At 35.9% G+C, this 66,899-nt stretch overlaps 17 non-coding genes across 17 annotated transcripts; all 17 read right to left on the bottom strand.

Moving 5' to 3' along the window:
- Window positions 1-12,236: 12,236 nt before the first annotated feature.
- Window positions 12,237-12,310, bottom strand: TRNAI-AAU (transfer RNA isoleucine (anticodon AAU)). Its single transcript has one exon. It is a non-coding gene; the product is annotated as a tRNA-Ile (tRNA).
- A 5,212-nt stretch (window positions 12,311-17,522) lies between these two features.
- On the bottom strand, window positions 17,523-17,596 carry TRNAI-AAU (transfer RNA isoleucine (anticodon AAU)). The gene has a single exon. It is a non-coding gene; the product is annotated as a tRNA-Ile (tRNA).
- Window positions 17,597-18,399: 803 nt separating this feature from the next.
- On the bottom strand, window positions 18,400-18,473 carry TRNAI-AAU (transfer RNA isoleucine (anticodon AAU)). Its single transcript has one exon. It is a non-coding gene; the product is annotated as a tRNA-Ile (tRNA).
- A 4,282-nt stretch (window positions 18,474-22,755) lies between these two features.
- Window positions 22,756-22,829, bottom strand: TRNAI-AAU (transfer RNA isoleucine (anticodon AAU)). Its single transcript has one exon. It is a non-coding gene; the product is annotated as a tRNA-Ile (tRNA).
- A 6,887-nt stretch (window positions 22,830-29,716) lies between these two features.
- Window positions 29,717-29,790, bottom strand: TRNAI-AAU (transfer RNA isoleucine (anticodon AAU)). Its single transcript has one exon. It is a non-coding gene; the product is annotated as a tRNA-Ile (tRNA).
- Window positions 29,791-33,218: 3,428 nt separating this feature from the next.
- TRNAI-AAU (transfer RNA isoleucine (anticodon AAU)) lies at window positions 33,219-33,292 on the bottom strand. Its single transcript has one exon. It is a non-coding gene; the product is annotated as a tRNA-Ile (tRNA).
- Window positions 33,293-39,366: 6,074 nt separating this feature from the next.
- Window positions 39,367-39,440, bottom strand: TRNAI-AAU (transfer RNA isoleucine (anticodon AAU)). The gene has a single exon. It is a non-coding gene; the product is annotated as a tRNA-Ile (tRNA).
- A 2,560-nt stretch (window positions 39,441-42,000) lies between these two features.
- Window positions 42,001-42,074, bottom strand: TRNAI-AAU (transfer RNA isoleucine (anticodon AAU)). The gene has a single exon. It is a non-coding gene; the product is annotated as a tRNA-Ile (tRNA).
- An 808-nt stretch (window positions 42,075-42,882) lies between these two features.
- On the bottom strand, window positions 42,883-42,956 carry TRNAI-AAU (transfer RNA isoleucine (anticodon AAU)). The gene has a single exon. It is a non-coding gene; the product is annotated as a tRNA-Ile (tRNA).
- A 1,677-nt stretch (window positions 42,957-44,633) lies between these two features.
- TRNAI-AAU (transfer RNA isoleucine (anticodon AAU)) lies at window positions 44,634-44,707 on the bottom strand. Its single transcript has one exon. It is a non-coding gene; the product is annotated as a tRNA-Ile (tRNA).
- Window positions 44,708-46,397: 1,690 nt separating this feature from the next.
- TRNAI-AAU (transfer RNA isoleucine (anticodon AAU)) lies at window positions 46,398-46,471 on the bottom strand. Its single transcript has one exon. It is a non-coding gene; the product is annotated as a tRNA-Ile (tRNA).
- A 1,690-nt stretch (window positions 46,472-48,161) lies between these two features.
- Window positions 48,162-48,235, bottom strand: TRNAI-AAU (transfer RNA isoleucine (anticodon AAU)). Its single transcript has one exon. It is a non-coding gene; the product is annotated as a tRNA-Ile (tRNA).
- Window positions 48,236-49,043: 808 nt separating this feature from the next.
- On the bottom strand, window positions 49,044-49,117 carry TRNAI-AAU (transfer RNA isoleucine (anticodon AAU)). Its single transcript has one exon. It is a non-coding gene; the product is annotated as a tRNA-Ile (tRNA).
- A 9,525-nt stretch (window positions 49,118-58,642) lies between these two features.
- On the bottom strand, window positions 58,643-58,716 carry TRNAI-AAU (transfer RNA isoleucine (anticodon AAU)). Its single transcript has one exon. It is a non-coding gene; the product is annotated as a tRNA-Ile (tRNA).
- A 1,678-nt stretch (window positions 58,717-60,394) lies between these two features.
- On the bottom strand, window positions 60,395-60,468 carry TRNAI-AAU (transfer RNA isoleucine (anticodon AAU)). Its single transcript has one exon. It is a non-coding gene; the product is annotated as a tRNA-Ile (tRNA).
- A 1,678-nt stretch (window positions 60,469-62,146) lies between these two features.
- Window positions 62,147-62,220, bottom strand: TRNAI-AAU (transfer RNA isoleucine (anticodon AAU)). Its single transcript has one exon. It is a non-coding gene; the product is annotated as a tRNA-Ile (tRNA).
- A 1,678-nt stretch (window positions 62,221-63,898) lies between these two features.
- Window positions 63,899-63,972, bottom strand: TRNAI-AAU (transfer RNA isoleucine (anticodon AAU)). Its single transcript has one exon. It is a non-coding gene; the product is annotated as a tRNA-Ile (tRNA).
- Window positions 63,973-66,899: the final 2,927 nt, after the last annotated feature.

Genomic DNA, 66,899 nt, shown 5'->3' with positions numbered 1-66,899 from the left:
GACCTTGGCGTTATTAGCACAACGCTCTTAGCAAATGAGCTAACCGGCCAAACATAAAAACATCAGCAAACTCATAAATGCCAAATGTACCTAAAACAGGAGAACATTCAGTATTTCAAAGATCAGCAATATTGAGTAGAGGAAGACTCTCTAATAATGGGTTCCATGGTGTAATGGTGAGCACTTTGGACTTTGAATCCAGTAATCTGATTTCAAATCTTGGTGGGACCTAACTTTGTTCAATTTCCTTAAAGTTGAATTTTAGGATAGCTTATCTATATTTAAACTTTGTATAAATCCCATCATCTTCAGTGGTTTTTTTACTCCAAACTAATTTTGAAGCTGTTTCAAATCAGTTTTCAACTGGAGAGATGTTTGTCAAACATTTGGAAATAGGAAAAGTTGCAATAAGAATGCAGTGATCCATCACTTGTGCTATGGTTTTAAGATATTCTGGTTTTAAGAATTTTCTTCTTCAGTGTGCACTAATGAGAGTAAAGGTCTGTTCTTCTTCTCGTCTTAAAACTTAGTCCCCCATAGTAGATTCAATCACCAAATAAATGTCCTGATTGATTAATTTGACTTAGCATTTCTTAGATTTGCCATATTGCTATATTTGAGAAAAAGTTTTCTATGTATGCCATATAGAGAAATGCTGCATCAGCCAAAGGATGACATTTTTGTTTATTCCTAACATCGATTTAAAAATTCTCTGTTTTGTATGTGTCTATGATGTTCTCTAGCAAGTTTCAAGGGCTGCTAACTGTAGCCAATGCATTCATCCCACACTTCATGCACTTTGCCGCTGGATAAAATCCCTTCTTGGCATTTCTTGTTGGACAACAAGAAAAAGCACATGGCCCGTATGGGGATCGAACACATGACCTTGGCTTTATTAGCACCACGCTCTAACCAACTGAGCTAACCGGCCAAACATAAAAGCATCAGCAAACACAAAAATGCCAAATGTACCTAAAACAGGAGAACATTCAGTATTTCAAAGATCAGCAATATTGAGTAGAGGAAGACTCTCTAATAATGGGTTCCATGGTGTAATGGTGAGCACTTTGGACTTTGAATCCAGTAATCTGATTTCAAATCTTGGTGGGACCTAACTTTGTTCAATTTCCTTAAAGTTGAATTTTAGGATAGCTTATCTATATTTAAACTTTGTATAAATCCCATCATCTTCAGTGGTTTCTTTACTCCAAACTAATTTTGAAACTGTTTCAAATCAGTTTTCAACTGGAGAGATGTTTGTCAAACATTTGGAAATAGGAAAAGTTGCAATAAGAATGCAGTGATCCATCACTTGTGCTATGGTTTTAAGATATTCTGGTTTTAAGAATTTTCTTCTTCAGTGTGCACTAATGAGAGTAAAGGTCTGTTCTTTTTCTCTTCTTAAAACTTAGTCCCCCATAGTAGATTCAATCACCAAATAAATGTCCTGATTGATTAATTTGCCATAGCATTTCTTAGATTTGCCATATTGCTATATTTGAGAAAAAGTTTTCTATGTATGCCATATAGAGAAATGCTGCATCAGCCAAAGGATGACATTTTTGTTTATTCCTAACATGGATTTAAAAATTCTCTGTTATGTTTGTGTCTATGATGTTCTCTAGCAAGTTTCAAGGGCTGCTAACTGTAGCCAATGCATTCATCCCACACTTCATGCACTTTGCCGCTGGATAAAATCCCTTCTTGGCATTTCTTGTAGGACAACAAGAAAAAGCACATGGCCCATATGGGGATCGAACACATGACCTCGGCATTATTAGCACAACGCTCTTAGCAAATGAGCTAACCGGCCAAACATAAAAACATCAGCAAACTCATAAATGCCAAATGTACCTAAAACAGGAGAACATTCAGTATTTCAAAGATCAGCAATATTGAGTAGAGGAAGACTCTCTAATAATGGGTTCCATGGTGTAATGGTGAGCACTTTGGACTTTGAATCCAGTAATCTGATTTCAAATCTTGGTGGGACCTAACTTTGTTCAATTTCCTTAAAGTTGAATTTAGGATAGCTTATCTATATTTAAACTTTGTATAAATCCCATCATCTTCAGTGGTTTTTTTACTCCAAACTAATTTTGAAGCTGTTTCAAATCAGTTTTCAACTGGAGAGATGTTTGTCAAACATTTGGAAATAAGAAAAGTTGCAATAAGAATGCAGTGATCCATCACTTGTGCTATGGTTTTAAGATATTCTGGTTTTAAGAATTTTCTTCTTCAGTGTGCACTAATGAGAGTAAAGGTCTGTTCTTCTTCTCTTCTTAAAACTTAGTCCCCCATAGTAGATTCAATCACCAAATAAATGTCCTGATTGATTAATTTGCTTTAAAATTTCTTAGATTTGCCATATTGCTATATTTGAGAAAAAGTTTTCTATGTATGCCATATAGAGAAATGCTGCATCAGCCAAAGGATGACATTTTTGTTTATTCCTAACATGGATTTAAAATTTCTCTGTTTTGTATGTGTCTATGATGTTCTCTAGCAAGTTTGAAGGGCTGCTAACTGTAGCCAATGCATTCAAACCACACTTCATGCACTTTGCCGCTGGATAAAATCCCTTCTTGGCATTTCTTGTAGGACAACAATAAAAATCACATCGCCCATATGGGGATCGAACATATGACCTTGGCGTTATTAGCACCACGCTCTAACCAACTGATGCTTTTATGTTTGGCCGGTTTGCTCAGCAATATTGAGTAGAGGAAGACTCTCTAATAATGGGTTCCATGGTGTAATGGTGAGCACTTTGGACTTTGAATCCAGTAATCTGATTTCAATTCTTGGTGGGACCTAACTTTGTTCAATTTCCTTAAAGTTGAATTTTAGGATAGCTTATCCTAAATTTAAAAATTCTCTGTTTTGTATGTGTCTATGATGTTCTCTAGCAAGTTTCAAGGGCTGCAAGCTGTAGCCAATGCATTCATCCCACACTTCATGCACTTTTCCGCTGGATAAAATCCCTTCTTGGCATTTCTTGTAGGACAACAAGAAAAAGCACATGGCCCGTATGGGGATCAAACACATGACCTTGGCGTTATTAGCACCACGCTCTAACCAACTGAGCTAACCGGCCAAACATAAAAGCATCAGCAAACACAAAAATGCCAAATGTACCTAAAACAGGAGAACATTCAGTATTTCAAAGATCAGCAATATTGAGTAGAGGAAGACTCTTAATAATGGGTTCCATGGTGTAATGGTGAGCACTTTGGACTTTGAATCCAGTAATCTGATTTCAATTCTTGGTGGGACCTAACTTTGTTCAATTTCCTTAAAGTTGAATTTTAGGATAGCTTATCTATATTTAAACTTTGTATAAATCCCATCATCTTCAGTGGTTTTTTTACTCCAAACTAATTTTGAAGCTGTTTCAAATCAGTTTTCAACTGGAGAGATGTTTGTCAAACATTTGGAAATAGGAAAAGTTGCAATAAGAATGCAGTGATCCATCACTTGTGCTATGGTTTTAAGATATTCTGGTTTTAAGAATTTTCTTCTTCAGTGTGCACTAATGAGAGTAAAGGTCTGTTCTTCTTCTCTTCTTAAAACTTAGTCCCCCATAGTAGATTCAATCACCAAATAAATGTCCTGATTGATTAATTTGCCTTAGCATTTCTTAGATTTGCCATATTGCTATATTTGAGAAAAGTTTTCTATGTATGCCATATAGAGAAATGCTGCATCAGCCAAAGGATGACATTTTTCTTTATTCCTAACATGGATTTAAAAATTCTCTGTTTTGTATGTGTCTATGATGTTCTCTAGCAAGTTTGAAGGGCTGCTAACTGTAGCCAATGCATTCAACCCACACTTCATGCACTTTGCCGCTGGATAAAATCCCTTCTTGGCATTTCTTGTAGGACAACAAGAAAAAGCACATGGCCCGTATGGGGATCGAACACATGACCTTGGCGTTATTAGCACCACACTCTAACCAACTGAGCTAACCAACCAAACATAAAAACATCAGCAAACTCATAAATGCCAAATGTACCTAAAACAGGAGAACATTCAGTATTTCAAAGATCAGCAATATTGAGTAGAGGAAGACTCTCTAATAATGGGTTCCATGGTGTAATGGTGAGCACTTTGGACTTTGAATCCAGTAATCTGATTTCAAATCTTGGTGGGACCTAACTTTGTTCAATTTCCTTAAAGTTGAATTTTAGGATAGCTTATCTATATTTAAACTTTGTATAAATCCCATCATCTTCAGTGGTTTTTTTACTCCAAACTAATTTTGAAGCTGTTTCAAATCAGTTTTCAACTGGAGAGATGTTTGTCAAACATTTGGAAATAGGAAAAGTTGCAATAAGAATGCAGTGATCCATCACTTGTGCTATGGTTTTAAGATATTCTGGTTTTAAGAATTTTCTTCTTCAGTGTGCACTAATGAGAGTAAAGGTCTGTTCTTCTTCTCGTCTTAAAACTTAGTCCCCCATAGTAGATTCAATCACCAAATAAATGTCCTGATTGATTAATTTGACTTAGCATTTCTTAGATTTGCCATATTGCTATATTTGAGAAAAAGTTTTCTATGTATGCCATATAGAGAAATGCTGCATCAGCCAAAGGATGACATTTTTGTTTATTCCTAACATCGATTTAAAAATTCTCTGTTTTGTATGTGTCTATGATGTTCTCTAGCAAGTTTCAAGGGCTGCTAACTGTAGCCAATGCATTCATCCCACACTTCATGCACTTTGCCGCTGGATAAAATCCCTTCTTGGCATTTCTTGTTGGACAACAAGAAAAAGCACATGGCCCGTATGGGGATCGAACACATGACCTTGGCTTTATTAGCACCACGCTCTAACCAACTGAGCTAACCGGCCAAACATAAAAGCATCAGCAAACACAAAAATGCCAAATGTACCTAAAACAGGAGAACATTCAGTATTTCAAAGATCAGCAATATTGAGTAGAGGAAGACTCTCTAATAATGGGTTCCATGGTGTAATGGTGAGCACTTTGGACTTTGAATCCAGTAATCTGATTTCAAATCTTGGTGGGACCTAACTTTGTTCAATTTCCTTAAAGTTGAATTTTAGGATAGCTTATCTATATTTAAACTTTGTATAAATCCCATCATCTTCAGTGGTTTCTTTACTCCAAACTAATTTTGAAACTGTTTCAAATCAGTTTTCAACTGGAGAGATGTTTGTCAAACATTTGGAAATAGGAAAAGTTGCAATAAGAATGCAGTGATCCATCACTTGTGCTATGGTTTTAAGATATTCTGGTTTTAAGAATTTTCTTCTTCAGTGTGCACTAATGAGAGTAAAGGTCTGTTCTTTTTCTCTTCTTAAAACTTAGTCCCCCATAGTAGATTCAATCACCAAATAAATGTCCTGATTGATTAATTTGCCATAGCATTTCTTAGATTTGCCATATTGCTATATTTGAGAAAAAGTTTTCTATGTATGCCATATAGAGAAATGCTGCATCAGCCAAAGGATGACATTTTTGTTTATTCCTAACATGGATTTAAAAATTCTCTGTTATGTTTGTGTCTATGATGTTCTCTAGCAAGTTTCAAGGGCTGCTAACTGTAGCCAATGCATTCATCCCACACTTCATGCACTTTGCCGCTGGATAAAATCCCTTCTTGGCATTTCTTGTAGGACAACAAGAAAAAGCACATGGCCCATATGGGGATCGAACACATGACCTCGGCATTATTAGCACAACGCTCTTAGCAAATGAGCTAACCGGCCAAACATAAAAACATCAGCAAACTCATAAATGCCAAATGTACCTAAAACAGGAGAACATTCAGTATTTCAAAGATCAGCAATATTGAGTAGAGGAAGACTCTCTAATAATGGGTTCCATGGTGTAATGGTGAGCACTTTGGACTTTGAATCCAGTAATCTGATTTCAAATCTTGGTGGGACCTAACTTTGTTCAATTTCCTTAAAGTTGAATTTAGGATAGCTTATCTATATTTAAACTTTGTATAAATCCCATCATCTTCAGTGGTTTTTTTACTCCAAACTAATTTTGAAGCTGTTTCAAATCAGTTTTCAACTGGAGAGATGTTTGTCAAACATTTGGAAATAAGAAAAGTTGCAATAAGAATGCAGTGATCCATCACTTGTGCTATGGTTTTAAGATATTCTGGTTTTAAGAATTTTCTTCTTCAGTGTGCACTAATGAGAGTAAAGGTCTGTTCTTCTTCTCTTCTTAAAACTTAGTCCCCCATAGTAGATTCAATCACCAAATAAATGTCCTGATTGATTAATTTGCTTTAAAATTTCTTAGATTTGCCATATTGCTATATTTGAGAAAAAGTTTTCTATGTATGCCATATAGAGAAATGCTGCATCAGCCAAAGGATGACATTTTTGTTTATTCCTAACATGGATTTAAAATTTCTCTGTTTTGTATGTGTCTATGATGTTCTCTAGCAAGTTTGAAGGGCTGCTAACTGTAGCCAATGCATTCAAACCACACTTCATGCACTTTGCCGCTGGATAAAATCCCTTCTTGGCATTTCTTGTAGGACAACAATAAAAATCACATCGCCCATATGGGGATCGAACATATGACCTTGGCGTTATTAGCACCACGCTCTAACCAACTGATGCTTTTATGTTTGGCCGGTTTGCTCAGCAATATTGAGTAGAGGAAGACTCTCTAATAATGGGTTCCATGGTGTAATGGTGAGCACTTTGGACTTTGAATCCAGTAATCTGATTTCAATTCTTGGTGGGACCTAACTTTGTTCAATTTCCTTAAAGTTGAATTTTAGGATAGCTTATCCTAAATTTAAAAATTCTCTGTTTTGTATGTGTCTATGATGTTCTCTAGCAAGTTTCAAGGGCTGCAAGCTGTAGCCAATGCATTCATCCCACACTTCATGCACTTTTCCGCTGGATAAAATCCCTTCTTGGCATTTCTTGTAGGACAACAAGAAAAAGCACATGGCCCGTATGGGGATCAAACACATGACCTTGGCGTTATTAGCACCACGCTCTAACCAACTGAGCTAACCGGCCAAACATAAAAGCATCAGCAAACACAAAAATGCCAAATGTACCTAAAACAGGAGAACATTCAGTATTTCAAAGATCAGCAATATTGAGTAGAGGAAGACTCTTAATAATGGGTTCCATGGTGTAATGGTGAGCACTTTGGACTTTGAATCCAGTAATCTGATTTCAATTCTTCGTGGGACCTAACTTTGTTCAATTTCCTTAAAGTTGAATTTTAGGATAGCTTATCTATATTTAAACTTTGTATAAATCCCATCATCTTCAGTGGTTTTTTTACTCCAAACTAATTTTGAAGCTGTTTCAAATCAGTTTTCAACTGGAGAGATGTTTGTCAAACATTTGGAAATAGGAAAAGTTGCAATAAGAATGCAGTGATCCATCACTTGTGCTATGGTTTTAAGATATTCTGGTTTTAAGAATTTTCTTCTTCAGTGTGCACTAATGAGAGTAAAGGTCTGTTCTTCTTCTCTTCTTAAAACTTAGTCCCCCATAGTAGATTCAATCACCAAATAAATGTCCTGATTGATTAATTTGCCTTAGCATTTCTTAGATTTGCCATATTGCTATATTTGAGAAAAGTTTTCTATGTATGCCATATAGAGAAATGCTGCATCAGCCAAAGGATGACATTTTTCTTTATTCCTAACATGGATTTAAAAATTCTCTGTTTTGTATGTGTCTATGATGTTCTCTAGCAAGTTTGAAGGGCTGCTAACTGTAGCCAATGCATTCAACCCACACTTCATGCACTTTGCCGCTGGATAAAATCCCTTCTTGGCATTTCTTGTAGGACAACAAGAAAAAGCACATGGCCCGTATGGGGATCGAACACATGACCTTGGCGTTATTAGCACCACACTCTAACCAACTGAGCTAACCAACCAAACATAAAAACATCAGCAAACTCATAAATGCCAAATGTACCTAAAACAGGAGAACATTCAGTATTTCAAAGATCAGCAATATTGAGTAGAGGAAGACTCTCTAATAATGGGTTCCATGGTGTAATGGTGAGCACTTTGGACTTTGAATCCAGTAATCTGATTTCAAATCTTGGTGGGACCTAACTTTGTTCAATTTGCTTAAAGTTGAATTTTAGGATAGCTTATCTATATTTAAACTTTGTATAAATCCCATCATCTTCAGTGGTTTTTTTACTCCAAACTAATTTTGAAGCTGTTTCAAATCTGTTTTCAACTGGAGAGATGTTTGTCAAACATTTGGAAATAGGAAAAGTTGCAATAAGAATGCAGTGATCCATCACTTGTGCTATGGTTTTAAGATATTCTGGTTTTAAGAATTTTCTTCTTCAGTGTGCACTAATGAGAGTAAAGGTCTGTTCTTCTTCTCTTCTTAAAACTTAGTCCCCCATAGTAGATTCAATCACCAAATAAATGTCCTGATTGATTAATTAGCCTTAGCATTTCTTAGATTTGCCATATTGCTATATTTGAGAAAAAGTTTTCTATGTATGCCATATAGAGAAATGCTGCATCAGCCAAAGGATGACATTTTTGTTTATTCCTAACATGGATTTAAAAATTCTCTGTTTTGTATGTGTCTATGATGTTCTCTAGCAAGTTTCAAGGGCTGCTAACTGTAGCCAATGCATTCATCCCACACTTCATGCACTTTGCCGCTGGATAAAATCCCTTCTTGGCATTTCTTGTAGGACAACAAGCAAAAGCACATGGCCCGTATGGGGATCGAACACATGAACTTGGCGTTATTAGCACAACGCTCTAACCAACTGAGCTAACCGGCCAAACATAAAAACATCAGCAAACACAAAAATGCCAAATGTACCTAAAACAGGAGAACATTCAGTATTTCAAAGATCAGCAATATTGAGTAGAGGAAGACTCTCTAATAATGGGTTCCATGGTGTAATGGTGAGCACTTTGGACTTTGAATCCAGTAATCTGATTTCAAATCTTGGTGGGACCTAACTTTGTTCAATTTGCTTAAAGTTGAATTTTAGGATAGCTTATCTATATTTAAACTTTGTATAAATCCCATCATCTTCAGTGGTTTTTTTACTCCAAACTAATTTTGAAGCTGTTTCAAATCTGTTTTCAACTGGAGAGATGTTTGTCAAACATTTGGAAATAGGAAAAGTTGCAATAAGAATGCAGTGATCCATCACTTGTGCTATGGTTTTAAGATATTCTGGTTTTAAGAATTTTCTTCTTCAGTGTGCACTAATGAGAGTAAAGGTCTGTTCTTCTTCTCTTCTTAAAACTTAGTCCCCCATAGTAGATTCAATCACCAAATAAATGTCCTGATTGATTAATTAGCCTTTGCATTTCTTAGATTTGCCATATTGCTATATTTGAGAAAAAGTTTTCTATGTATGCCATATAGAGAAATGCTGCATCAGCCAAAGGATGACATTTTTGTTTATTCCTAACATGGATGTAAAAATTCTCTGTTTTGTATGTGTCTATGATGTTCTCTAGCAAGTTTCAAGGGCTGCTAACTGTAGCCAATGCATTCATCCCACACTTCATTCACTTTGCCGCTGGATAAAATCCCTTCTTGGCATTTCTTGTAGGACAACAAGAAAAAGCACATGGCCCGTATGGGGATCGAACACATGACCTTGGCGTTATTTGCACAACGCTCTTTGCAAATGAGCTAACCGGCCAAACATAAAAACATCAGCAAACTCATAAATGCCAAATGTACCTAAAACAGGAGAACATTCAGTATTTCAAAGATCAGCAATATTGAGTAGAGGAAGACTCTCTAATAATGGGTTCCATGGTGTAATGGTGAGCACTTTGGACTTTGAATCCAGTAATCTGATTTCAAATCTTGGTGGGACCTAACTTTGTTCAATTTCCTTAAAGTTGAATTTTAGGATAGCTTATCTATATTTAAACTTTGTATAAATCCCATCATCTTCAGTGGTTTTTTTACTCCAAACTAATTTTGAAGCTGTTTCAAATCAGTTTTCAACTGGAGAGATGTTTGTCAAACATTTGGAAATAGGAAAAGTTGCAATAAGAATGCAGTGATCCATCACTTGTGCTATGGTTTTAAGATATTCTGGTTTTAAGAATTTTCTTCTTCAGTGTGCACTAATGAGAGTAAAGGTCTGTTCTTCTTCTCGTCTTAAAACTTAGTCCCCCATAGTAGATTCAATCACCAAATAAATGTCCTGATTGATTAATTTGACTTAGCATTTCTTAGATTTGATATATTGCTATATTTGAGAAAAAGTTTTCTATGTATGCCATATAGAGAAATGCTGCATCAGCCAAAGGATTACATTTTTGTTTATTCCTAACATCGATTTAAAAATTCTCTGTTTTGTATGTGTCTATGATGTTCTCTAGCAAGTTTCAAGGGCTGCTAACTGTAGCCAATGCATTCATCCCACACTTCATGCACTTTGCCGCTGGATAAAATCCCTTCTTGGCATTTCTTGTAGGACAACAAGAAAAAGCACATGGCCCGTATGGGGATCGAACACATGACCTTGGCATTATTAGCACAACGCTCTTAGCAAATGAGCTAACCGGCCAAACATAAAAACATCAGCAAACTCATAAATGCCAAATGTACCTAAAACAGGAGAACATTCAGTATTTCAAAGATCAGCAATATTGAGTAGAGGAAGACTCTCTAATAATGGGTTCCATGGTGTAATGGTGAGCACTTTGGACTTTGAATCCAGTAATCTGATTTCAAATCTTGGTGGGACCTAACTTTGTTCAATTTCCTTAAAGTTGAATTTAGGATAGCTTATCTATATTTAAACTTTGTATAAATCCCATCATCTTCAGTGGTTTTTTTACTCCAAACTAATTTTGAAGCTGATTCAAATCAGTTTTCAACTGGAGAGATGTTTGTCAAACATTTGGAAATAAGAAAAGTTGCAATAAGAATGCAGTGATCCATCACTTGTGCTATGGTTTTAAGATATTCTGGTTTTAAGAATTTTCTTCTTCAGTGTGCACTAATGAGAGTAAAGGTCTGTTCTTCTTCTCTTCTTAAAACTTAGTCCCCCATAGTAGATTCAATCACCAAATAAATGTCCTGATTGATTAATTTGCTTTAAAATTTCTTAGATTTGCCATATTGCTATATTTGAGAAAAAGTTTTCTATGTATGCCATATAGAGAAATGCTGCATCAGCCAAAGGATGACATTTTTGTTTATTCCTAACATGGATTTAAAATTTCTCTGTTTTGTATGTGTCTATGATGTTCTCTAGCAAGTTTGAAGGGCTGCTAACTGTAGCCAATGCATTCAACCCACACTTCATGCACTTTGCCGCTGGATAAAATCCCTTCTTGGCATTTCTTGTAGGACAACAAGAAAAAGCACATGGCCCGTATGGGGATCGAACACATGACCTTGGCGTTATTAGCACCACACTCTAACCAACTGAGCTAACCAACCAAACATAAAAACATCAGCAAACACAAAAATGCCAAATGTACCTAAAACAGGAGAACATTCAGTATTTCAAAGATCAGCAATATTGAGTAGAGGAAGACTCTCGAATAATGGGTTCCATGGTGTAATGGTGAGCACTTTGGACTTTGAATCCAGTAATCTGGTTTCAAATCTTGGTGGGACCTAACTTTGTTCAATTTCCTTAAAGTTGAATTTTAGGATAGCTTATCTATATTTAAACTTTGTATAAATCCCATCATCTTCAGTGGTTTTTTTACTCCAAACTAATTTTGAAGCTGTTTCAAATCAGTTTTCAACTGGAGAGATGTTTGTCAAACATTTGGAAATAGGAAAAGTTGCAATAAGAATGCAGTGATCCATCACTTGTGCTATGGTTTTAAGATATTCTGGTTTTAAGAATTTTCTTCTTCAGTGTGCACTAATGAGAGTAAAGGTCTGTTCTTCTTCTCTTCTTAAAACTTAGTCCCCCATACTAGATTCAATCACCAAATAAATGTCCTGATTGATTAATTAGCCTTAGCATTTCTTAGATTTGAAATATTGCTATATTTGAGAAAAAGTTTTCTATGTATGCCATATAGAGAAATGCTGCATCAGCCAAAGGATGACATTTTTCTTTATTCCTAACATGGATTTAAAAATTCTCTGTTTTGTTTGTGTCTATGATGTTCTCTAGCAAGTTTCAAGGGCTGCTAACTGTAGCCAATGCATTCATCCCACACTTCATGCACTTTGCCGCTGGATAAAATCCCTTCTTGGCATTTCTTGCCAACAAGAAAAAGCACATGGCCCGTATGGGGATCAAACCCATGACCTTGGCGTTATTAGCACCACGCTCTAACCAACTGAGCTAACCGGCCAAACATAAAAGCATCAGCAAACACAAAAATGCCAAATGTACCTAAAACAGGAGAACATTCAGTATTTCAAAGATCAGCAATATTGAGTAGAGGAAGACTCTCTAATAATGGGTTCCATGGTGTAATGGTGAGCACTTTGGACTTTGAATCCAGTAATCTGATTTCAATTCTTGGTGGGACCTAACTTTGTTCAATTTCCTTAAAGTTGAATTTTAGGATAGCTTATCTATATTTAAACTTTGTATAAATCCCATCATCTTCAGTGGTTTTTTTACTCCAAACTAATTTTGAAGCTGTTTCAAATCAGTTTTCAACTGGAGAGATGTTTGTCAAACATTTGGAAATAGGAAAAGTTGCAATAAGAATGCAGTGATCCATCACTTGTGCTATGGTTTTAAGATATTCTGGTTTTAAGAATTTTCTTCTTCAGTGTGCACTAATGAGAGTAAAGGTCTGTTCTTCTTCTCTTCTTAAAACTTAGTCCCCCATAGTAGATTCAATCACCAAATAAATGTCCTGATTGATTAATTTGCCTTAGCATTTCTTAGATTTGCCATATTGCTATATTTGAGAAAAGTTTTCTATGTATGCCATATAGAGAAATGCTGCATCAGCCAAAGGATGACATTTTTCTTTATTCCTAACATGGATTTAAAAATTCTCTGTTTTGTATGTGTCTATGATGTTCTCTAGCAAGTTTGAAGGGCTGCTAACTGTAGCCAATGCATTCAACCCACACTTCATGCACTTTGCCGCTGGATAAAATCCCTTCTTGGCATTTCTTGTAGGACAACAAGAAAAAGCACATGGCCCGTATGGGGATCGAACACATGACCTTGGCGTTATTAGCACCACACTCTAACCAACTGAGCTAACCAACCAAACATAAAAACATCAGCAAACTCATAAATGCCAAATGTACCTAAAACAGGAGAACATTCAGTATTTCAAAGATCAGCAATATTGAGTAGAGGAAGACTCTCTAATAATGGGTTCCATGGTGTAATGGTGAGCACTTTGGACTTTGAATCCAGTAATCTGATTTCAAATCTTGGTGGGACCTAACTTTGTTCAATTTGCTTAAAGTTGAATTTTAGGATAGCTTATCTATATTTAAACTTTGTATAAATCCCATCATCTTCAGTGGTTTTTTTACTCCAAACTAATTTTGAAGCTGTTTCAAATCTGTTTTCAACTGGAGAGATGTTTGTCAAACATTTGGAAATAGGAAAAGTTGCAATAAGAATGCAGTGATCCATCACTTGTGCTATGGTTTTAAGATATTCTGGTTTTAAGAATTTTCTTCTTCAGTGTGCACTAATGAGAGTAAAGGTCTGTTCTTCTTCTCTTCTTAAAACTTAGTCCCCCATAGTAGATTCAATCACCAAATAAATGTCCTGATTGATTAATTAGCCTTAGCATTTCTTAGATTTGCCATATTGCTATATTTGAGAAAAAGTTTTCTATGTATGCCATATAGAGAAATGCTGCATCAGCCAAAGGATGACATTTTTGTTTATTCCTAACATGGATTTAAAAATTCTCTGTTTTGTATGTGTCTATGATGTTCTCTAGCAAGTTTCAAGGGCTGCTAACTGTAGCCAATGCATTCATCCCACACTTCATGCACTTTGCCGCTGGATAAAATCCCTTCTTGGCATTTCTTGTAGGACAACAAGCAAAAGCACATGGCCCGTATGGGGATCGAACACATGAACTTGGCGTTATTAGCACAACGCTCTAACCAACTGAGCTAACCGGCCAAACATAAAAACATCAGCAAACACAAAAATGCCAAATGTACCTAAAACAGGAGAACATTCAGTATTTCAAAGATCAGCAATATTGAGTAGAGGAAGACTCTCTAATAATGGGTTCCATGGTGTAATGGTGAGCACTTTGGACTTTGAATCCAGTAATCTGATTTCAAATCTTGGTGGGACCTAACTTTGTTCAATTTGCTTAAAGTTGAATTTTAGGATAGCTTATCTATATTTAAACTTTGTATAAATCCCATCATCTTCAGTGGTTTTTTTACTCCAAACTAATTTTGAAGCTGTTTCAAATCTGTTTTCAACTGGAGAGATGTTTGTCAAACATTTGGAAATAGGAAAAGTTGCAATAAGAATGCAGTGATCCATCACTTGTGCTATGGTTTTAAGATATTCTGGTTTTAAGAATTTTCTTCTTCAGTGTGCACTAATGAGAGTAAAGGTCTGTTCTTCTTCTCTTCTTAAAACTTAGTCCCCCATAGTAGATTCAATCACCAAATAAATGTCCTGATTGATTAATTAGCCTTAGCATTTCTTAGATTTGCCATATTGCTATATTTGAGAAAAAGTTTTCTATGTATGCCATATAGAGAAATGCTGCATCAGCCAAAGGATGACATTTTTGTTTATTCCTAACATGGATGTAAAAATTCTCTGTTTTGTATGTGTCTATGATGTTCTCTAGCAAGTTTCAAGGGCTGCTAACTGTAGCCAATGCATTCATCCCACACTTCATTCACTTTGCCGCTGGATAAAATCCCTTCTTGGCATTTCTTGTAGGACAACAAGAAAAAGCACATGGCCCGTATGGGGATCGAACACATGACCTTGGCGTTATTTGCACAACGCTCTTTGCAAATGAGCTAACCGGCCAAACATAAAAACATCAGCAAACTCATAAATGCCAAATGTACCTAAAACAGGAGAACATTCAGTATTTCAAAGATCAGCAATATTGAGTAGAGGAAGACTCTCTAATAATGGGTTCCATGGTGTAATGGTGAGCACTTTGGACTTTGAATCCAGTAATCTGATTTCAAATCTTGGTGGGACCTAACTTTGTTCAATTTCCTTAAAGTTGAATTTTAGGATAGCTTATCTATATTTAAACTTTGTATAAATCCCATCATCTTCAGTGGTTTTTTTACTCCAAACTAATTTTGAAGCTGTTTCAAATCAGTTTTCAACTGGAGAGATGTTTGTCAAACATTTGGAAATAGGAAAAGTTGCAATAAGAATGCAGTGATCCATCACTTGTGCTATGGTTTTAAGATATTCTGGTTTTAAGAATTTTCTTCTTCAGTGTGCACTAATGAGAGTAAAGGTCTGTTCTTCTTCTCGTCTTAAAACTTAGTCCCCCATAGTAGATTCAATCACCAAATAAATGTCCTGATTGATTAATTTGACTTAGCATTTCTTAGATTTGCCATATTGCTATATTTGAGAAAAAGTTTTCTATGTATGCCATATAGAGAAATGCTGCATCAGCCAAAGGATGACATTTTTGTTTATTCCTAACATCGATTTAAAAATTCTCTGTTTTGTATGTGTCTATGATGTTCTCTAGCAAGTTTCAAGGGCTGCTAACTGTAGCCAATGCATTCATCCCACACTTCATGCACTTTGCCGCTGGATAAAATCCCTTCTTGGCATTTCTTGTAGGACAACAAGAAAAAGCACATGGCCCGTATGGGGATCGAACACATGACCTTGGCATTATTAGCACAACGCTCTTAGCAAATGAGCTAACCGGCCAAACATAAAAACATCAGCAAACTCATAAATGCCAAATGTACCTAAAACAGGAGAACATTCAGTATTTCAAAGATCAGCAATATTGAGTAGAGGAAGACTCTCTAATAATGGGTTCCATGGTGTAATGGTGAGCACTTTGGACTTTGAATCCAGTAATCTGATTTCAAATCTTGGTGGGACCTAACTTTGTTCAATTTCCTTAAAGTTGAATTTAGGATAGCTTATCTATATTTAAACTTTGTATAAATCCCATCATCTTCAGTGGTTTTTTTACTCCAAACTAATTTTGAAGCTGATTCAAATCAGTTTTCAACTGGAGAGATGTTTGTCAAACATTTGGAAATAAGAAAAGTTGCAATAAGAATGCAGTGATCCATCACTTGTGCTATGGTTTTAAGATATTCTGGTTTTAAGAATTTTCTTCTTCAGTGTGCACTAATGAGAGTAAAGGTCTGTTCTTCTTCTCTTCTTAAAACTTAGTCCCCCATAGTAGATTCAATCACCAAATAAATGTCCTGATTGATTAATTTGCTTTAAAATTTCTTAGATTTGCCATATTGCTATATTTGAGAAAAAGTTTTCTATGTATGCCATATAGAGAAATGCTGCATCAGCCAAAGGATGACATTTTTGTTTATTCCTAACATGGATTTAAAATTTCTCTGTTTTGTATGTGTCTATGATGTTCTCTAGCAAGTTTGAAGGGCTGCTAACTGTAGCCAATGCATTCAACCCACACTTCATGCACTTTGCCGCTGGATAAAATCCCTTCTTGGCATTTCTTGTAGGACAACAAGAAAAAGCACATGGCCCGTATGGGGATCGAACACATGACCTTGGCGTTATTAGCACCACACTCTAACCAACTGAGCTAACCAACCAAACATAAAAACATCAGCAAACACAAAAATGCCAAATGTACCTAAAACAGGAGAACATTCAGTATTTCAAAGATCAGCAATATTGAGTAGAGGAAGACTCTCGAATAATGGGTTCCATGGTGTAATGGTGAGCACTTTGGACTTTGAATCCAGTAATCTGGTTTCAAATCTTGGTGGGACCTAACTTTGTTCAATTTCCTTAAAGTTGAATTTTAGGATAGCTTATCTATATTTAAACTTTGTATAAATCCCATCATCTTCAGTGGTTTTTTTACTCCAAACTAATTTTGAAGCTGTTTCAAATCAGTTTTCAACTGGAGAGATGTTTGTCAAACATTTGGAAATAGGAAAAGTTGCAATAAGAATGCAGTGATCCATCACTTGTGCTATGGTTTTAAGATATTCTGGTTTTAAGAATTTTCTTCTTCAGTGTGCACTAATGAGAGTAAAGGTCTGTTCTTCTTCTCTTCTTAAAACTTAGTCCCCCATACTAGATTCAATCACCAAATAAATGTCCTGATTGATTAATTAGCCTTAGCATTTCTTAGATTTGAAATATTGCTATATTTGAGAAAAAGTTTTCTATGTATGCCATATAGAGAAATGCTGCATCAGCCAAAGGATGACATTTTTCTTTATTCCTAACATGGATTTAAAAATTCTCTGTTTTGTTTGTGTCTATGATGTTCTCTAGCAAGTTTCAAGGGCTGCTAACTGTAGCCAATGCATTCATCCCACACTTCATGCACTTTGCCGCTGGATAAAATCCCTTCTTGGCATTTCTTGCCAACAAGAAAAAGCACATGGCCCGTATGGGGATCAAACCCATGACCTTGGCGTTATTAGCACCACGCTCTAACCAACTGAGCTAACCGGCCAAACATAAAAGCATCAGCAAACACAAAAATGCCAAATGTACCTAAAACAGGAGAACATTCAGTATTTCAAAGATCAGCAATATTGAGTAGAGGAAGACTCTTAATAATGGGTTCCATGGTGTAATGGTGAGCACTTTGGACTTTGAATCCAGTAATCTGATTTCAATTCTTGGTGGGACCTAACTTTGTTCAATTTCCTTAAAGTTGAATTTTAGGATAGCTTATCTATATTTAAACTTTGTATAAATCCCATCATCTTCAGTGGTTTTTTTACTCCAAACTAATTTTGAAGCTGTTTCAAATCAGTTTTCAACTGGAGAGATGTTTGTCAAACATTTGGAAATAGGAAAAGTTGCAATAAGAATGCAGTGATCCATCACTTGTGCTATGGTTTTAAGATATTCTGGTTTTAAGAATTTTCTTCTTCAGTGTGCACTAATGAGAGTAAAGGTCTGTTCTTCTTCTCTTCTTAAAACTTAGTCCCCCATACTAGATTCAATCACCAAATAAATGTCCTGATTGATTAATTAGCCTTAGCATTTCTTAGATTTGAAATATTGCTATATTTGAGAAAAAGTTTTCTATGTATGCCATATAGAGAAATGCTGCATCAGCCAAAGGATGACATTTTTCTTTATTCCTAACATGGATTTAAAAATTCTCTGTTTTGTTTGTGTCTATGATGTTCTCTAGCAAGTTTCAAGGGCTGCTAACTGTAGCCAATGCATTCATCCCACACTTCATGCACTTTGCCGCTGGATAAAATCCCTTCTTGGCATTTCTTGCCAACAAGAAAAAGCACATGGCCCATATGGGGATCAAACCCATGACCTTGGCGTTATTAGCACCACGCTCTAACCAACTGAGCTAACCGGCCAAACATAAAAGCATCAGCAAACACAAAAATGCCAAATGTACCTAAAACAGGAGAACATTCAGTATTTCAAAGATCAGCAATATTGAGTAGAGGAAGACTCTTAATAATGGGTTCCATGGTGTAATGGTGAGCACTTTGGACTTTGAATCCAGTAATCTGATTTCAATTCTTGGTGGGACCTAACTTTGTTCAATTTCCTTAAAGTTGAATTTTAGGATAGCTTATCTATATTTAAACTTTGTATAAATCCCATCATCTTCAGTGGTTTTTTTACTCCAAACTAATTTTGAAGCTGTTTCAAATCAGTTTTCAACTGGAGAGATGTTTGTCAAACATTTGGAAATAGGAAAAGTTGCAATAAGAATGCAGTGATCCATCACTTGTGCTATGGTTTTAAGATATTCTGGTTTTAAGAATTTTCTTCTTCAGTGTGCACTAATGAGAGTAAAGGTCTGTTCTTCTTCTCTTCTTAAAACTTAGTCCCCCATAGTAGATTCAATCACCAAATAAATGTCCTGATTGATTAATTTGCCTTAGCATTTCTTAGATTTGCCATATTGCTATATTTGGGAAAAAGTTTTCTATGTATGCCATATAGAGAAATGCTGCATCAGCCAAAGGATGACATTTTTCTTTATTCCTAACATGGATTTAAAAATTCTCTGTTTTGTATGTGTCTATGATGTTCTCTAGCAAGTTTCAAGGGCTGCTAACTGTAGCCAATGCATTCATCCCAGACTTCATGCACTTTGCCGCTGGATAAAATCCCTTCTTGGCATTTCTTGCCAACAAGAAAAAGCACATGACCATGACCTTGGCATTATTAGCACCACGCTCTAACCAACTGAGCTAACCGGCCAAACATAAAAGCATCAGCAAACACAAAAATGCCAAATGTACCTAAAACAGGAGAACATTCAGTATTTCAAAGATCAGCAATATTGAGTAGAGGAAGACTCTTAATAATGGGTTCCATGGTGTAATGGTGAGCACTTTGGACTTTGAATCCAGTAATCTGATTTCAAATCTTGGTGGGACCTAACTTTGTTCAATTTCCTTAAAGTTGAATTTAGGATAGCTTATCTATATTTAAACTTTGTATAAATCCCATCATCTTCAGTGGTTTTTTTACTCCAAACTAATTTTGAAGCTGTTTCAAATCAGTTTTCAACTGGAGAGATGTTTGTCAAACATTTGGAAATAAGAAAAGTTGCAATAAGAATGCAGTGATCCATCACTTGTGCTATGGTTTTAAGATATTCTGGTTTTAAGAATTTTCTTCTTCAGTGTGCACTAATGAGAGTAAAGGTCTGTTCTTCTTCTCTTCTTAAAACTTAGTCCCCCATAGTAGATTCAATCACCAAATAAATGTCCTGATTGATTAATTTGCTTTAAAATTTCTTAGATTTGCCATATTGCTATATTTGAGAAAAAGTTTTCTATGTATGCCATATAGAGAAATGCTGCATCAGCCAAAGGATGACATTTTTGTTTATTCCTAACATGGATTTAAAATTTCTCTGTTTTGTATGTGTCTATGATGTTCTCTAGCAAGTTTGAAGGGCTGCTAACTGTAGCCAATGCATTCAAACCACACTTCATGCACTTTGCCGCTGGATAAAATCCCTTCTTGGCATTTCTTGTAGGACAACAATAAAAATCACATCGCCCATATGGGGATCGAACATATGACCTTGGCGTTATTAGCACCACGCTCTAACCAACTGATGCTTTTATGTTTGGCCGGTTTGCTCAGCAATATTGAGTAGAGGAAGACTCTCTAATAATGGGTTCCATGGTGTAATGGTGAGCACTTTGGACTTTGAATCCAGTAATCTGATTTCAATTCTTGGTGGGACCTAACTTTGTTCAATTTCCTTAAAGTTGAATTTTAGGATAGCTTATCCTAAATTTAAAAATTCTCTGTTTTGTATGTGTCTATGATGTTCTCTAGCAAGTTTCAAGGGCTGCAAGCTGTAGCCAATGCATTCATCCCACACTTCATGCACTTTTCCGCTGGATAAAATCCCTTCTTGGCATTTCTTGTAGGACAACAAGAAAAAGCACATGGCCCGTATGGGGATCAAACACATGACCTTGGCGTTATTAGCACCACGCTCTAACCAACTGAGCTAACCGGCCAAACATAAAAGCATCAGCAAACACAAAAATGCCAAATGTACCTAAAACAGGAGAACATTCAGTATTTCAAAGATCAGCAATATTGAGTAGAGGAAGACTCTCTAATAATGGGTTCCATGGTGTAATGGTGAGCACTTTGGACTTTGAATCCAGTATTCTGATTTCAAATCTAGGTGAGACCTAACTTTGTTCAATTTCCTTAAAGTTGAATTTAGGATAGCTTATCTATATTTAAACTTTGTTTAAATCCCATCATCTTCAGTGGTTTTTTTACTCCAAACTAATTTTGAAGCTGTTTCAAATCAGTTTTCAACTGGAGAGATGTTTGTCAAACATTTGGAAATAGGAAAAGTTGCAAAAAGAATGCAGTGATCCATCACTTGTGCTATGGTTTTAAGATATTCTGGTTTTAAAAATTTTCTTCTTCAGTGTGCACTAATGAGAGTAAAGGTCTGTTCTTCTTCTCTTCTTAAAACTTAGTCCCCCATAGTAGATTCAATCACCAAATAAATGTCCTGATTGATTAATTTGCCTTAGCATTTCTTAGATTTGCCATATTGCTATATTTGAGAAAAAGTTTTCTATGTATGCCATATAGAGAAATGCTGCATCAGCCAAAGGATGACATTTTTGTTTATTCCTAACATGGATTTAAAAGTTCTCTGTTTTGTATGTGTCCATGATGTTCTCTAGCAAGTTTCAAGGGCTGCTAACTGTAGCCAATGCATTCATCCCACACTTCATGCACTTTGCCGCTGGATAAAATCCCTTCTTGGCATTTCTTGTAGGACAACAAGAAAAAGCACATGGCCCATATGGGGATCGAACACATGACCTTGGCGTTATTAGCACCACGCTCTAACCAACAGAGCAAACCGGCCAAACATAAAAGCATCAGCAAACTCATAAATGTCAAATGTACCTAAAACAGGAGAACATTCAGTATTTCAAAGATCAGCAATATTGAGTAGAGGAAGACTCTCGAACAATGGGTTCCATGGTGTAATGGTGAGCACTTTGGACTTTGAATCCAGTAATCTGATTTCAAATCTTGGTGGGACCTAACTTTGTTCAATTGCCTTAAAGTTGAATTTTAGGATAGCTTATCTATATTTAAACTTTGTATAAATCCCATCATCTTCAGTGGTTTTTTTACTCCAAACTAATTTTGAAGCTGTTTCAAATCAGTTTTCAACTGGAGAGATGTTTGTCAAACATTTGGAAATAGGAAAAGTTGCAATAAGAATGCAGTGATCCATCACTTGTGCTATGGTTTTAAGATATTCTGGTTTTAAGAATTTTCTTCTTCAGTGTGCACTAATGAGAGTAAAGGTCTGTTCTTCTTCTCTTCTTAAAACTTAGTCCCCCATAGTAGATTCAATCACCAAATAAATGTCCTGATTGATTAATTTGCCTTAGCATTTCTTAGATTTGCCATATTGCTATATTTGAGAAAAAGTTTTCTATATATGCCATATAGAGAAATGCTGCATCAGCCAAAGGATGACATTTTTGTTTATTCCTAACATGGATTTAAAAAATCTCTGTTTTGTATGTGTCTATGATGTTCTCTAGCAAGTTTCAAGGGCTGCTAACTGTAGCCAATGCTTTCATCCCACACTTCATGCACTTTGCAGCTGGATAAAATCCCTTCTTGGCATTTCTTGTAGGACAATAACGCCAATACGGGGATTGAACACATGACCTTGGTGTTATTAGCACTACGCTCTAACCAACTGAGCTAACCGGCCAAACATAAAAGCATCAGCAAACACAAAAATGCCAAATGTACCTAAAACAGGAGAACATTCAGTATTTCAAAGATCAGCAATATTGAGTAGAGGAAGACTCTCTAATAATGGGTTCAATGGTGTAATGGTGAGCTCTTTGGACTTTGAATCCAGTAATCTGATTTCAATTCTTGGTGGGACCTAACTTTGTTCAATTTCCTTAAAGTTGAATTTTAGGATAGCTTATCCTAAATTTAAAAATTCTCTGTTTTGTATGTGTCTATGATGTTCTCTAGCAAGTTTCAAGGGCTGCTAGCTGTAGCCAATTCATTCATCCCACACTTCATGCACTTTTCCGCTGGATAAAATCCCTTCTTGGCATTTCTTGTAGGACAACAAGAAAAAGCACATGGCCCGTATGGGGATCAAACCCATGACCTTGGCGTTATTAGCACCACGCTCTAACCAACTGAGCTAACCGGCCAAACATAAAAGCATCAGCAAACACAAAAATGCCAAATGTACCTAAAACAGGAGAACATTCAGTATTTCAAAGATCAGCAATATTGAGTAGAGGAAGACTCTTAATAATGGGTTCCATGGTGTAATGGTGAGCACTTTGGACTTTGAATCCAGTAATCTGATTTCAATTCTTGGTGGGACCTAACTTTGTTCAATTTCCTTAAAGTTGAATTTTAGGATAGCTTATCTATATTTAAACTTTGTATAAATCCCATCATCTTCAGTGGTTTTTTTACTCCAAACTAATTTTGAAGCTGTTTCAAATCAGTTTTCAACTGGAGAGATGTTTGTCAAACATTTGGAAATAGGAAAAGTTGCAATAAGAATGCAGTGATCCATCACTTGTGCTATGGTTTTAAGATATTCTGGTTTTAAGAATTTTCTTCTTCAGTGTGCACTAATGAGAGTAAAGGTCTGTTCTTCTTCTCTTCTTAAAACTTAGTCCCCCATAGTAGATTCAATCACCAAATAAATGTCCTGATTGATTAATTTGCCTTAGCATTTCTTAGATTTGCCATATTGCTATATTTGGGAAAAAGTTTTCTATGTATGCCATATAGAGAAATGCTGCATCAGCCAAAGGATGACATTTTTCTTTATTCCTAACATGGATTTAAAAATTCTCTGTTTTGTATGTGTCTATGATGTTCTCTAGCAAGTTTGAAGGGCTGCTAACTGTAGCCAATGCATTAATCCCAGACTTCATGCACTTTGCCGCTGGATAAAATCCCTTCTTGGCATTTCTTGCCAACAAGAAAAAGCACATGACCATGACCTTGGCGTTATTAGCACCACGCTCTAACCAACTGAGCTAACCGGCCAAACATAAAAGCATCAGCAAACACAAAAATGCCAAATGTACCTAAAACAGGAGAACATTCAGTATTTCAAAGATCAGCAATATTGAGTAGAGGAAGACTCTTAATAATGGGTTCCATGGTGTAATGGTGAGCACTTTGGACTTTGAATCCAGTAATCTGATTTCAATTCTTGGTGGGACCTAACTTTGTTCAATTTCCTTAAAGTTGAATTTTAGGATAGCTTATCTATATTTAAACTTTGTATAAATCCCATCATGTTCAGTGGTTTTTTTACTCCAAACTAATTTTGAAGCTGTTTCAAATCAGTTTTCAACTGGAGAGATGTTTGTCAAACAATTGGAAATAGGAAAAGTTGCAATAAGAATGCAGTGATCCATCACTTGTGCTATGGTTTTAAGATATTCTGGTTTTAAGAATTTTCTTCTTCAGTGTGCACTAATGAGAGTAAAGGTCTGTTCTTCTTCTCTTCTTAAAACTTAGTCCCCCATAGTAGATTCAATCACCAAATAAATGTCCTGATTGATTAATTTGCCTTAGCATTTCTTAGATTTGCCATATTGCTATATTTGAGAAAAAGTTTTCTATGGATGCCATATAGAGAAATGCTGCATCAGCCAAAGGATGACATTTTTCTTTATTCCTAACATGGATTTAAAAATTCTCTGTTTTGTATGTGTCTATGATGTTCTCTAGCAAGTTTGAAGGGCTGCTAACTGTAGCCAATGCATTCATCCCAGACTTCATGCACTTTGCCGCTGGATAAAATCCCTTCTTGGCATTTCTTGTAGGACAACAATAAAAATCACATGGCCCGTATGGGGATCGAACACATGACCTTGGTGTTATTAGCACCACGCTCTAACCAACTGAGCTAACCAACCAAACATAAAAACATCAGCAAACACAAAAATGCCAAATGTACCTAAAACAGGAGAACATTCAGTATTTCAAAGATCAGCAATATTGAGTAGAGGAAGACTCTCGAATAATGGGTTCCATGGTGTAATGGTGAGCACTTTGGACTTTGAATCCAGTAATCTGATTTCAAATCTTGGTGGGACCTAACTTTGTTCAATTTCCTTAAAGTTGAATTTTAGGATAGCTTATCTATATTTAAACTTTGTATAAATCCCATCACCTTCAGTGGGTTTTTTACTCCAAACTAATTTTGAAGCTGTTTCAAATCAGTTTTCAACTGGAGAGATGTTTGTCAAACATTTGGAAATAGGAAAAGTTGCAATAAGAATGCAGTGATCCATCACTTGTGCTATGGTTTTAAGATATTCTGGTTTTAAGAATTTTCTTCTTCAGTGTGCACTAATGAGAGTAAAGGTCTGTTCTTCTTCTCTTCTTAAAACTTAGTCCCCCATACTAGATTCAATCACCAAATAAATGTCCTGATTGATTAATTAGCCTTAGCATTTCTTAGATTTGAAATATTGCTATATTTGGGAAAGAGTTTTCTATGTATGCCATATAGAGAAATGCTGCATCAGCCAAAGGATGACATTTTTCTTTATTCCTAACATGGATTTAAAAATTCTGTTTTGTATGTGTCTATGATGTTCTCTAGCAAGTTTGAAGGGCTGCTAACTGTAGCCAATGCATTCATCCCACACTTCATGCACTTTGCCGCTGGATAAAATCCCTTCTTGGCATTTCTTGTAGGACAACAAGAAAAAGCACATGGCCCGTATGGGGATCAAACCCATGACCTTGGCGTTATTAGCACCACGTTCTAACCAACTGAGCTAACCGGCCAAACATAAAAGCATCAGCAAACACAAAAATGCCAAATGTACCTAAAACAGGAGAACATTCAGTATTTCAAAGATCAGCAATATTGAGTAGAGGAAGACTCTCGAATAATGGGTTCCATGGTGTAATAGTGAGCACTTTGGACTTTGAATCCAGTAATCTGATTTCAAATCTTGGTGGGACCTAACTTTGTTCAATTTCCTTAAAGTTGAATTTTAGGATAGCTTATCTATATTTAAACTTTGTATAAATCCCATCATCTTCAGTGGTTTTTTTACTCCAAACTAATTTTGAAGCTGTTTCAAATCAGTTTTCAACTGGAGAGATGTTTGTCAAACATTTGGAAATAGGAAAAGTTGCAATAAGAATGCAGTGATCCATCACTTGTGCTATGGTTTTAAGATATTCTGGTTTTAAGAATTTTCTTCTTCAGTGTGCACTAATGAGAGTAAAGGTCTGTTCTTCTTCTCTTCTTAAAACTTAGTCCCCCATACTAGATTCAATCACCAAATAAATGTCCTGATTGATTAATTAGCCTTAGCATTTCTTAGATTTGAAATATTGCTATATTTGAGAAAAAGTTTTCTATGTATGCCATATAGAGAAATGCTGCATCAGCCAAAGGATGACATTTTTCTTTATTCCTAACATGGATTTAAAAATTCTCTGTTTTGTTTGTGTCTATGATGTTCTCTAGCAAGTTTCAAGGGCTGCTAACTGTAGCCAATGCATTCATCCCACACTTCATGCACTTTGCCGCTGGATAAAATCCCTTCCTGGCATCAAACCCATGACCTTGGCATTATTAGCACCACGCTCTAACCAACTGAGCTAACCGGCCAAACATAAAAGCAACAGCAAACACAAAAATGCCAAATGTACCTAAAACAGGAGAACATTCAGTATTTCAAAGATCAGCAATATTGAGTAGAGGAAGACTCTTAATAAAGGGTTCCATGGTGTAATGGTGAGCACTTTGGACTTTGAATCCAGTAATCTGATTTCAATTCTTGGTGGGACCTAACTTTGTTCAATTTCCTTAAAGTTGAATTTTAGGATAGCTTATCTATATTTAAACTTTGTATAAATCCCATCATCTTCAGTGGTTTTTTTACTCCAAACTAATTTTGAAGCTGTTTCAAATCAGTTTTCAACTGGAGAGATGTTTGTCAAACATTTGGAAATAGGAAAAGTTGCAATAAGAATGCAGTGATCCATCACTTGTGCTATGGTTTTAAGATATTCTGGTTTTAAGAATTTTCTTCTTCAGTGTGCACTAATGAGAGTAAAGGTCTGTTCTTCTTCTCTTCTTAAAACTTAGTCCCCCATAGTAGATGCAATCACCAAATAAATGTCCTGATTGATTAATTTGCCTTAGCATTTCTTAGATTTGCCATATTGCTATATTTGGGAAAATGTTTTCTATGTATGCCATATAGAGAAATGCTGCATCAGCCAAAAGAATGACATTTTTCTTTATTCCTAACATGGATTTAAAAATTCTCTGTTTTGTATGTGTCTATGATGTTCTCTAGCAAGTTTCAAGGGCTGCTAACTGTAGCCAATGCATTCATCCCACACTTCATGCACTTTTCCGCTGGATAAAATCCCTTCTTGGCATTTCTTGTAGGACAACAAGAAAAAGCACATGGCCCGTATGGGGACCTTGGCGTTATTAGCACCACGCTCTAACCAACTGAGCTAACCGGCCAAACATAAAAGCATCAGCAAACACGAAAATGCCAAATGTACCTAAAACAGGAGAACATTCAGTATTTCAAAGATCAGCAATATTGAGTAGAGGAAGATTCTCTAATAATGGGTTCCATGGTGTAATGGTGAGCACTTTGGACTTTGAATCCAGTAATCTTATTTCAAATCTTGGTGGGACCTAACTTTGTTCAATTTCCTTAAAGTTGAATTTTAGGATAGCTTATCTATATTTAAACTTTGTATAAATCCCATCATCTTCAGTGGTTTTTTTACTCCAAACTAATTTTGAAGCTGTTTCAAATCAGTTTTCAACTGGAGAGATGTTTGTCAAACATTTGGAAATAGGAAAAGTTGCAATAAGAATGCAGTGATCCATCACTTGTGCTATGGTTTTAAGATATTCTGGTTTTAAGAATTTTCTTCTTCAGTGTGCACTAATGAGAGTTAAGGTCTGTTCTTCTTCTCTTCTTAAAACTTAGTCCCCCATAGTAGATTCAATCACCAAATAAATGTCCTGATTGATTAATTTGCCTTAGCATTTCTTAGATTTGCCATATTGCTATATTTGAGAAAAAGTTTTCTATGTATGCCATATAGAGAAATGCTGCATCAGCCAAAGGATGACATTTTTGTTTATTCCTAACATGGATTTAAAAATTCTCTGTTTTGTATGTGTCTATGATGTTCTCTAGCAAGTTTCAAGGGCTGCTAACTGTAGCCAATGCATTCATCCCACACTTCATGCACTTTGCCGCTGGATAAAATCCCTTCTTGGCATTTCTTGTAGGACAACAAGAAAAAGCACATGGCCCGTATGGGGATAGAACACATGACCTTGGCGTTATTAGCACCACGCTCTAACCAACTGAGCAAACCGGCCAATCATAAAAGCATCAGAAAACTCATAAATGCCAAATGTACCTAAAACAGGAGAACATTCAGTATTTCAAAGATCAGCAATATTGAGTAGAGGAAGACTCTCGAACAATGGGTTCCATGGTGTAATGGTGAGCACTTTGGACTTTGAATCCAGTAATCTGATTTCAAATCTTGGTGGGACCTAACTTTGTTCAATTTCCTTAAAGTTGAATTTTAGGATAGCTTATCTATATTTAAACTTTGTATAAATCCCATCATCTTCAGTGGTTTTTTTACTCCAAACTAATTTTGAAGCTGTTTCAAATCAGTTTTCAACTGGAGAGATGTTTGTCAAACATTTGGAAATAGGAAAAGTTGCAATAAGAATGCAGTGATCCATCACTTGTGCTATGGTTTTAAGATATTCTGGTTTTAAGAATTTTCTTCTTCAGTGTGCACTAATGAGAGTAAAGGTCTGTTCTTCTTCTCTTCTTAAAACTTAGTCCCCCATAGTAGATTCAATCACCAAATAAATGTCCTGATTGATTAATTTGCCTTAGCATTTCTTAGATTTGCCATATTGCTATATTTGAGAAAAAGTTTTCTATGTATGCCATATAGAGAAATGCTGCATCAGCCAAAGGATGACATTTTTGTTTATTCCTAACATGGATTTAAAATTCTCTGTTTTGTATGTGTCTATGATGTTCTCTAACAAGTTTCAAGGGCTGCTAACTGTAGCCAATGCATTCATCCCACACTTCATGCACTTTGCCGCTGGATAAAATCCCTTCTTGGCATTTCTTGTAGGACAACAAGAAAAAGCACATGGCCCGTATGGGGACCTTGGCGTTATTAGCACCACGCTCTAACCAACTGAGCTAACCGGCCAAACATAAAAGCATCAGCAAACACAAAAATGCCAAATGTACCTAAAACAGGAGAACATTCAGTATTTCAAAGATCAGCAATATTGAGTAGAGGAAGACTCTCTAATAATGGGTTCCATGGTGTAATGGTGAGCACTTTGGACTTTGAATCCAGTAATCTGATTTCAAATCTTGGTGGGACCTAACTTTGTTCAATTTCCTTAAAGTTGAATTTTAGGATAGCTTATCTATATTTAAACTTTGTATAAATCCCATCATCTTCAGTGGTTTTTTTACTCCAAACTAATTTTGAAGCTGTTTCAAATCAGTTTTCAACTGGAGAGATGTTTGCCAAACATTTGGAAATAGGAAAAGTTGCAATAAGAATGCAGTGATCCATCACTTGTGCTATGGTTTTAAGATATTCTGGTTTTAAGAATATTCTTCTTCAGTGTGCACTAATGAGAGTAAAGGTCTGTTCTTCTTCTCTTTTTAAAACTTAGTCCCCCGTAGTAGATTCAATCACCAAATAAATGTCCTGATTGATTAATTTGCCTTAGCATTTCTTAGATTTGCCATATTTCTATATTTGAGAAAAATTTTTCTATGTATGCCATATAGAGAAATGCTGCATCAGCCAAAGGATGACATTTTTGTTTATTCCTAACATGGATTTAAAAATTCTCTGTTTTGTATGTGTCTATGATGTTCTCTAACAAGATTCAAGGGCTGCTAACTGTAGCCAATGCATTCATCCCACACTTCATGCACTTTGCCGCTGGATAAACTCCCTTCTTGGCATTTCTTGTAGGACAACAAGAAAAAGCACATGGCCCGTATGTGGATCGAACACATGACCTTGGCATTATTAGCACCACGCTCTAACCAACTGAGCTAACCGGCCAAACATAAAAGCATCAGCAAACTCAAAAATGCCAAATGTACCTAAAACAGGAGAACACTCAGTATTTCAAAGATCAGCAATATTGAGTAGAGGAAGACTCTCTAATAATGGGTTCCATGGTGTAATGGTAAGCACTTTGGACTTTGAATCCAGTAATCTGATTTCAAATCTTGGTGGGACCTAACTTTGTTCACTTTCCTTAAAGTTGAATTTTAGGATAGCTTATCTATATTTAAACTTTGTATAAATCCCATCATCTTCAGTGGTTTCTTTACTCCAAACTAATTTTGAAACTGTTTCAAATCAGTTTTCAACTGGAGAGATGTTTGTCAAACATTTGGAAATAGGAAAAGTTGCAATAAGAATGCAGTGATCCATCACTTGTGCTATGGTTTTAAGATATTCTGGTTTTAAGAATTTTCTTCTTCAGTGTGCACTAATGAGAGTAAAGGTCTGTTCTTCTTCTCTTCTTAAACTTAGTCCCCCATAGTAGATTCAATCACCAAATAAATGTCCTGATTGATTAATTAGCCTTAGCATTTCTTAGATTTGCCATATTGCTATATTTGAGAAAAAGTTTTCTATGTATGCCATATAGAGAAATGCTGCATCAGCCAAAGGATGACATTTTTGTTTATTCCTAACATGGATTTAAAAATTCTCTGTTTTGTATGTGTCTATGATGTTCTCTAGCAAGTTTCAAGGGCTGCTAACTGTAGCCAATGCATTCATCCCACACTTCATGCACTTTTCCGCTGGATAAAATCCCTTCTTGGCATTTCTTGTAGGACAACAAGAAAAAGCACATGGCCCGTATGGGGACCTTGGCGTTATTAGCACCACGCTCTAACCAACTGAGCTAACCGGCCAAACATAAAAGCATCAGCAAACACAAAAATGCCAAATGTACCTAAAACAGGAGAACATTCAGTATTTCAAAGATCAGCAATATTGAGTAGAGGAAGATTCTCTAATAATGGGTTCCATGGTGTAATGGTGAGCACTTTGGACTTTGAATCCAGTAATCTTATTTCAAATCTTGGTGGGACCTAACTTTGTTCAATTTCCTTAAAGTTGAATTTTAGGATAGCTTATCTATATTTAAACTTTGTATAAATCCCATCATCTTCAGTGGTTTTTTTACTCCAAACTAATTTTGAAGCTGTTTCAAATCAGTTTTCAACTGGAGAGATGTTTGTCAAACATTTGGAAATAGGAAAAGTTGCAATAAGAATGCAGTGATCCATCACTTGTGCTATGGTTTTAAGATATTCTGGTTTTAAGAATTTTCTTCTTCAGTGTGCACTAATGAGAGTTAAGGTCTGTTCTTCTTCTCTTCTTAAAACTTAGTCCCCCATAGTAGATTCAATCACCAAATAAATGTCCTGATTGATTAATTTGCATTAGCATTTCTTAGATTTGCCATATTGCTATATTTGAGAAAAAGTTTTCTATGTATGCCATATAGAGAAATGCTGAATCAGCCAAAGGATGACATTTTTGTTTATTCCTAACATGGATTTAAAAATTCTCTGTTTTGTATGTGTCTATGATGTTCTCTAGCAAGTTTCAAGGGCTGCTAACTGTAGCCAATGCATTCATCCCACACTTCATGCACTTTGCCGCTGGATAAAATCCCTTCTTGGCATTTCTTGTAGGACAACAAGAAAAAGCACATGGCCCGTATGGGGATAGAACACATGACCTTGGCGTTATTAGCACCACGCTCTAACCAACTGAGCAAACCGGCCAATCATAAAAGCATCAGAAAACTCATAAATGCCAAATGTACCTAAAACAGGAGAACATTCAGTATTTCAAAGATCAGCAATATTGAGTAGAGGAAGACTCTCGAACAATGGGTTCCATGGTGTAATGGTGAGCACTTTGGACTTTGAATCCAGTAATCTGATTTCAAATCTTGGTGGGACCTAACTTTGTTCAATTTCCTTAAAGTTGAATTTTAGGATAGCTTATCTATATTTAAACTTTGTATAAATCCCATCATCTTCAGTGGTTTTTTTACTCCAAACTAATTTTGAAGCTGTTTCAAATCAGTTTTCAACTGGAGAGATGTTTGTCAAACATTTGGAAATAGGAAAAGTTGCAATAAGAATGCAGTGATCCATCACTTGTGCTATGGTTTTAAGATATTCTGGTTTTAAGAATTTTCTTCTTCAGTGTGCACTAATGAGAGTAAAGGTCTGTTCTTCTTCTCTTCTTAAAACTTAGTCCCCCATAGTAGATTCAATCACCAAATAAATGTCCTGATTGATTAATTTGCCTTAGCATTTCTTAGATTTGCCATATTGCTATATTTGAGAAAAAGTTTTCTATGTATGCCATATAGAGAAATGCTGCATCAGCCAAAGGATGACATTTTTGTTTATTCCTAACATGGATTTAAAATTCTCTGTTTTGTATGTGTCTATGATGTTCTCTAACAAGTTTCAAGGGCTGCTAACTGTAGCCAATGCATTCATCCCACACTTCATGCACTTTGCCGCTGGATAAAATCCCTTCTTGGCATTTCTTGTAGGACAACAAGAAAAAGCACATGGCCCGTATGGGGACCTTGGCGTTATTAGCACCACGCTCTAACCAACTGAGCTAACCGGCCAAACATAAAAGCATCAGCAAACACAAAAATGCCAAATGTACCTAAAACAGGAGAACATTCAGTATTTCAAAGATCAGCAATATTGAGTAGAGGAAGACTCTCTAATAATGGGTTCCATGGTGTAATGGTGAGCACTTTGGACTTTGAATCCAGTAATCTGATTTCAAATCTTGGTGGGACCTAACTTTGTTCAATTTCCTTAAAGTTGAATTTTAGGATAGCTTATCTATATTTAAACTTTGTATAAATCCCATCATCTTCAGTGGTTTTTTTACTCCAAACTAATTTTGAAGCTGTTTCAAATCAGTTTTCAACTGGAGAGATGTTTGCCAAACATTTGGAAATAGGAAAAGTTGCAATAAGAATGCAGTGATCCATCACTTGTGCTATGGTTTTAAGATATTCTGGTTTTAAGAATATTCTTCTTCAGTGTGCACTAATGAGAGTAAAGGTCTGTTCTTCTTCTCTTTTTAAAACTTAGTCCCCCATAGTAGATTCAATCACCAAATAAATGTCCTGATTGATTAATTTGCCTTAGCATTTCTTAGATTTGCCATATTTCTATATTTGAGAAAAAATTTTCTATGTATGCCATATAGAGAAATGCTGCATCAGCCAAAGGATGACATTTTTGTTTATTCCTAACATGGATTTAAAAATTCTATGTTTTGTATGTGTCTATGATGTTCTCTAACAAGATTCAAGGGCTGCTAACTGTAGCCAATGCATTCATCCCACACTTCATGCACTTTGCCGCTGGATAAACTCCCTTCTTGGCATTTCTTGTAGGACAACAAGAAAAAGCACATGGCCCGTATGTGGATCGAACACATGACCTTGGCATTATTAGCACCACGCTCTAACCAACTGAGCTAACCGGCCAAACATAAAAGCATCAGCAAACTCAAAAATGCCAAATGTACCTAAAACAGGAGAACATTCAGTATTTCAAAGATCAGCAATATTGAGTAGAGGAAGACTCTCTAATAATGGGTTCCATGGTGTAATGGTAAGCACTTTGGACTTTGAATCCAGTAATCTGATTTCAAATCTTGGTGGGACCTAACTTTGTTCACTTTCCTTAAAGTTGAATTTTAGGATAGCTTATCTATATTTAAACTTTGTATAAATCCCATCATCTTCAGTGGTTTCTTTACTCCAAACTAATTTTGAAACTGTTTCAAATCAGTTTTCAACTGGAGAGATGATTGTCAAACATTTGGAAATAGGAAAAGTTGCAATAAGAATGCAGTGATCCATCACTTGTGCTATGGTTTTAAGATATTCTGGTTTTAAGAATTTTCTTCTTCAGTGTGCACTAATGAGAGTAAAGGTCTGTTCTTCTTCTCTTCTTAAACTTAGTCCCCCATAGTAGATTCAATCACCAAATAAATGTCCTGATTGATTAATTAGCCTTAGCATTTCTTAGATTTGCCATATTGCTATATTTGAGAAAAAGTTTTCTATGTATGCCATATAGAGAAATGCTGCATCAGCCAAAGGATGACATTTTTGTTTATTCCTAACATGGATTTAAAAATTCTCTGTTTTGTATGTGTCTATGATGTTCTCTAGCAAGTTTCAAGGGCTGCCAACTGTAGCCAATGCATTCATCCCACACTTCATGCACTTTGCCGCTGGATAAAATCCCTTCTTGGCATTTCTTGTAGGACAACAAGAAAAAGCACATGGCCCGTATGAGGATCGAACACATGACCTTGGCGTTATTAGCACCACACTCTAACCAACTGAGCTAACCGGCCAAACATAAAAACATCAGCATTCTCAAAAATGCCAAATGTACCTAAAACAGGAGAACATTCAGTATTTCAAAGATCAGCAATATTGAGTAGAGGAAGACTGTTGAACAATTGGTTCCATGGTGTAATGGTGAGCACTTTGGACTTTGAATCCAGTAATCTGTTTTCAAATCTTGCTGGGACCTAACTTTGTTCAATTTCCTTAAAGTTGAATTTTAGGATAGCTTATCTATATTTAAACTTTGTACAAATCCCATCATCTTCAGTGGTTTTTTTACTCCAAACTAATTTTGAAGCTGTTTCAAATCAGTTTTCAACTGGAGAGATGTTTGTCAAACATTTGGAAATAGGAAAAAGTTGCAATAAGAATGCAGTGATCCATCACTTGTGCTATGGTTTTAAGATATTCTGGTTTTAAGAATTTTCTTCTTCAGTGTGCACTAATGAGAGTAAAGGTCTGTTCTTCTTCTCTTCTTAAAACTTAGTCCCCCATAGTAGATTCAATCACCAAATAAATGTCCTGATTGATTAATTTGCCTTAGCATTTCTTAGATTTGCCATATTGCTATATTTGAGAAAAAGTTTTCTATGTATGCCATATAGAGAAATGCTGCATCAGCCAAAGGATGACATTTTTGTTTATTCCTAACATGGATTTAAAATTCTCTGTTTTGTATGTGTCTATGATGTTCTCTAACAAGTTTCAAGGGCTGCTAACTGTAGCCAATGCATTCATCCCACACTTCATGCACTTTGCCGCTGGATAAAATCCCTTCTTGGCATTTCTTGTAGGACAACAAGAAAAAGCACATGGCCCGTATGGGGACCTTGGCGTTATTAGCACCACGCTCTAACCAACTGAGCTAACCGGCCAAACATAAAAGCATCAGCAAACACAAAAATGCCAAATATACCTAAAACAGGAGAACATTCAGTATTTCAAAGATCAGCAATATTGAGTAGAGGAAGACTCTCTAATAATGGGTTCCATGGTGTAATGGTGAGCACTTTGGACTTTGAATCCAGTAATCTGATTTCAAATCTTGGTGGGACCTAACTTTGTTCAATTTCCTTAAAGTTGAATTTTAGGATAGCTTATCTATATTTAAACTTTGTATAAATCCCATCATCTTCAGTGGTTTTTTTACTCCAAACTAATTTTGAAGCTGTTTCAAATCAGTTTTCAACTGGAGAGATGTTTGCCAAACATTTGGAAATAGGAAAAGTTGCAATAAGAATGCAGTGATCCATCACTTGTGCTATGGTTTTAAGATATTCTGGTTTTAAGAATATTCTTCTTCAGTGTGCACTAATGAGAGTAAAGGTCTGTTCTTCTTCTCTTTTTAAAACTTAGTCCCCCATAGTAGATTCAATCACCAAATAAATGTCCTGATTGATTAATTTGCCTTAGCATTTCTTAGATTTGCCATATTTCTATATTTGAGAAAAAATTTTCTATGTATGCCATATAGAGAAATGCTGCATCAGCCAAAGGATGACATTTTTGTTTATTCCTAACATGGATTTAAAAATTCTCTGTTTTGTATGTGTCTATGATGTTCTCTAACAAGATTCAAGGGCTGCTAACTGTAGCCAATGCATTCATCCCACACTTCATGCACTTTGCCGCTGGATAAACTCCCTTCTTGGCATTTCTTGTAGGACAACAAGAAAAAGCACATGGCCCGTATGTGGAACGAACACATGACCTTGGCATTATTAGCACCACGCTCTAACCAACTGAGCTAACCGGCCAAACATAAAAGCATCAGCAAACTCAAAAATGCCAAATGTACCTAAAACAGGAGAACATTCAGTATTTCAAAGATCAGCAATATTGAGTAGAGGAAGACTCTCTAATAATGGGTTCCATGGTGTAATGGTAAGCACTTTGGACTTTGAATCCAGTAATCTGATTTCAAATCTTGGTGGGACCTAACTTTGTTCACTTTCCTTAAAGTTGAATTTTAGGATAGCTTATCTATATTTAAACTTTGTATAAATCCCATCATCTTCAGTGGTTTCTTTACTCCAAACTAATTTTGAAACTGTTTCAAATCAGTTTTCAACTGGAGAGATGTTTGTCAAACATTTGAAAATAGGAAAAGTTGCAATAAGAATGCAGTGATCCATCACTTGTGCTATGGTTTTAAGATATTCTGGTTTTAAGAATTTTCTTCTTCAGTGTGCACTAATGAGAGTAAAGGTCTGTTCTTCTTCTCTTCTTAAACTTAGTCCCCCATAGTAGATTCAATCACCAAATAAATGTCCTGATTGATTAATTAGCCTTAGCATTTCTTAGATTTGCCATATTGCTATATTTGAGAAAAAGTTTTCTATGTATGCCATATAGAGAAATGCTGCATCAGCCAAAGGATGACATTTTTGTTTATTCCTAACATGGATTTAAAAATTCTCTGTTTTGTATGTGTCTATGATGTTCTCTAGCAAGTTTCAAGGGCTGCCAACTGTAGCCAATGCATTCATCCCACACTTCATGCACTTTGCCGCTGGATAAAATCCCTTCTTGGCATTTCTTGTAGGACAACAAGAAAAAGCACATGGCCCGTATGGGGATCGAACACATGACCTGGCGTTATTAGCATCACGCTCTAACCAACTGAGCTAACCGGCCAAACATAAAAACATCAGCAAACTCAAAAATGCCAAATGTACCTAAAACAGGAGAACATTCAGTATTTCAAAGATCAGCAATATTGAGTAGAGGAAGACTGTTGAACAATTGGTTCCATGGTGTAATGGTGAGCACTTTGGACTTTGAATCCAGTAATCTGTTTTCAAATCTTGCTGGGACCTAACTTTGTTCAATTTCCTTAAAGTTGAATTTTAGGATAGCTTATCTATATTTAAACTTTGTACAAATCACATCATCTTCAGTGGTTTTTTTACTCCAAACTAATTTTGAAGCTGTTTCAAATCAGTTTTCAACTGGAGAGATGTTTGTCAAACATTTGGAAATAGGAAAAAGTTGCAATAAGAATGCAGTGATCCATCACTTGTGCTATGGTTTTAAGATATTCTGGTTTTAAGAATTTTCTTCTTCAGTGTGCACTAATGAGAGTAAAGGTCTGTTCTTCTTCTCTTCTTAAAACTTAGTCCCCCATAGTAGATTCAATCACCAAATAAATGTCCTGATTGATTAATTTGCCTTAGCATTTCTTAGATTTGCCATATTGCTATATTTGAGAAAAAGTTTTCTATGTATGCCATATAGAGAAATGCTGCATCAGCCAAAGGATAACATTTTTGTTTATTCCTAATATGGATTTAAAAATTCTCTGTTTTGTATGTGTCTATGATGTTCTCTAGCAAGTTTCAAGGGCTGCTAACTGTAGCCAATGCATTCATCCCAGACTTCATGCACTTTGCCGCTGGATAAAATCCCTTCTTGGCATTTCTTGTAGGACAACAAGAAAAAGCACATGGCCCGTATGGGGACCTTGGCGTTATTAGCACCACGCTCTAACCAACTGAGCTAACCGGCCAAACATAAAAGCATCAGCAAACTCATAAATGCCAAATGTACCTAAAACAGGAGAACATTCAGTATTTCAAAGATCAGCAATATTGAGTAGAGGAAGACTCTCGAACAATGGGTTCCATGGTGTAATGGTGAGCACTTTGGACTTTGAATCCAGTAATCTGATTTCAAATCTTGGTGGGACCTAACTTTGTTCAATTTCCTTAAAGTTGAATTTTAGGATAGCTTATCTATATTTAAACTTTGTATAAATCCCATCATCTTCAGTGGTTTCTTTACTCCAAACTAATTTTGAAACTGTTTCAAATCAGTTTTCAACTGGAGAGATGTTTGTCAAACATTTGGAAATAGGAAAAGTTGCAATAAGAATGCAGTGATCCATCACTTGTGCTATGGTTTTAAGATATTCTGGTTTTAAGAATTTTCTTCTTCAGTGTGCACTAATGAGAGTAAAGGTCTGTTCTTCTTCTCTTCTTAAAACTTAGTCCCCCATAGTAGATTCAATCACCAAATAAATGTCCTGATTGATTAATTTGCCTTAGCATTTCTTAGATTTGCCATATTGCTATATTTGAGAAAAAGTTTTCTATGTATGCCATATAGAGAAATGCTGCATCAGCCAAAGGATGACATTTTTGTTTATTCCTAACATGGATTTAAAAATTCTCTGTTTTGTATGTGTCTATGATGTTATCTAGCAAGTTTCAAGGGCTGCTAACTGTAGCCAATGCATTCATCCCACACTTCATGCACTTTGCCGCTGGATAAAATCCCTTCTTGGCATTTCTTGTAGGACAACAAGAAAAAGCACATGGCCCGTATGGGGATCGAACACATGACCTTGGCGTTATTAGCATCACGCTCTAACCAACTGAGCTAACCGGCCAAACATAAAAGCATCAGCAAACACAAAAATGCCAAATGTACCTAAAACAGGAGAACATTCAGTATTTCAAAGATCAGCAATATTGAGTAGAGGAAGACTCTCGAATAATGGGTTCCATGGTGTAATGGTGAGCACTTTGGACTTTGAATCCAGTAATCTGATTTCAAATCTTGGTGGGACCTAACTTTGTTCAATTTCCTTAAAGTTGAATTTTAGGATAGCTTATCTATATTTAAACTTTGTATAAATCCCATCATCTTCAGTGGTTTGTTTACTCCAAACTAATTTTGAAACTGTTTCAAATCAGTTTTCAACTGGAGAGATGTTTGTCAAACATTTGGAAATAGGAAAAGTTGCAATAAGAATGCAGTGATCCATCACTTGTGCTATGGTTTTAAGATATTCTGGTTTTAAGAATTTTCTTCTTCAGTGTGCACTAATGAGAGTAAAGGTCTGTTCTTCTTCTCTTCTTAAAACTTAGTCCCCCATAGTAGATTCAATCACCAAATAAATGTCCTGATTGATTAATTAGCCTTAGCATTTCTTAGATTTGCCATATTGCTATATTTGAGAATAAGTTTTCTATGTATGCCATATAGAGAAATGCTGCATCAGCCAAAGGATGACATTTTTGTTTATTCCTAACATGGATTTAAAAATTCTGTGTTTTGTATGTGTCTATGATGTTCTCTAGCAAGTTTCAAGGGCTGCCAACTGTAGCCAATGCATTCATCCCACACTTCATGCACTTTGCCGCTGGATAAAATCCCTTCTTGGCATTTCTTGTAGGACAACAAGAAAAAGCACATGGCCCGTATGGGGATCGAACACATGACCTTGGCGTTATTAGCACCACGCTCTAACCAACTGAGCTAACCAGCCAAACATAAAAACATCAGCAAACTCAAAAATGCCAAATGTACCTAAAACAGGAGAACATTCAGTATTTCAAAGATCAGCAATATTGAGTAGAGGAAGACTCTCGAACAATTGGTTCCATGGTGTAATGGTGAGCACTTTGGACTTTGAATCCAGTAATCTGATTTCAAATCTTGGTGGGACCTAACTTTGTTCAATTTCCTTAAAGTTGAATTTTAGGATAGCTTATCTATATTTAAACTTTGTATAAATCCCATCATCTTCAGTGGTTTGTTTACTCCAAACTAATTTTGAAACTGTTTCAAATCAGTTTTCAACTGGAGAGATGTTTGTCAAACATTTGGAAATAGGAAAAGTTGCAATAAGAATGCAGTGATCCATCACTTGTGCTATGGTTTTAAGATATTCTGGTTTTAAGAATTTTCTTCTTCAGTGTGCACTAATGAGAGTAAAGGTCTGTTCTTCATCTCTTCTTAAAACTTAGTCCCCCATAGTAGATTCAATCACCAAATAAATGTCCTGATTGATTAATTTGCCTTAGCATTTCTTAGATTTGCCATATTGCTATATTTGAGAAAAAGTTTTCTATGTATGCCATATAGAGAAATGCTGCATCAGCCAAAGGATGACATTTTTGTTTATTCCTAACATGGATTTAAAAATTCTCTGTTTTGTATATGTCTTTGATGTTCTCTAGCAAGTTTCAAGGGCTGCTAACTGTAGCCAATGCATTCATCCCACACTTCATGCACTTTGCCGCTGGATAAAATCCCTTCTTGGCATTTCTTGTAGGACAACAAGAAAAAGCACATGGCCCGTATGGGGACCTTGGCGTTATTAGCACCACGCTCTAACCAACTGAGCTAACCGGCCAAACATAAAAGCATCAGCAAACACAAAAATGCCAAATGTACCTAAAACAGGAGAACATTCAGTATTTCAAAGATCAGCAATATTGAGTAGAGGAAGACTCTCTAATAATGGGTTCCATGGTGTAATGGTGAGCACTTTGGACTTTGAATCCAGTAATCTGATTTCAAATTTTGGTCTGACCTAACTTTGTTCAATTTCCTTAAAGTTGAATTTTAGGATAGCTTATCTATATTTAAACTTTGTATAAATCCCATCATCTTCAGTGGTTTTTTTACTCCAAACTAATTTTGAAGCTGTTTCAAATCAGTTTTCAACTGGAGAGATGTTTGTCAAACATTTGGAAATAGGAAAAGTTGCAATAAGAATGCAGTGATCCATCACTTGTGCTATGGTTTTAAGATATTCTGGTTTTAAGAATTTTCTTCTTCAGTGTGCACTAATGAGAGTAAAGGTCTGTTCTTCTTCTCTTCTTAAAACTTAGTCCCCCATAGTAGATTCAATCACCAAATAAATGTCCTGATTGATTAATTTGCCTTAGCATTTCTTAGATTTGCCATATTGCTATATTTGAGAAAAAGTTTTCTATGTATGCCATATAGAGAAATGCTGCATCAGCCAAAGGATGACATTTTTGTTTATTCCTAACATGGATTTAAAAATTCTCTGTTTTGTTTGTGTCTATGATGTTCTCTAGCAAGTTTCAAGGGCTGCTAACTGTAGCCAATGCATTCATCCCACACTTCATGCACTTTGCCGCTGGATAAAATCCCTTCTTGGCATTTCTTGTAGGACAACAAGAAAAAGCACATGGTCCGTATGGGGATCGAACCCATGACCTTGGTGTAATTAGCACCACGCTCTATCCAACTGAGCTAACCGGCCAAACATAAAAGCATCAGCAAACTCATAAATGCCAAATGTACCTAAAACAGGAGAACATTCAGTATTTCAAAGATCAGCAATATTGAGTAGAGGAAGACTCTCAAACAATGGGTTCCATGGTGTAATGGTGAGCACTTTGGACTTTGAATCCAGTAATCTGATATCAAATCTTGGTGGGACCTAACTTTGTTCAATTTCCTTAAAGTTGAATTTTAGGATAGCTTATCTATATTTAAACTTTGTATAAATCCCATCATCTTCAGTGGTTTCTTTACTCCAAACTAATTTTGAAACTGTTTCAAATCAGTTTTCAACTGGAGAGATGTTTGTCAAACATTTGGAAATAGGAAAAGTTGCAATAAGAATGCAGTGATCCATCACTTGTGCTATGGTTTTAAGATATTCTGGTTTTAAGAATTTTCTTCTTCAGTGTGCACTAATGAGAGTAAAGGTCTGTTCTTCTTCTCTTCTTAAAACTTAGTCCCCCATAGTAGATTCAATCACCAAATAAATGTCCTGATTGATTAATTTGCCTTAGCATTTCTTAGATTTGCCATATTGCTATATTTGAGAAAAAGTTTTCTATGTATGCCATATAGAGAAATGCTGCATCAGCCAAAGGATGACATTTTTGTTTATTCCTAACATGGATTTAAAAATTCTCTGTTTTGTATGTGTCTATGATGTTCTCTAGCAAGTTTCAAGGGCAGCTAACTGTAGCCAATGCATTCATCCCACACTTCATGCACTTTGCCGCTGGATAAAATCCCTTCTTGGCATTTCTTGTAGGACAACAAGAAAAAGCACATGGCCCGTATGGGGATCGAACACATGACCCTGGCGTTATTAGCACCACGCTCTAACCAACTGAGCTAACCGGCCAAACATAAAAGCATCAGCAAACACAAAAATGCCAAATGTACCTAAAACAGGAGAACATTCAGTATTTCAAAGATCAGCAATATTGAGTAGAGGAAGACTCTCGAATAATGGGTTCCATGGTGTAATGGTGAGCACTTTGGAGTTTGAATCCAGTAATCTGATTTCAAATCTTGGTGGGACCTAACTTTGTTCAATTTCCTTAAAGTTGAATTTTAGGATAGCTTATCTATATTTAAACTTTGTATAAATCCCATCATCTTCAGTGGTTTGTTTACTCCAAACTAATTTTGAAACTGTTTCAAATCAGTTTTCAACTGGAGAGATGTTTGTCAAACATTTGGAAATAGGAAAAGTTGCAATAAGAATGCAGTGATCCATCACTTGTGCTATGGTTTTAAGATATTCTGGTTTTAAGAATTTTCTTCTTCAGTGTGCACTAATGAGAGTAAAGGTCTGTTCTTCTTCTCTTCTTAAAACTTAGTCCCCCATAGTAGATTCAATCACCAAATAAATGTCCTGAATGATTAATTAGCCTTAGCATTTCTTAGATTTGCCATATTGCTATATTTGAGAATAAGTTTTCTATGTATGCCATATAGAGAAATGCTGCATCAGCCAAAGGATGACATTTTTGTTTATTCCTAACATGGATTTAAAAATTCTGTGTTTTGTATGTGTCTATGATGTTCTCTAGCAAGTTTCAAGGGCTGACAACTGTAGCCAATGCATTCATCCCACACTTCATGCACTTTGCAGCTGGATAAAATCCCTTCTTGGCATTTCTTGTAGGACAACAAGAAAAAGCACATGGCCCGTATGGGGATCGAACACATGACCTTGGCGTTATTAGCACCACGCTCTAACCAACTGAGCTAACCGGCCAAACATAAAAACATCAGCAAACTCAAAAATGCCAAATGTACCTAAAACAGGAGAACATTCAGTATTTCAAAGATCAGCAATATTGAGTAGAGGAAGACTCTCGAACAATTGGTTCCATGGTGTAATGGTGAGCACTTTGGACTTTGAATCCAGTAATCTGATTTCAAATCTTGGTGGGACCTAACTTTGTTCAATTTCCTTAAAGTTGAATTTTAGGATAGCTTATCTATATTTAAACTTTGTATAAATCCCATCATCTTCAGTGGTTTTTTTACTCCAAACTAATTTTGAAACTGTTTCAAATCAGTTTTCAACTGGAGAGATGTTTGTCAAACATTTGGAAATAGGAAAAGTTGCAATAAGAATGCAGTGATCCATCACTTGTGCTATGGTTTTAAGATATTCTGGTTTTAAGAATTTTCTTCTTCAGTGTGCACTAATGAGAGTAAAGGTCTGTTCTTCATCTCTTCTTAAAACTTAGTCCCCCATAGTAGATTCAATCACCAAATAAATGTCCTGATTGATTAATTTGCCTTAGCATTTCTTAGATTTGCCATATTGCTATATTTGAGAAAAAGTTTTCTATGTATGCCATATAGAGAAATGCTGCATCAGCCAAAGGATGACATTTTTGTTTATTCCTAACATGGATTTAAAAATTCTCTGTTTTGTATATGTCTTTGATGTTCTCTAGCAAGTTTCAAGGGCTGCTAACTGTAGCCAATGCATTCATCCCACACTTCATGCACTTTGCCGCTGGATAAAATCCCTTCTTGGCATTTCTTGTAGGACAACAAGATAAAGCACATGGCCCGTATGGGGACCTTGGCGTTATTAGCACCACGCTCTAACCAACTGAGCTAACCGGCCAAACATAAAAGCATCAGCAAACACAAAAATGCCAAATGTACATAAAACAGGAGAACATTCAGTATTTCAAAGATCAGCAATATGGAGTAGAGGAAGACTCTCTAATAATGGGTTCCATGGTGTAATGGTGAGCACTTTGGACTTTGAATCCAGTAATCTGATTTCAAATCTTGGTGGGACCTAACTTTGTTCAATTTCCTTAAAGTTGAATTTTAGGATAGCTTATCTATATTTAAACTTTGTATAAATCCCATCATCTTCAGTGGTTTTTTTACTCCAAACTAATTTTGAAGCTGTTTCAAATCAGTTTTCAACTGGAGAGATGTTTGTCAAACATTTGGAAATAGGAAAAGTTGCAATAAGAATGCAGTGATCCATCACTTGTGCTATGGTTTTAAGATATTCTGGTTTTAAGAATTTTCTTCTTCAGTGTGCACTAATGAGAGTAAAGGTCTGTTCTTCTTCTCTTCTTAAAACTTAGTCCCCCATAGTAGATTCAATCACCAAATAAATGTCCTGATTGATTAATTTGCCTTAGCATTTCTTAGATTTGCCATATTGCTATATTTGAGAAAAGTTTTCTATGTATGCCATATAGAGAAATGCTGCATCAGCCAAAGGATGACATTTTTGTTTATTCCTAACATGGATTTAAAAATTCTCTGTTTTGTATGTGTCTATGATGTTCTCTATCAAGTTTCAAGGGCTGCTAACTGTAGCCAATGCATTCATCCCACACTTCATGCACTTTGCCGCTGGATAAAATCCCTTCTTGGCATTTCTTGTAGGACAACAAGAAAAAGCACATGGCCCGTATGGGGATCGAACACATGACCTTGGCGTTATTAGCACCACGCTCTAACCAACTGAGCTAACCGGCCAAACATAAAAGCATCAGCAAACACAAAAATGCCAAATGTACCTAAAACAGGAGAACATTCAGTATTTCAAAGATCAGCAATATTGAGTAGAGGAAGACTCTCTAATAATGGGTTCCATGGTGTAATGGTGAGCACTTTGGACTTTGAATCCAGTAATCTGATTTCAAATCTTGGTCTGACCTAACTTTGTTCAATTTCCTTAAAGTTGAATTTTAGGATAGCTTATCTATATTTAAACTTTGTATAAATCCCATCATCTTCAGTGGTTTTTTTACTCCAAACTAATTTTGAAGCTGTTTCAAATCAGTTTTCAACTGGAGAGATGTTTGTCAAACATTTGGAAATAGGAAAAGTTGCAATAAGAATGCAGTGATCCATCACTTGTGCTATGGTTTTAAGATATTCTGGTTTTAAGAATTTTCTTCTTCAGTGTGCACTAATGAGAGTAAAGGTCTGTTCTTCTTCTCTTCTTAAAACTTAGTCCCCCATAGTAGATTCAATCACCAAATAAATGTCCTGATTGATTAATTTGCCTTAGCATTTCTTAGATTTGCCATATTGCTATATTTGAGAAAAAGTTTTCTATGTATGCCATATAGAGAAATGCTGCATCAGCCAAAGGATGACATTTTTGTTTATTCCTAACATGGATTTAAAAATTCTCTGTTTTGTTTGTGTCTATGATGTTCTCTAGCAAGTTTCAAGGGCTGCTAACTGTAGCCAATGCATTCATCCCACACTTCATGCATTTTGCCGCTGGATAAAATCCCTTCTTGGCATTTCTTGTAGGACAACAAGAAAAAGCACATGGTCCGTATGGGGATCGAACCCATGACCTTGGTGTAATTAGCACCACGCTCTATCCAACTGAGCTAACCGGCCAAACATAAAAGCATCAGCAAACTCATAAATGCCAAATGTACCTAAAACAGGAGAACATTCAGTATTTCAAAGATCAGCAATATTGAGTAGAGGAAGACTCTCAAACAATGGGTTCCATGGTGTAATGGTGAGCACTTTGGACTTTGAATCCAGTAATCTGATATCAAATCTTGGTGGGACCTAACTTTGTTCAATTTCCTTAAAGTTGAATTTTAGGATAGCTTATCTATATTTAAACTTTGTATAAATCCCATCATCTTCAGTGGTTTCTTTACTCCAAACTAATTTTGAAACTGTTTCAAATCAGTTTTCAACTGGAGAGATGTTTGTCAAACATTTGGAAATAGGAAAAGTTGCAATAAGAATGCAGTGATCCATCACTTGTGCTATGGTTTTAAGATATTCTGGTTTTAAGAATTTTCTTCTTCAGTGTGCACTAATGAGAGTAAAGGTCTGTTCTTCTTCTCTTCTTAAAACTTAGTCCCCCATAGTAGATTCAATCACCAAATAAATGTCCTGATTGATTAATTTGCCTTAGCATTTCTTAGATTTGCCATATTGCTATATTTGAGAAAAAGTTTTCTATGTATGCCATATAGAGAAATGCTGCATCAGCCAAAGGATGACATTTTTGTTTATTCCTAACATGGATTTAAAAATTCTCTGTTTTGTATGTGTCTATGATGTTCTCTAGCAAGTTTCAAGGGCAGCTAACTGTAGCCAATGCATTCATCCCACACTTCATGCACTTTGCCGCTGGATAAAATCCCTTCTTGGCATTTCTTGTAGGACAACAAGAAAAAGCACATGGCCCGTATGGGGATCGAACACATGACCTTGGCGTTATTAGCACCACACTCTAACCAACTGAGCTAACCGGCCAAACATAAAAGCATCAGCAAACACAAAAATGCCAAATGTACCTAAAACAGGAGAACATTCAGTATTTCAAAGATCAGCAATATTGAGTAGAGGAAGACTCTCTAATAATGGGTTCCATGGTGTAATGGTGAGCACTTTGGACTTTGAATCCAGTAATCTGATTTCAAATCTTGGTGGGACCTAACTTTGTTCAATTTCCTTAAAGTTGAATTTTAGGATAGCTTATCTATATTTAAACTTTGTATAAATCCCATCATCTTCAGTGGTTTGTTTACTCCAAACTAATTTTGAAACTGTTTCAAATCAGTTTTCAACTGGAGAGATGTTTGTCAAACATTTGGAAATAGGAAAAGTTGCAATAAGAATGCAGTGATCCATCACTTGTGCTATGGTTTTAAGATATTCTGGTTTTAAGAATTTTCTTCTTCAGTGTGCACTAATGAGAGTAAAGGTCTGTTCTTCTTCTCTTCTTAAAACTTAGTCCCCCATAGTAGATTCAATCACCAAATAAATGTCCTGATTGATTAATTTGCCTTAGCATTTCTTAGATTTGCCATATTGCTATATTTGAGAAAAAGTTTTCTATGTATGCCATATAGAGAAATGCTGCATCAGCCAAAGGATGACATTTTTGTTTATTCCTAACATGGATTTAAAAATTCTCTGTTTTGTTTGTGTCTATGATGTTCTCTAGCAAGTTTCAAGGGCTGCTAACTGTAGCCAATGCATTCATCCCACACTTCATGCACTTTGCCGCTGGATAAAATCCCTTCTTGGCATTTCTTGTAGGACAACAAGAAAAAGCACATGGTCCGTATGGGGATCGAACCCATGACCTTGGTGTAATTAGCACCACGCTCTATCCAACTGAGCTAACCGGCCAAACATAAAAGCATCAGCAAACTCATAAATGCCAAATGTACCTAAAACAGGAGAACATTCAGTATTTCAAAGATCAGCAATATTGAGTAGAGGAAGACTCTCAAACAATGGGTTCCATGGTGTAATGGTGAGCACTTTGGACTTTGAATCCAGTAATCTGATATCAAATCTTGGTGGGACCTAACTTTGTTCAATTTCCTTAAAGTTGAATTTTAGGATAGCTTATCTATATTTAAACTTTGTATAAATCCCATCATCTTCAGTGGTTTCTTTACTCCAAACTAATTTTGAAACTGTTTCAAATCAGTTTTCAACTGGAGAGATGTTTGTCAAACATTTGGAAATAGGAAAAGTTGCAATAAGAATGCAGTGATCCATCACTTGTGCTATGGTTTTAAGATATTCTGGTTTTAAGAATTTTCTTCTTCAGTGTGCACTAATGAGAGTAAAGGTCTGTTCTTCTTCTCTTCTTAAAACTTAGTCCCCCATAGTAGATTCAATCACCAAATAAATGTCCTGATTGATTAATTTGCCTTAGCATTTCTTAGATTTGCCATATTGCTATATTTGAGAAAAAGTTTTCTATGTATGCCATATAGAGAAATGCTGCATCAGCCAAAGGATGACATTTTTGTTTATTCCTAACATGGATTTAAAAATTCTCTGTTTTGTATGTGTCTATGATGTTCTCTAGCAAGTTTCAAGGGCAGCTAACTGTAGCCAATGCATTCATCCCACACTTCATGCACTTTGCCGCTGGATAAAATCCCTTCTTGGCATTTCTTGTAGGACAACAAGAAAAAGCACATGGCCCGTATGGGGATCGAACACATGACCCTGGCGTTATTAGCACCACGCTCTAACCAACTGAGCTAACCGGCCAAACATAAAAGCATCAGCAAACACAAAAATGCCAAATGTACCTAAAACAGGAGAACATTCAGTATTTCAAAGATCAGCAATATTGAGTAGAGGAAGACTCTCGAATAATGGGTTCCATGGTGTAATGGTGAGCACTTTGGAGTTTGAATCCAGTAATCTGATTTCAAATCTTGGTGGGACCTAACTTTGTTCAATTTCCTTAAAGTTGAATTTTAGGATAGCTTATCTATATTTAAACTTTGTATAAATCCCATCATCTTCAGTGGTTTGTTTACTCCAAACTAATTTTGAAACTGTTTCAAATCAGTTTTCAACTGGAGAGATGTTTGTCAAACATTTGGAAATAGGAAAAGTTGCAATAAGAATGCAGTGATCCATCACTTGTGCTATGGTTTTAAGATATTCTGGTTTTAAGAATTTTCTTCTTCAGTGTGCACTAATGAGAGTAAAGGTCTGTTCTTCTTCTCTTCTTAAAACTTAGTCCCCCATAGTAGATTCAATCACCAAATAAATGTCCTGATTGATTAATTAGCCTTAGCATTTCTTAGATTTGCCATATTGCTATATTTGAGAATAAGTTTTCTATGTATGCCATATAGAGAAATGCTGCATCAGCCAAAGGATGACATTTTTGTTTATTCCTAACATGGATTTAAAAATTCTGTGTTTTGTATGTGTCTATGATGTTCTCTAGCAAGTTTCAAGGGCTGACAACTGTAGCCAATGCATTCATCCCACACTTCATGCACTTTGCCGCTGGATAAAATCCCTTCTTGGCATTTCTTGTAGGACAACAAGAAAAAGCACATGGCCCGTATGGGGATCGAACACATGACCTTGGCGTTATTAGCACCACGCTCTAACCAACTGAGCTAACCGGCCAAACATAAAAACATCAGCAAACTCAAAAATGCCAAATGTACCTAAAACAGGAGAACATTCAGTATTTCAAAGATCAGCAATATTGAGTAGAGGAAGACTCTCGAACAATTGGTTCCATGGTGTAATGGTGAGCACTTTGGACTTTGAATCCAGTAATCTGATTTCAAATCTTGGTGGGACCTAACTTTGTTCAATTTCCTTAAAGTTGAATTTTAGGATAGCTTATCTATATTTAAACTTTGTATAAATCCCATCATCTTCAGTGGTTTTTTTACTCCAAACTAATTTTGAAACTGTTTCAAATCAGTTTTCAACTGGAGAGATGTTTGTCAAACATTTGGAAATAGGAAAAGTTGCAATAAGAATGCAGTGATCCATCACTTGTGCTATGGTTTTAAGATATTCTGGTTTTAAGAATTTTCTTCTTCAGTGTGCACTAATGAGAGTAAAGGTCTGTTCTTCATCTCTTCTTAAAACTTAGTCCCCCATAGTAGATTCAATCACCAAATAAATGTCCTGATTGATTAATTTGCCTTAGCATTTCTTAGATTTGCCATATTGCTATATTTGAGAAAAAGTTTTCTATGTATGCCATATAGAGAAATGCTGCATCAGCCAAAGGATGACATTTTTGTTTATTCCTAACATGGATTTAAAAATTCTCTGTTTTGTATATGTCTTTGATGTTCTCTAGCAAGTTTCAAGGGCTGCTAACTGTAGCCAATGCATTCATCCCACACTTCATGCACTTTGCCGCTGGATAAAATCCCTTCTTGGCATTTCTTGTAGGACAACAAGATAAAGCACATGGCCCGTATGGGGACCTTGGCGTTATTAGCACCACGCTCTAACCAACTGAGCTAACCGGCCAAACATAAAAGCATCAGCAAACACAAAAATGCCAAATGTACATAAAACAGGAGAACATTCAGTATTTCAAAGATCAGCAATATGGAGTAGAGGAAGACTCTCTAATAATGGGTTCCATGGTGTAATGGTGAGCACTTTGGACTTTGAATCCAGTAATCTGATTTCAAATCTTGGTGGGACCTAACTTTGTTCAATTTCCTTAAAGTTGAATTTTAGGATAGCTTATCTATATTTAAACTTTGTATAAATCCCATCATCTTCAGTGGTTTTTTTACTCCAAACTAATTTTGAAGCTGTTTCAAATCAGTTTTCAACTGGAGAGATGTTTGTCAAACATTTGGAAATAGGAAAAGTTGCAATAAGAATGCAGTGATCCATCACTTGTGCTATGGTTTTAAGATATTCTGGTTTTAAGAATTTTCTTCTTCAGTGTGCACTAATGAGAGTAAAGGTCTGTTCTTCTTCTCTTCTTAAAACTTAGTCCCCCATAGTAGATTCAATCACCAAATAAATGTCCTGATTGATTAATTTGCCTTAGCATTTCTTAGATTTGCCATATTGCTATATTTGAGAAAAAGTTTTCTATGTATGCCATATAGAGAAATGCTGCATCAGCCAAAGGATGACATTTTTGTTTATTCCTAACATGGATTTAAAAATTCTCTGTTTTGTTTGTGTCTATGATGTTCTCTAGCAAGTTTCAAGGGCTGCTAACTGTAGCCAATGCATTCATCCCACACTTCATGCACTTTGCCGCTGGATAAAATCCCTTCTTGGCATTTCTTGTAGGACAACAAGAAAAAGCACATGGCCCGTATGGGGACCTTGGCGTTATTAGCACCACGCTCTAACCAACTGAGCTAACCAGCCAAACATAAAAGCATCAGCAAACTCATAAATGCCAAATGTACCTAAAACAGGAGAACATTCAGTATTTCAAAGATCAGCAATATTGAGTAGAGGAAGACTCTCGAACAATGGGTTCCATGGTGTAATGGTGAGCACTTTGGACTTTGAATCCAGTAATCTGATTTCAAATCTTGGTGGGACCTAACTTTGTTCAATTTCCTTAAAGTTGAATTTTAGGATAGCTTATCTATATTTAAACTTTGTATAAATCCCATCATCTTCAGTGGTTTCTTTACTCCAAACTAATTTTGAAACTGTTTCAAATCAGTTTTCAACTGGAGAGATGTTTGTCAAACATTTGGAAATAGGAAAAGTTGCAATAAGAATGCAGTGATCCATCACTTGTGCTATGGTTTTAAGATATTCTGGTTTTAAGAATTTTCTTCTTCAGTGTGCACTAATGAGAGTAAAGGTCTGTTCTTCTTCTCTTCTTAAAACTTAGTCCCCCATAGTAGATTCAATCACCAAATAAATGTCCTGATTGATTAATTTGCCTTAGCATTTCCTAGATTTGCCATATTGCTATATTTGAGAAAAAGTTTTCTATGTATGCCATATAGAGAAATGCTGCATCAGCCAAAGGATGACATTTTTGTTTATTCCTAACATGGATTTAAAAATTCTCTGTTTCGTTTGTGTCTATGATGTTCTCTAGCAAGTTTCAAGGGCTGCTAACTGTAGCCAATGCATTCATTCCACACTTCATGCACTTTGCCGCTGGATAAAATCCCTTCTTGGCATTTCTTGTAGGACAACAAGAAAAAGCACATGGCCCGTATGGGGACCTTGGCGTTATTAGCACCACGCTCTAACCAACTGAGCTAACCGGCCAAACATAAAAGCATCAGCAAACACAAAAATGCCAAATGTACCTAAAACAGGAGAACATTCAGTATTTCAAAGATCAGCAATATTGAGTAGAGGAAGACTCTCTAATAATGGGTTCCATGGTGTAATGGTGAGCACTTTGGACTTTGAATCCAGTAATCTGATTTCAAATCTTGGTGGGACCTAACTTTGTTCAATTTCCTTAAAGTTGAATTTTAGGATAGCTTATCTATATTTAAACTTTGTATAAATCCCATCATCTTCAGTGGTTTTTTTACTCCAAACTAATTTTGAAGCTGTTTCAAATCAGTTTTCAACTGGAGAGATGTTTGTCAAACATTTGGAAATAGGAAAAGTTGCAATAAGAATGCAGTGATCCATCACTTGTGCTATGGTTTTAAGATATTCTGGTTTTAAGAATTTTCTTCTTCAGTGTGCACTAATGAGAGTAAAGGTCTGTTCTTCTTCTCTTCTTAAAACTTAGTCCCCCATAGTAGATTCAATCACCAAATAAATGTCCTGATTGATTAATTTGCCTTAGCATTTCTTAGATTTGCCATATTGCTATATTTGAGAAAAAGTTTTCTATGTATGCCATATAGAGAAATGCTGCATCAGCCAAAGGATGACATTTTTGTTTATTCCTAAGATGGATTTAAAAATTCTCTGTTTTGTATGTGTCTAAGATGTTCTCTAGCAAGTTTCAAGGGCTGCTAACTGTAGCCAATGCATTCATCCCACACTTCATGCACTTTGCCGCTGGATAAAATCCCTTCTTGGCATTTCTTGTAGGACAACAAGAAAAAGCACATGGCCCGTATGGGGACCTTGGCGTTATTAGCACCACGCTCTAACCAACTGAGCTAACCGGCCAAACATAAAAGCATCAGCAAACTCATAAATGCCAAATGTACCTAAAACAGGAGAACATTCAGTATTTCAAAGATCAGCAATATTGAGTAGAGGAAGACTCTCGAACAATGGGTTCCATGGTGTAATGGTGAGCACTTTGGACTTTGAATCCAGTAATCTGATTTCAAATCTTGGTGGGACCTAACTTTGTTCAATTTCCTTAAAGTTGAATTTTAGGATAGCTTATCTATATTTAAACTTTGTATAAATCCCATCATCTTCAGTGGTTTCTTTACTCCAAACTAATTTTGAAACTGTTTCAAATCAGTTTTCAACTGGAGAGATGTTTGTCAAACATTTGGAAATAGGAAAAGTTGCAATAAGAATGCAGTGATCCATCACTTGTGCTATGGTTTTAAGATATTCTGGTTTTAAGAATTTTCTTCTTCAGTGTGCACTAATGAGAGTAAAGGTCTGTTCTTCTTCTCTTCTTAAAACTTAGTCCCCCATAGTAGATTCAATCACCAAATAAATGTCCTGATTGATTAATTTGCCTTAGCATTTCCTAGATTTGCCATATTGCTATATTTGAGAAAAAGTTTTCTATGTATGCCATATAGAGAAATGCTGCATCAGCCAAAGGATGACATTTTTGTTTATTCCTAACATGGATTTAAAAATTCTCTGTTTCGTTTGTGTCTATGATGTTCTCTAGCAAGTTTCAAGGGCTGCTAACTGTAGCCAATGCATTCATTCCACACTTCATGCACTTTGCCGCTGGATAAAATCCCTTCTTGGCATTTCTTGTAGGACAACAAGAAAAAGCACATGGCCCGTATGGGGACCTTGGCGTTATTAGCACCACGCTCTAACCAACTGAGCTAACCGGCCAAACATAAAAGCATCAGCAAACACAAAAATGCCAAATGTACCTAAAACAGGAGAACATTCAGTATTTCAAAGATCAGCAATATTGAGTAGAGGAAGACTCTCTAATAATGGGTTCCATGGTGTAATGGTGAGCACTTTGGACTTTGAATCCAGTAATCTGATTTCAAATCTTGGTGGGACCTAACTTTGTTCAATTTCCTTAAAGTTGAATTTTAGGATAGCTTATCTATATTTAAACTTTGTATAAATCCCATCATCTTCAGTGGTTTTTTTACTCCAAACTAATTTTGAAGCTGTTTCAAATCAGTTTTCAACTGGAGAGATGTTTGTCAAACATTTGGAAATAGGAAAAGTTGCAATAAGAATGCAGTGATCCATCACTTGTGCTATGGTTTTAAGATATTCTGGTTTTAAGAATTTTCTTCTTCAGTGTGCACTAATGAGAGTAAAGGTCTGTTCTTCTTCTCTTCTTAAAACTTAGTCCCCCATAGTAGATTCAATCACCAAATAAATGTCCTGATTGATTAATTTGCCTTAGCATTTCTTAGATTTGCCATATTGCTATATTTGAGAAAAAGTTTTCTATGTATGCCATATAGAGAAATGCTGCATCAGCCAAAGGATGACATTTTTGTTTATTCCTAAGATGGATTTAAAAATTCTCTGTTTTGTATGTGTCTAAGATGTTCTCTAGCAAGTTTCAAGGGCTGCTAACTGTAGCCAATGCATTCATCCCACACTTCATGCACTTTGCCGCTGGATAAAATCCCTTCTTGGCATTTCTTGTAGGACAACAAGAAAAAGCACATGGCCCGTATGGGGATCGAACACATGACCTTGGCATTATTAGCACCACGCTCTAACCAACTGAGCTAACCGGCCAAACATAAAAGCATCAGCAAACACAAAAATGCCAAATGTACCTAAAACAGGAGAACATTCAGTATTTCAAAGATCAGCAATATTGAGTAGAGGAAGACTCTCTAATAATGTGTTCCATGGTGTAATGGTGAGCACTTTGGACTTTGAATCCAGTAATCTGATTTCAAATCTTGGTGGGACCTAACTTTGTTCAATTTCCTTAAAGTTGAATTTTAGGATAGCTTATCTATATTTAAACTTTGTATAAATCCCATCATCTTCAGTGGTTTCTTTACTCCAAACTAATTTTGAAGCTGTTTCAAATCAGTTTTCAACTGGAGAGATGTTTGTCAAACATTTGGAAATAGGAAAAGTTGCAATAAGAATGCAGTGATCCATCACTTGTGCTATGGTTTTAAGATATTCTGGTTTTAAGAATTTTCTTCTTCAGTGTGCACTAATGAGAGTAAAGGTCTGTTCTTCTTCTCTTCTTAAAACTTAGTCCCCCATAGTAGATTCAATCACCAAATAAATGTCCTGATTGATTAATTTGCCTTAGCATTTCTTAGATTTGCCATATTGCTATATTTGAGAAAAAGTTTTCTATGTATGCCATATAGAGAAATGCTGCATCAGCCAAAGGATGACATTTTTGTTTATTCCTAACATGGATTTAAAAATTCTCTGTTTTGTTTGTGTCTATGATGTTCTCTAGCAAGTTTCAAGGGCTGCTAACTGTAGCCAATGCATTCATCCCACACTTCATGCACTTTGCCGCTGGATAAAATCCCTTCTTGGCATTTCTTGTAGGACAACAAGAAAAAGCACATGGCCCGTATGGGGATCGAACACATGACCTTGGCGTTATTAGCACCATGCTCTAACCAACTGAGCTAACTGGCCAAACATAAAAGCATCAGCAAACACAAAAATGCCAAATGTACCTAAAACAGGAGAACATTCAGTATTTCAAAGATCAGCAATATTGAGTAGAGGAAGACTCTCTAATAATGGGTTCCATGGTGTAATGGTGAGCACTTTGAATCCAGTAATCTGATTTCAAATCTTGGTGGGACCTAACTTTGTTCAATTTCCTTAAAGTTGAATTTTAGGATAGCTTATCTATATTTAAACTTTGTATAAATCCCATCATCTTCAGTGGTTTTTTTACTCCAAACTAATTTTGAAACTGTTTCAAATCAGTTTTCAACTGGAGAGATGTTTGTCAAACATTTGGAAATAGGAAAAGTTGCAATAAGAATGCAGTGATCCATCACTTGTGCTATGGTTTTAAGATATTCTGGTTTTAAGAATTTTCTTCTTCAGTGTGCACTAATGAGAGTAAAGGTCTGTTCTTCTTCTCTTCTTAAAACTTAGTCCCCCATAGTAGATTCAATCACCAAATAAATGTCCTGATTGATTAATTTGCCTTAGCATTTCTTAGATTTGCCATATTGCTATATTTGAGAAAAAGTTTTCTATGTATGCCATATAGAGAAATGCTGCATCAGCCAAAGGATGACAGTTTTGTTTATTCCTAACATGGATTTAAAAATTCTCTGTTTTGTATATGTCTATGATGTTCTCTAGCAAGTTTCAAGGGCTGCTAACTGTAGCCAATGCATTCATCCCACACTTCATGCACTTTGCCGCTGGATAAAATCCCTTCTTGGCATTTCTTGTAGGACAACAAGAAAAAGCACATGGCCCGTATGGGGACCTTGGCGTTATTAGCACCACGCTCTAACCAACTGAGCTAACCGGCCAAACATAAAAGCATCAGCAAACACAAAAATGCCAAATGTACCTAAAACAGGAGAACATTCAGTATTTCAAAGATCAGCAATATTGAGTAGAGGAAGACTCTCTAATAATGGGTTCCATGGTGTAATGGTGAGCACTTTGGACTTTGAATCCAGTAATCTGATTTCAAATCTTGGTGGGACCTAACTTTGTTCAATTTCCTTAAAGTTGAATTTTAGGATAGCTTATCTATATTTAAACTTTGTATAAATCCCATCATCTTCAGTGGTTTTTTTACTCCAAACTAATTTTGAAGCTGTTTCAAATCAGTTTTCAACTGGAGAGATGTTTGTCAAACATTTGGAAATAGGAAAAGTTGCAATAAGAATGCAGTGATCCATCACTTGTGCTATGGTTTTAAGATATTCTGGTTTTAAGAATTTTCTTCTTCAGTGTGCACTAATGAGAGTAAAGGTCTGTTCTTCTTCTCTTCTTAAAACTTAGTCCCCCATAGTAGATTCAATCACCAAATAAATGTCCTGATTGATTAATTTGCCTTAGCATTTCTTAGATTTGCCATATTGCTATATTTGAGAAAAAGTTTTCTATGTATGCCATATAGAGAAATGCTGCATCAGCCAAAGGATGACATTTTTGTTTATTCCTAACATGGATTTAAAAATTCTCTGTTTTGTATGTGTCTATGATGTTCTCTATCAAGTTTCAAGGGCTGCTAACTGTAGCCAATGCATTCATCCCACACTTCATGCACTTTGCCGCTGGATAAAATCCCTTCTTGGCATTTCTTGTAGGACAACAAGAAAAAGCACATGGCCCGTATGGGGACCTTGGCGTTATTAGCACCACGCTCTAACCAACTGAGCAAACCGGCCAAACATAAAAGCATCAGCAAACACAAAAATGCCAAATGTACCTAAAACAGGAGAACATTCAGTATTTCAAAGATCAGCAATATTGAGTAGAGGAAGACTCTCTAATAATGGGTTCCATGGTGTAATGGTGAGCACTTTGGACTTTGAATCCAGTAATCTGATTTCAAATCTTGGTGGGACCTAACTTTGTTCAATTTCCTTAAAGTTGAATTTTAGGATAGCTTATCTATATTTAAACTTTGTATAAATCCCATCATCTTCAGTGGTTTTTTTACTGCAAACTAATTTTGAAACTGTTTCAAATCAGTTTTCAACTGGAGAGATGTTTGTCAAACATTTGGAAATAGGAAAAGTTGCAATAAGAATGCAGTGATCCATCACTTGTGCTATGGTTTTAAGATATTATGGTTTTAAGAATTTTCTTCTTCAGTGTGCACTAATGAGAGTAAAGGTCTGTTCTTCTTCTCTTCTTAAAACTTAGTCCCCCATAGTAGATTCAATCACCAAATAAATGTCCTGATTGATTAATTTGCCTTAGCATTTCTTAGATTTGCCATATTGCTATATTTGAGAAAAAGTTTTCTATGTATGCCATATAGAGAAATGCTGCATCAGCCAAAGGATGACATTTTTGTTTATTCCTAACATGGATTTAAAAATTCTCTGTTTTGTATATGTCTATGATGTTCTCTAGCAAGTTTCAAGGGCTGCTAACTGTAGCCAATGCATTCATCCCACACTTCATGCACTTTGCCGCTGGATAAAATCCCTTCTTGGCATTTCTTGTAGGACAACAAGAAAAAGCACATGGCCCGTATGGGGACCTTGGCGTTATTAGCACCACGCTCTAACCAACTGAGCTAACCGGCCAAACATAAAAGCATCAGCAAACACAAAAATGCCAAATGTACCTAAAACAGGAGAACATTCAGTATTTCAAAGATCAGCAATATTGAGTAGAGGAAGACTCTCTAATAATGGGTTCCATGGTGTAATGGTGAGCACTTTGGACTTTGAATCCAGTAATCTGATTTCAAATCTTGGTGGGACCTAACTTTGTTCAATTTCCTTAAAGTTGAATTTTAGGATAGCTTATCTATATTTAAACTTTGTATAAATCCCATCATCTTCAGTGGTTTTTTTACTCCAAACTAATTTTGAAGCTGTTTCAAATCAGTTTTCAACTGGAGAGATGTTTGTCAAACATTTGGAAATAGGAAAAGTTGCAATAAGAATGCAGTGATCCATCACTTGTGCTATGGTTTTAAGATATTCTGGTTTTAAGAATTTTCTTCTTCAGTGTGCACTAATGAGAGTAAAGGTCTGTTCTTCTTCTCTTCTTAAAACTTAGTCCCCCATAGTAGATTCAATCACCAAATAAATGTCCTGATTGATTAATTTGCCTTAGCATTTCTTAGATTTGCCATATTGCTATATTTGAGAAAAAGTTTTCTATGTATGCCATATAGAGAAATGCTGCATCAGCCAAAGGATGACATTTTTGTTTATTCCTAAGATGGATTTAAAAATTCTCTGTTTTGTATGTGTCTAAGATGTTCTCTAGCAAGTTTCAAGGGCTGCTAACTGTAGCCAATGCATTCATCCCACACTTCATGCACTTTGCCGCTGGATAAAATCCCTTCTTGGCATTTCTTGTAGGACAACAAGAAAAAGCACATGGCCCGTATGGGGATCGAACACATGACCTTGGCGTTATTAGCACCACGCTCTAACCAACTGAGCTAACCGGCCAAACATAAAAACATCAGCAAACTCATAAATGCCAAATGTACCTAAAACAGGAGAACATTCAGTATTTCAAAGATCAGCAATATTGAGTAGAGGAAGACTCTCGAACAATGGGTTCCATGGTGTAATGGTGAGCACTTTGGACTTTGAATCCAGTAATCTGATTTCAAATCTTGGTGGGACCTAACTTTGTTCAATTTCCTTAAAGTTGAATTTTAGGATAGCTTATCTATATTTAAACTTTGTATAAATCCCATCATCTTCAGTGGTTTTTTTACTCCAAACTAATTTTGAAGCTGTTTCAAATCAGTTTTCAACTGGAGAGATGTTTGTCAAACATTTGGAAATAGGAAAAGTTGCAATAAGAATGCAGTGATCCATCACTTGTGCTATGGTTTTAAGATATTCTGGTTTTAAGAATTTTCTTCTTCAGTGTGCACTAATGAGAGTAAAGGTCTGTTCTTCTTCTCTTCTTAAAACTTAGTCCCCCATAGTAGATTCAATCACCAAATAAATGTCCTGATTGATTAATTTGCCTTAGCATTTCTTAGATTTGCCATATTGCTATATTTGAGAAAAAGTTTTCTATGTATGCCATATAGAGAAATGCTGCATCAGCCAAAGGATGACATTTTTGTTTATTCCTAACATGGATTTAAAAATTCTCTGTTTTGTATATGTCTATGATGTTCTCTAGCAAGTTTCAAGGGCTGCTAACTGTAGCCAATGCATTCATCCCACACTTCATGCACTTTGCCGCTGGATAAAATCCCTTCTTGGCATTTCTTGTAGGACAACAAGAAAAAGCACATGGCCCGTATGGGGACCTTGGCGTTATTAGCACCACACTCTAACCAACTGAGCTAACCGGCCAAACATAAAAGCATCAGCAAACACAAAAATGCCAAATGTACCTAAAACAGGAGAACATTCAGTATTTCAAAGATCAGCAATATTGAGTAGAGGAAGACTCTCTAATAATGGGTTCCATGGTGTAATGGTGAGCACTTTGGACTTTGAATCCAGTAATCTGATTTCAAATCTTGGTGGGACCTAACTTTGTTCAATTTCCTTAAAGTTGAATTTTAGGATAGCTTATCTATATTTAAACTTTGTATAAATCCCATCATCTTCAGTGGTTTTTTTACTCCAAACTAATTTTGAAGCTGTTTCAAATCAGTTTTCAACTGGAGAGATGTTTGTCAAACATTTGGAAATAGGAAAAGTTGCAATAAGAATGCAGTGATCCATCACTTGTGCTATGGTTTTAAGATATTCTGGTTTTAAGAATTTTCTTCTTCAGTGTGCACTAATGAGAGTAAAGGTCTGTTCTTCTTCTCTTCTTAAAACTTAGTCCCCCATAGTAGATTCAATCACCAAATAAATGTCCTGATTGATTAATTTGCCTTAGCATTTCTTAGATTTGCCATATTGCTATATTTGAGAAAAAGTTTTCTATGTATGCCATATAGAGAAATGCTGCATAAGCCAAAGGATGACATTTTTGTTTATTCCTAACATGGATTTAAAAATTCTCTGTTTTGTATGTGTCTATGATGTTCTCTATCAAGTTTCAAGGGCTGCTAACTGTAGCCAATGCATTCATCCCACACTTCATGCACTTTGCCGCTGGATAAAATCCCTTCTTGGCATTTCTTGTAGGACAACAAGAAAAAGCACATGGCCCGTATGGGGATCGAACACATGACCTTGGCGTTATTAGCACCACGCTCTAACCAACTGAGCTAACCGGCCAAACATAAAAACATCAGCAAACTCATAAATGCCAAATGTACCTAAAACAGGAGAACATTCAGTATTTCAAAGATCAGCAATATTGAGTAGAGGAAGACTCTCGAACAATGGGTTCCATGGTGTAATGGTGAGCACTTTGGACTTTGAATCCAGTAATCTGATTTCAAATCTTGGTGGGACCTAACTTTGTTCAATTTCCTTAAAGTTGAATTTTAGGATAGCTTATCTATATTTAAACTTTGTATAAATCCCATCATCTTCAGTGGTTTCTTTACTCCAAACTAATTTTGAAACTGTTTCAAATCAGTTTTCAACTGGAGAGATGTTTGTCAAACATTTGGAAATAGGAAAAGTTGCAATAAGAATGCAGTGATCCATCACTTGTGCTATGGTTTTAAGATATTCTGGTTTTAAGAATTTTCTTCTTCAGTGTGCACTAATGAGAGTAAAGGTCTGTTCTTCTTCTCTTCTTAAAACTTAGTCCCCCATAGTAGATTCAATCACCAAATAAATGTCCTGATTAATTAATTTGCCTTAGCATTTCTTAGATTTGCCATATTGCTATATTTGAGAAAAAGTTTTCTATGTATGCCATATAGAGAAATGCTGCATCAGCCAAAGGATGACATTTTTGTTTATTCCTAACATGGATTTAAAAATTTTCTGTTTTGTTTGTGTCTATGATGTTCTCTAGCAAGTTTCAAGGGCTGCTAACTGTAGCCAATGCATTCATCCCACACTTCATGCACTTTGCCGCTGGATAAAATCCCTTCTTGGCATTTCTTGTAGGACAACAAGAAAAAGCACATGGCCCGTATGGGGACCTTGGCGTTATTAGCACCACGCTCTAACCAACTGAGCAAACCGGCCAAACATAAAAGCATCAGCAAACACAAAAATGCCAAATGTACCTAAAACAGGAGAACATTCAGTATTTCAAAGATCAGCAATATTGAGTAGAGGAAGACTCTCTAATAATGGGTTCCATGGTGTAATGGTGAGCACTTTGGACTTTGAATCCAGTAATCTGATTTCAAATCTTTGTGGGACCTAACTTTGTTCAATTTCCTTAAAGTTGAATTTTAGGATAGCTTATCTATATTTAAACTTTGTATAAATCCCATCATCTTCAGTGGTTTTTTTACTCCAAACTAATTTTGAAGCTGTTTCAAATCAGTTTTCAACTGGAGAGATGTTTGTCAAACATTTGGAAATAGGAAAAGTTGCAATAAGAATGCAGTGATCCATCACTTGTGCTATGGTTTTAAGATATTCTGGTTTTAAGAATTTTCTTCTTCAGTGTGCACTAATGAGAGTAAAGGTCTGTTCTTCTTCTCTTCTTAAAACTTAGTCCCCCATAGTAGATTCAATCACCAAATAAATGTCCTGATTGATTAATTTGCCTTAGCATTTCTTAGATTTGCCATATTGCTATATTTGAGAAAAAGTTTTCTATGTATGCCATATAGAGAAATGCTGCATCAGCCAAAGGATGACATTTTTGTTTATTCCTAAGATGGATTTAAAAATTCTCTGTTTTGTATGTGTCTATGATGTTCTCTAGCAAGTTTCAAGGGCTGCTAACTGTAGCCAATGCATTCATCCCACACTTCATGCACTTTGCCGCTGGATAAAATCCCTTCTTGGCATTTCTTGTAGGACAACAAGAAAAAGCACATGGCCCATATGGGGATCGAACACATGACCTTGGCGTTATTAGCACCACGCTCTAACCAACTGAGCTAACCGGCCAAACATAAAAGCATCAGCAAACACAAAAATGCCAAATGTACCTAAAACAGGAGAACATTCAGTATTTCAAAGATCAGCAATATTGAGTAGAGGAAGACTCTCTAATAATGGGTTCCATGGTGTAATGGTGAGCACTTTGGCCTTTGAATCCAGTAATCTGATTTCAAATCTTGGTGGGACCTAACTTTGTTCAATTTCCTTAAAGTTGAATTTTAGGATAGCTTATCTATATTTAAACTTTGTATAAATCCCATCATCTTCAGTGGTTTTTTTACTCCAAACTAGTTTTGAAACTGTTTCAAATCAGTTTTCAACTGGAGAGATGTTTGTCAAACATTTGGAAATAGGAAAAGTTGCAATAAGAATGCAGTGATCCATCACTTGTGCTATGGTTTTAAGATATTCTGGTTTTAAGAATTTTCTTCTTCAGTGTGCACTAATGAGAGTAAAGGTCTGTTCTTCTTCTCTTCTTAAAACTTAGTCCCCCATAGTAGATTCAATCACCAAATAAATGTCCTGATTGATTAATTTGCCTTAGCATTTCTTAGATTTGCCATATTGCTATATTTGAGAAAAAGTTTTCTATGTATGCCATATAGAGAAATGCTGCATCAGCCAAAGGATGACATTTTTGTTTATTCCTAACATGGATTTAAAAATTCTCTGTTTTGTATATGTCTATGATGTTCTCTAGCAAGTTTCAAGGGCTGCTAACTGTAGCCAATGCATTCATCCCACACTTCATGCACTTTGCCGCTGGATAAAATCCCTTCTTGGCATTTCTTGTAGGACAACAAGAAAAAGCACATGGCCCGTATGGGGACCTTGGCGTTATTAGCACCACGCTCTAACCAACTGAGCTAACCGGCCAAACATAAAAGCATCAGCAAACACAAAAATGCCAAATGTACCTAAAACAGGAGAACATTCAGTATTTCAAAGATCAGCAATATTGAGTAGAGGAAGACTCTCTAATAATGGGTTCCATGGTGTAATGGTGAGCACTTTGGACTTTGAATCCAGTAATCTGATTTCAAATCTTGGTGGGACCTAACTTTGTTCAATTTCCTTAAAGTTGAATTTTAGGATAGCTTATCTATATTTAAACTTTGTATAAATCCCATCATCTTCAGTGGTTTTTTTACTCCAAACTAATTTTGAAGCTGTTTCAAATCAGTTTTCAACTGGAGAGATGTTTGTCAAACATTTGGAAATAGGAAAAGTTGCAATAAGAATGCAGTGATCCATCACTTGTGCTATGGTTTTAAGATATTCTGGTTTTAAGAATTTTCTTCTTCAGTGTGCACTAATGAGAGTAAAGGTCTGTTCTTCTTCTCTTCTTAAAACGTAGTCCCCCATAGTAGATTCAATCACCAAATAAATGTCCTGATTGATTAATTAGCCTTAGCATTTCTTAGATTTGCCATATTGCTATATTTGAGAAAAAGTTTTCTATGTATGCCATATAGAGAAATGCTGCATCAGCCAAAGGATGACATTTTTGTTTATTCCTAACATGGATTTAAAAATTCTCTGTTTTGTATGTGTCTATGATGTTCTCTATCAAGTTTCAAGGGCTGCTAACTGTAGCCAATGCATTCATCCCACACTTCATGCACTTTGCCGCTGGATAAAATCCCTTCTTGGCATTTCTTGTAGGACAACAAGAAAAAGCACATAGCCCGTATGGGGATCGAACCCATGACCTTGGCGTAATTAGCACCACGCTCTAACCAACTGAGCTAACCGGCCAAACATAAAAGCATCAGCAAACTCATAAATGCAAAATGTACCTAAAACAGGAGAACATTCAGTATTTCAAAGATCAGCAATATTGAGTAGAGGAAGACTCTCGAACAATGGGTTCCATGGTGTAATGGTGAGCACTTTGGACTTTGAATCCAGTAATCTGATTTCAAATCTTGGTGGGACCTAACTTTGTTCAATTTCCTTAAAGTTGAATTTTAGGATAGCTTATCTATATTTAAACTTTGTATAAATCCCATCATCTTCAGTGGTTTTTTTACTCCAAACTAATTTTGAAACTGTTTCAAATCAGTTTTCAACTGGAGAGATGTTTGTCAAACATTTGGAAATAGGAAAAGTTGCAATAAGAATGCAGTGATCCATCTCTTGTGCTATGGTTTTAAGATATTCTGGTTTTAAGAATTTTCTTCTTCAGTGTGCACTAATGAGAGTAAAGGTCTGTTCTTCTTCTCTTCTTAAAACTTAGTCCCCCATAGTAGATTCAATCACCAAATAAATGTCCTGATTGATTAATTTGCCTTAGCATTTCTTAGATTTGCCATATTGCTATATTTGAGAAAAAGTTTTCTATGTATGCCATATAGAGAAATGCTGCATCAGCCAAAGGATGACATTTTTGTTTATTCCTAACATGGATTTAAAAATTCTCTGTTTTGTATATGTCTATGATGTTCTCTAGCAAGTTTCAAGGGCTGCTAACTGTAGCCAATGCATTCATCCCACACTTCATGCACTTTGCCGCTGGATAAAATCCCTTCTTGGCATTTCTTGTAGGACAACAAGAAAAAGCACATGGCCCGTATGGGGACCTTGGCGTTATTAGCACCACGCTCTAACCAACTGAGCTAACCAGCCAAACATAAAAGCATCAGCAAACTCATAAATGCCAAATGTACCTAAAACAGGAGAACATTCAGTATTTCAAAGATCAGCAATATTGAGTAGAGGAAGACTCTCGAACAATGGGTTCCATGGTGTAATGGTGAGCACTTTGGACTTTGAATCCAGTAATCTGATTTCAAATCTTGGTGGGACCTAACTTTGTTCAATTTCCTTAAAGTTGAATTTTAGGATAGCTTATCTATATTTAAACTTTGTATAAACCCCATCATCTTCAGTGGTTTCTTTACTCCAAACTAATTTTGAAACTGTTTCAAATCAGTTTTCAACTGGAGAGATGTTTGTCAAACATTTGGAAATAGGAAAAGTTGCAATAAGAATGCAGTGATCCATCACTTGTGGTATGGTTTTAAGATATTCTGGTTTTAAGAATTTTCTTTTTCAGTGTGCACTAATGAGAGTAAAGGTCTGTTCTTCTTCTCTTCTTAAAACTTAGTCCCCCATAGTAGATTCAATCACCAAATAAATGTCCTGATTGATTAATTTGCCTTAGCATTTCTTAGATTTGCCATATTGCTATATTTGAGAAAAAGTTTTCTATGTATGCCATATAAAGAAATGCTGCATCAGCCAAAGGATGACATTTTTGTTTATTCCTAACATGGATTTAAAAATTCTCTGTTTTGTATGTGTCTATGATGTTCTCTAGCAAGTTTCAAGGGCTGCTAACTGTAGCCAATGCATTCATCCCACACTTCATGCACTTTGCCGCTGGATAAAATCCCTTCTTGGCATTTCTTGTAGGACAACAAGAAAAAGCACATGGCCTGTATGGGGACCTTGGCGTTATTAGCACCACGCTCTAACCAACTGAGCTAACCGGCCAAACATAAAAGCATCAGCAAACTCAAAAATGCCAAATGTACCTAAAACAGGAGAACATTCAGTATTTCAAAGATCAGCAATATTGAGTAGAGGAAGACTCTCGAACAATGGGTTCCATGGTGTAATGGTGAGCACTTTGGACTTTGAATCCAGTAATCTGATTTCAAATCTTGGTGGGACCTAACTTTGTTCAATTTCCTTAAAGTTGAATTTTAGGATAGCTTATCTATATTTAAACTTTGTATAAACCCCATCATCTTCAGTGGTTTCTTTACTCCAAACTAATTTTGAAACTGTTTCAAATCAGTTTTCAACTGGAGAGATGTTTGTCAAACATTTGGAAATAGGAAAAGTTGCAATAAGAATGCAGTGATCCATCACTTGTGGTATGGTTTTAAGATATTCTGGTTTTAAGAATTTTCTTTTTCAGTGTGCACTAATGAGAGTAAAGGTCTGTTCTTCTTCTCTTCTTAAAACTTAGTCCCCCATAGTAGATTCAATCACCAAATAAATGTCCTGATTGATTAATTTGCCTTAGCATTTCTTAGATTTGCCATATTGCTATATTTGAGAAAAAGTTTTCTATGTATGCCATATAAAGAAATGCTGCATCAGCCAAAGGATGACATTTTTGTTTATTCCTAACATGGATTTAAAAATTCTCTGTTTTGTATGTGTCTATGATGTTCTCTAGCAAGTTTCAAGGGCTGCTAACTGTAGCCAATGCATTCATCCCACACTTCATGCACTTTGCCGCTGGATAAAATCCCTTCTTGGCATTTCTTGTAGGACAACAAGAAAAAGCACATGGCCCGTATGGGGACCTTGGCGTTATTAGCACCACGCTCTAACCAACTGAGCTAACCGGCCAAACATAAAAGCATCAGCAAACTCAAAAATGCCAAATGTACCTAAAACAGGAGAACATTCAGTATTTCAAAGATCAGCAATATTGAGTAGAGGAAGACTCTCTAATAATGGGTTCCATGGTGTAATGGTAAGCACTTTGGACTTTGAATCCAGTAATCTGATTTCAAATCTTGGTGGGACCTAACTTTGTTCAATTTCCTTAAAGTTGAATTTTAGGATAGCTTATCTATATTTAAACTTTGTATAAATCCCATCATCTTCAGTGGTTTCTTTACTCCAAACTAATTTTGAAACTGTTTCAAATCAGTTTTCAACTG

The sequence above is a fragment of the Taudactylus pleione genome, unplaced genomic scaffold (genome assembly GCF_031769625.1).
Source record: "Taudactylus pleione unplaced genomic scaffold, aTauple2 ptg000085l, whole genome shotgun sequence".
In the NCBI taxonomy this organism is placed as follows: Eukaryota; Metazoa; Chordata; class Amphibia; order Anura; family Myobatrachidae; genus Taudactylus; species Taudactylus pleione.
The sequence above is the reverse complement of the archived record's forward strand: the minus strand, read 5'-3'. Positions and strand labels throughout refer to the sequence as shown.